The sequence below is a fragment of the Orcinus orca genome, chromosome 4, assembly GCF_937001465.1.
Source record: "Orcinus orca chromosome 4, mOrcOrc1.1, whole genome shotgun sequence".
Taxonomy (NCBI): Eukaryota; Metazoa; Chordata; class Mammalia; order Artiodactyla; family Delphinidae; genus Orcinus; species Orcinus orca.
The window spans coordinates 126,779,034-126,842,433 of NC_064562.1; the positions used below are offsets into that span (position 1 = coordinate 126,779,034).

The 63,400-nt window shown below is 37.7% G+C and overlaps 1 protein-coding gene across 1 annotated transcript; it reads left to right on the forward strand.

Moving 5' to 3' along the window:
* Positions 1-450: 450 nt before the first annotated feature.
* Positions 451-40,861, forward strand: FAM241A (family with sequence similarity 241 member A). The gene is made up of 2 exons (XM_004269563.3): positions 451-766; positions 35,450-40,861. The coding sequence occupies exons 1-2, from the start codon at positions 605-607 to the stop codon at positions 35,693-35,695; spliced, it is 408 nt and encodes a 135-aa protein (XP_004269611.1). The 5' UTR covers positions 451-604; the 3' UTR covers positions 35,696-40,861.
* The last annotated feature ends 22,539 nt before the right edge of the window (positions 40,862-63,400 follow it).

Consider the following 63,400-nt stretch of genomic DNA (forward strand, 5'->3'; position numbering starts at 1 on the left):
CCTCACAAACGCATACACCGCGTCTTTCACAGTCTCTCTCAACACAGTGTCTATCAGGCTCTCACACACACGAGCTCTCACACACAGTCTCATGCACATACAATTTCTTATACACAATCTCTCACAGTCTTTACGTACGTAGTCTCTCATATACACACTCTCTCTCATAGTCTCTCACACACACACACACAGAGCCTCTCTCTCACAATCTCTCACACACAGTCTGTAATGTACATAGTCACACACTCATATTCTCTCACAAACGCGTGCGCGCGAACACACACACACACACACACACACACACACACACACACACACACACACAGGCGCGCGCGCGCGCCCCGTTGGCCCCGCCTCTGCCCTGGCCCCTCCCTTCCCCGGGTGGGCTCCGCCCCGGCGGCCGAGGGCGGGGCGAGCCGGTGACAGGAGAGGCCGGGCCGGGCTGGTACTTGCGGCGCCCAGGCCGCCGGGGCGCGCTCCGTAGGCTCCTGTCAGCGGCGAGTGTGGCCGATCCCAGGGCGGCCCTCGGGCGGCGATCGCTGCCTCCGGCTTCGTGGCTTGGCCCCTCCGGCGGCCGTCCCGGGCGGCAGGAGTTGGCGGCGGGATGTGCTCGGCCGGGGAGCTGCTTGGCGGCGGCGGCGGCGGCGGCGGAGAGCGCGACGAGGACGGGGACGCGCTGGCGGAGCGGGCGGCGGCGGGGACCGAGCCGGATCCCGGGGCGAGCCCGCGGCGGCGCGACCGGCGGCCGCAGGAGGAGCAAGAGCAGGTGATCCAGGAGGGGCGGCGCGGTCCGGCCGGTTTCCCGAGCCCCACGCGGCGGCAGAGGGAAGTGGCCCGGAGGGCGGGCGGCGCCGGGGCTGTGCTCGGCGTGGGGCGCTGGTCGCCGCGGCGTTCTGGAAAGCGGCCCCGGAGAGCGTTTGGACGGAGCCCTCGGGGCCGGGCCGCGGGGTCGCGTGTGTGCCAAGTGCCGGCCAGGAGTCGCGTGCCTGGCGGGGTCAGCGCCGCCCTTACCCACCCGTCGGGCAGAGGCTTCTCAGGCCGGAGCCCGGGGGTCTGTGGAAGTGCCCTCCATAACGGTCACTTATCTAAAAGCCTTACATGTAAACATTCTTCAACTTCGAGTTCATACCCCGGTGCTGTGTTTTAGGGGCCAGTGGCTCCCCTCTCGACTTCCATCTTGTCATTTCTGAACTCACACCTAGCGCCTCTTGTAAGGTGTGGGTGTATTTCTCTAGACATGCAATCAGTATCTGAAGACGTGTAGGAGCGAGTATTACAATAAGTGTCTTGACAGGGACTCTCCGAGAGCAAGTTTTTCACATGAACCCAAAGGGGATCTAAACTTCATTTAAAAACTGAAAAAGCTGAGTAATAATTAAGTTAAAAAAATAATGCCTAAGGCAGAAAGAAAAAAAACTGAAAAGGCAAGAAAATTGCTTTCAGTTGGTACCAAAGGGGAAAAAAGTATGAGTCCAGCCATAATAAGGGAAATGAGAAGTTGGGTAGTTTTTGAAACTCTCAGAATTTGCTTTCACTAAGTTAAGTATGTGATAATAGGCATTATAACACATCATTTATCTTCAAGATTAGGCAAGAAGTTTAATAAAAGAAATTGAATTATATGTGGGATGAATTTTCACCAGCAAATACAGTGATTAGACCTTCAAAAATAACCAAGATAAGCTAGCCTTCAGAATCACAGTAAAGACCAAGAATTAAAATGATTATTTGCCTTTATTACAGTGTATACTGTTGAGATCAGTTGATACCTGTCTCCTCTCATTATCCTTCTGCATCTGTTCTTTTTGTCACATTTCACAAACTCCAACATCATCAGTAAATGTATTAATAGATAAAGTATAAGTTCTAGTGTCTCAGCATTGTTTAGAAAACAGAAATAATTGTGTGGCACATACAAAATATGCCTTAGCATTAGGTTTGCTCACCATGTGGAAGTGTAATTTTTCATTCTTTTGACAATGTAAGAGATGGTGACTGAAGCAAATAATTGGTAGCTAGGAGATCTTCCTGACTGCTTTCCTGGTAGTTTTACCCCATTAACTGTACCATGACTCAGTAGCTAAAGGACTGTTTCCTCTTACTTCAGTTGTTCAACTGGAAAAGTGAAGAAAACAGCAACAGGAACTCCCTGGCGGGGAGCGGGGGGCGGATGTATTTGAGCTAAAGGACCCAAAGTAATTTTCAAGTGGTTTTAAGGGAGCATGTAAAATATTTCATTTAAGCTTCTGTGGATTTTTCATCATCAGTAGCTCTGGTCTTAACAAAATTGTTTATGGTACAATGACAAGGGATGAAACGAAAAAAGAATGAAACATATAGCCTAGAAAACAGATATACTTTGCATACCTGCTTCTTTCATTGCATGTCATGTAAATTTATTTTCCTGTACTCCTTTGAAAATGTTATCATTTATTTTTATCACATGATTTATTTATGTACTCTAAGTCCACATACACAATACTTGAAAATTACACCTGAGATATGCATTTTCTCCTATATCAGCACCAAAGAAGAACTTCTTATAAAGAAGTCAAAAATGAACAAAAAATTGATACAACCCAACTCATTGGTGTAAAAAGCAAGCTTTTGTGATAAGTCATTTCTTGGTAATAAGTGTAGCTTTTTTTTCAAGTCCTGAAAATGAAATTTAAAATTTGTATGCACTGCCTTGCAATGATGGTAGAGATATAAAGATATTTGAGGGAGAGGTAAATGAAATTAACAACTATAAAACATAGTCTAAGGATTTGTTTTATTTTGTTTTTCTTTAGGCAGATGGTGTGTGTTTGTTTTGTTGTTTTAAGGACACATGGACTCCAAATGACAAACAGAGTATTTTTGAAAACTTGGTTTGTAAACTTGTTGCTTAGAACTTAAAGTGAGCTTTTCCATAGAAACAGTGATATAAACAGAAACAGAACCAAAACTAATTAGCTGGAAATGAGACAGAGGCCATCTCCCTGCTGTCCTTTCTGCTTAGCACACTCACTTAATGTTCCAGAATCTGAGTAGCGTCGCGGATGTTAAGAGAGAATTGGTAGTAGTGGCAGCGGCAGCAGTAATAGCAGAGGCTCCTTTATATCTGGATCAGGGTTACAGGTGGTGTGCTCTTGAATGCAACAGCTCCAGAAGGCACCTGACTTTTGCTCCTCCAGCTCTTTCAAAGATTTTTGTCAGCCCCTAATTTGCTGTATTAAATCTCTTTCTATTTCTAGTTCCTTCACAGTTTGCCCTTAGCTGATCATTTGATGAAGGAGCTTTCTTCCTTTGGCTATTCCCCAGCCTAAAGTCTCCTCTACATATATCCTTACCTTCACTGATTTTTCTTTCTATTCCTGTCTGAAAGACTCATGCCCTTCCCTCTACCTGGAAGCCTCTTGCATCAGCTTTGACTTTACAAAACGTATCTTTGGCTCATTGTTATTATGATACCAGATCAAAATGGTATTTATTTCCTGTAATACCAAAATACCAGTATTTATATAGGTGTTTTCTTAATAACTAAGATAAGCATCATTTTTTTTTTTAATTATTTATCCTTAAATACTACTCCATCTGAGAGAAAACTAAGGTTCCTCTGTCTTTCTGGCCTAAATCTTTCCAGGTACATGATTGACAAGGCAGCCTCTATCCTAGGAAAGGAGGACTTGATAGACTGGACCAGGTTCCCTAGATGAAAGAACTGTCAAGTCTGAAGTAGGAGTTTGGCCTCTAAGAAAGATAAGCCAGGGAGAGAGGCAAAACGCCCAAGGAACTGTCCTACATGTGTGTTGGTAATTGTGTGCATGAGAGGTGATCCAAGTATGTTCATGACTGTGAATGCCAGGTCCCTTTAGGTAAGAGAGTCTCTGCCCTGCTGCATACCTGGAAGGTTAAATATCTCCAGTCCTTTTATTACATTTATGTATGTATGTGGCATTTTACAACCTGAATAACCTAAGATGGCCCTGCCTTAGGTGGGATAGAAAGGTCCCACCGTCTTGGATTGACTTTAGAATCATTATTTTTAGCTTTAAGGTCTTTCTTTATGATTATAAAAGTAATGTGTACTTCGGAAAATGTAGAACTATAAAACAATCTAGGGGGCTTCCCTGGTGGTGCAGTGGTTAAGAGTATGCCTGCCGATGCAGGAGACACGGGTTTGTGCCCCAGTCCGGGAAGATCCCACATGCCGCGGAGTGGCTAGGCCTGTGAGCCATGGCCGCTGAGCCTGCGCGTCCAGAGCCTGTGCTCCGCAATGGGAGAGGCCACAACAGTGAGAGGCCCGCGTACCGCAAAAAAAAAAAAAAAAAACAATCTAAAGAAGAAAACAAAAGCATTTGATATCTCACTAAGTAATATTGTGCTATAAAATATGAAACATTTGATGTTACTACATTCATATATCTCTCTGTATGTGTATATGCATATATACACACATATTTTTTAACATGTTTTAATGTAATATTTGGATTTGGTATCTTGTTTTTATCTACTTAGCATGTTGTGTCATTTTCCCATGTTATCAAAAATTCTTTGTAAAAATTATTTTTAGGGCTGCCTAATAATCATTCCCCTAATACTACATATTTAAGTTGCTTCAAACCTTCTTTTATAGATAATGCTGTAATGAAAATCTTTGCTTATAAAGTTCTACCTTTTTCTCACAGTTCCACCTTGGAATAAATTCCTAGAACTGGAAGAACTAGGTCAATAAGTCAAACTCTTTGAATCCTCTTGAAACATCCTAAAAAACTGCATTCAGAAAAGGTTGCACCATTGTGCTCTTCTGGCATTAGTATGTAAGAGTGCCAGTTGGAAACCATCCATTCCAGCAACAAACAGTATAATTTATAGTTTAATCTTTGCCAACTTAATAGGCAAAAATTATCTTATTGTCGTAAGATACTGCTGGAGAGGTTTACTAAACCATTCGTATATTTATTGAGCATTTGTATTTCTTTTTAATTGTGTTCTTTGACCATTTTTTCTTTTGGCATTATTATAAGATATTAAACTCATATTTCACAATGATTATAATTATTTTCCCTGCTTGCTGTTTACTTTATAATTTTGTTTATGATGTTTTTGACTTAGAAATGCTTTAAATTTTTATTAGCCAAAGGAATTTTTTTGTTAGTTTCATACACACACATCTCACACCCTTATACATGCACACACACACACCCCACACATACATACATATATCTATTATATTTGTTTAGAAAATTCTTTCTAATCCTACACTTAAACTATCCACCAATATTTTCTTATGTGTGTTTATAGTTTTTCTTTTTTTTACTCTATATATTTAATCTCTTTAGAATGACTTTATGTATTGTGTGAGGTATGGAGCTGATCTTTTTTGTTTTTCCTAATCATTGAATAATCCACTTTCTCCCTGGCTTTGCAATCCTTTATAGTAGTTATAAATACTGAAGTCTATATCAAGCTTTTATGTTTCTGTTGGCATTGTGAAAGGGATTTCTTTTTCCACATCATGTTTTTGCTGCTGGTTTCTAGCTATTGGTTTTTATTTAGTTCTTTTTAAACTAGCTACCTTTCTGAATTCTTTTGTTAATTCTAATACTAATATATACTAGTATCTCTTAGACTTGATTCTTTTGCATCTTCTAGGTATATAATCATCCACTCTATAGATAAGGTTGATTTTGTTTCCTTTCAGATGGTAATGCTTCATTTCTATTTCTTGCCTTTTGCAATGCTGGAACTTTCAGATAAATGCTGGCTTATAGATATTTAAGTAAATAAATGAAGGAACCTGTATAATGGCATTTATCAAAGAATGTTCCATGAGATCATCTGTAAAAAAAAAAAAAAAATGATACCAGAGGGAAGCCTTATACCTCCTTTTTGATCTATCATCAAAGATATGATTAGCAGTACATATTCTAGATCCAGAATACCTAGGTTTGAATCCTAACTCTGCCACTTACTAACTGTAACTTTGGGCAAGTTAATTAACCTCTTTGGCCTTCAGTTTCTTCATCTGAAGAAATAACAAGGGAATAATGGTTGTATCAACACCATAGAACTGTTATATGTATGTATGTAATATATGTAAAGTGTTAGAGCAGTACTTAGCATATAATAAGCGTGTAAGGGTTAGCTTTTGGACCTAATTTTCAACTAGAACCTAAGTGAAAAGATATCTGAGAAATGTTATTTTTAAGTTTTCCAGACTCTGCAGTTAGAAAGCCACCCTAGGAGGAAGGTGGAATAGAACAGTGCTCCTCAGTTTTAATGTGTAGACAAATTATCTCTTGCAGGTTGTGATTTTGTTGTTCTGGGGTGAGGCCCAAGATTTTGCATCTCTAACAAGCTCCTAAAGTGATGCTGATGCTATGCCCAAGGACCACACTTTGAGTGGCAAGAGAATAATAAGCAAACCAATCCACAGTATTCAACAAACTTGCCCTTCGACATAGTATCAGTAATAGATATATATACATAAGGAAGTTATTTTACTATTTCCCTAGAAGGGTATATTAGAACTCTTGGTAAAGTGTAAGAAGCCAACAAGCCTTGCTTCTCCAGGCCAAGTGATTTGCCCTAGGGCTTACAATTAACTAGTACTAGAGCACACCAGAACCCAGGTCTCCAAACTCCAAAGCCGGCTTTGTTTTTGTTTCAGAAATGCAAAGAGCCCTCACCTATGATGGGAGAACAGTCTGATAAATCTGCTGCTCCCCCTTAGATTTTATAGTTCAAAAATAGATATCTGTTTATACCCACTTCCTTTCACATCTTTTAAAAGCAGTTTGCAAGCAATACTGTAGCAAGTGCTTTGAGTTTAGATGAACTCAGCCCTAAACTTAAATCTAATTTTTTTCCAATGGGCATCTAGTCACTAACTCAGGGAATAATTTTGTATATGGTAGATATCTTTTGTCCATTTTTTATCATTATTTCAAGAATGGAACTTCTAAATCAGTGGTTCTTAACTGGGGGCAGTTTTGCTCATGGGGGACATTTGGCAATGTCTGGAGACATTTTTGAATATTAAGACCAAGGGGGTACAGTACCGTCAGCATCTAATAGGAATAGTCCAGGGTTACTGCTAAACATCCTATAATGTGCAGAACAGTCACCTACAGCAAAGCATTGCCTGACCCAAAATGTCAGTAGTGCTGACGTTGAGAAACTCTGCTCAAAATGTATTAGGATTATAGTGGTTTGAGTTGTCAAGAATAATTACTCTGTTGATAGATATTCCAATGGATAGGTAATAATTGTTTATTTTTTTGACACCTACATTCCAAACAGGTAGTCTCCCTACAGATCTTTTCTTGCATCTCTTCTTCTAGCAACTCCTTATATGCAACTTTCTCTATTTTGCTTTCCCTCTTTGTTGGAGAACAGAGGGAACAAAAAGTGCCCACCAAACTGAGAAGTTATCTTGAGATTGAAAAACAAGGCAGGCAGCTCCATATAATCAATGGATCAGTATATTACAGGATAACTTGCTCACAGGGTGGGATCAGGCAGATGATCTGTAAGCGTTTGCAGCTGCACTCCACACTGCCAAGGGGCCACTGAGACAATTTTATAGTTAACATAGGGTATAGGGGTATGTGCTTGGAAACAGGAAATGCATTCCTAAGTCAATATTTATGAATGGGTAACTAGTCTTGTGGACCAGCAGTCCCCAACCATTTTGGCACCAGGGACCTGTTTCGAGGAAGACGGTTTTTCCACGGAGGTTGGGGGATGGTTCAGGCGGTAATGCCAGCGATGGGGAGGGATGCGGAGCGATGGGGAGTGATGGGGGGTGAAGGGGAGGGATGGGGAGTGATGGGGAGGGATGGGGAGTGATGGGGAGGGATGGGGAGCGATGGGGAGCGATGGGGAGGGATGGGGAGGGATGGGGAGCGATGGTGAGGGATGGGGAGCGATGGTGAGGGATGGGGAGCGATGGGGAGCGATGGTGAGGGATGGGGAGCGATGGTGAGGGATGGGGAGCGATGGGGAGCGATGGGGAGCGATGGGGAGGGATGGGGAGCGATGGGGAGGGATGGGGAAGGATGGGGGGCCATGGGGAGCCATGGTGAGCGGCAGATGAAGCTTCACTCGCTCACCCACAGCTCATCTCCTGCTCTGCGGCCCGGTTCCTAACAGGCCTAGGACCGGGAGTTGGGGACCCCTGTTGTGGACACAGGGAATAAGTCAGCAAAGGTTTTCATCACTGTTTGAGGATTACAGAGCAAAGAGGCCAACCTGGTCCCAACGATTATTAAACAATATCTATTAGCTACAAAGCCCTTGACAACAGAGATGTGATTTACCTCACAATACTGTTCTGGGTGGGATCAGCGGAAGGACAAGAGGAACTGTATGGGCCCAGGATGGCATCAGTTATGCTAACGGCCATATACTCTCATATTCTTTTTCTGCTCCTCTGTCCTACTACCCATCGTTTTTTCATCTCGCCCTACTGTGTCTCATTCTCCCATTGTCTGTTATTCTTCCCCACCTCCCATCTCAGCCACTTTCTCTTTTTTTCTATACGTCTTCTCCACCCCACTGCCTCCTTCTTCTGTAGAAGCTGAGCATTATGGAGCAATGAAAAAGGTTTTGGGTAATGACAGTTCTAAGTTTGAGCCTTGTCATCCTAATAACTTAATCCCTCAGAGACTCAGTTTCCTCATTGTAATGGGTATAATGCTATCCACTTAAAGTTCTTATGAGGATTCAGTAACATTTTGTGTATGAAATGCCTAGCATACAGTAGGTCCTCAGTGAATATTAGCTCCCTATTTTTTTTTTTTTTTTTTTTTTTTGCTGTACGCGGGCCTCTCACCGCTGCGGCCCCTCCCGCTGCGGAGCACAGGCTCCGGACGCGCAGGCTCAGCGGCCATGGCTCACGGGCCTAGCCGCTCCGAGGCATGTGGGATCCTCCCGGACCAGGGCACGAACGCGTGTCCCTGGATAGGCAGGCGGACTCTCAACCACTGCGCCACCAGGAAAGCCCCTAGCTCCCTATTTTGCCCTGATCTTCTCTTCCATCTTTTTTTTCTGGTTCCCTTTTTCTTCTTCTTCTTAACTAACCACATCATAGAACTATTTTTAGTACATGTAATTTTCAGATTTATAGAATATTATTTATTGAACAAAGTATTAAGATTTACTCATCTAAAAATCAGGTATTTCTTTAAAAAAATTTAACCCACCAACCTAAATTATTAATATGTTGCTTTTTGTATAGATCGCCAGTTGATTTTTTTTTTCTGTTGTGGATCACTGACCCTTGATGAGAAAAATACCCACCCTCCTCTGTACAAGTTATTCTCAATTTACTATTCAAGAGAAGTGGTAAAGCAAGGTTAAAGGGTAAAACTTAAAGTAGTACCATGACATTAACCTTGCCCTAAGAGACCTAAGTAGAAACTGTATCTTTCCCAGGCCTTCTTTAAGCCCCAGCCACACTAGCTTTGGCTCCCATCGTTGTCTTCTCTGGAGTCTTGTCTTGCAGTAACAGCCACATATCTTCAAAAACCCTTAAGAGTCTCCACTAGTCATGTTTTGGTTCATTAAGTGTGTGCTGTGTTCGTGTGCATGTGCGTGTGTGTAAGGCAATTAATAAGATAATCAAAGAGTAGTTTCATCCGAGCAGAGAAACTGAATTTCTAATTAACTTAATGCAGAAGTTACTTTCTATCTGCTGATCTAATTTTTCCTGTATCCAGTGTTTTGGGTTTTTTTTTTTCCATTTAACATCATTGTCAGCTGTGCCTTATCTTGGCTAAGGAAGAGGAAACAGTTGGCTTTATTTGTTATTGCTGTTTTCTTATAGCAACAACTTGATCTTATCAGATTTCTGATCAAAGAGAAAGCATGGTGCAAATATTTTGAACTTTACGGGAAATAAAGGATAAACTAATTATTAATACTTAATATCTAAACAATATTAATACTAAATATCTAATATCTCTTAATACTTAATACCTAAATTTTTTTTAAAACAGTGTTAAGAAAATTAAATTTCCATTTGTGGTTTTTACTATATTCCATTTGATATAATTTTTTCTAACATCTGTGAAATTTTTTTTATCCCCTCTTCCAATTAATCCAATTAATTTGTCTTTTATCCTCTTGATCAACATTTTACTGGGATGTATGCAGACCATCTACAGAGGCAGGGAATTTAAGTTTGATTTCCCATGGCTGGCAAATTTCATCAGCTTGATTGAATTCAGAATTCCTTATTCCATGGTTTTCAGAGGTAATAAAATATAACAGAAGCTATTGTCACTGTCACAAATTGAGAATTGAGAAGGAAAGTCATTTTTAAGGAAAAATGTTTGGTTTTGGCTACTTTAAATAAACAAGCGATTCCACCTGTGGTAGCAGCCAGCATACAAGGTACTCAGTAATGTCACCAGAAACTTCATTTCTTTAAAAAATAAAAAGTAGATTTTAGAGAAAGTACAAAATGTAGAAATTTTTAATTTGCAGCTTGAATTAATCATATTCTTCACTTCATGGCCTATTATTATCTATCATTAGTTCATGCACATCAATAAATTTTAATTAATTTATATTTTCATTGCAGAACCATTCTCTTCTACTACAATAGGCAACTCTTTTAATATTTTTGGTAGGTATGCCTGAAAATGGTTCCATCTGTCTACGTTTGTAACTATGATTTAAAATATTGAATTCTATTGGTTAAAATGAAAATGAATACAAATTTTAGTATTTCTCCATTTATAATCATTTCAAAGACTTATTCAAGAACTAGCTGATGTTCTCATTGATTTGTATCCATCCCCCCAAAAGTTTTTTTCCTTTATTGGTTATATGTAGTTTAGTGGAAGATATGTGTAAATAAATGTTATAACTTTGCATTTAATTAAAAAATAACAAACAAGTTATAAATACAATACCTAGTAAAATTTTATATTTAACATATTATTTTTGTACATTTTGTAGGAAATAAAAACTGCAACTACATTTAGTATCCAATGAGGAGGAAAACATGTCCAGCCTCACTAGAAATAAAAGAAATTCAAATTAAAACTATTAGGGATAATATTTCATCTATCAAGTTGATAAAGATTAAAAAGGTGAATGGTGTGGGTTTAAAGAAACAGTGTATGAAATAAGAATACACTAAAGTTAGAAGTAAAATTGATTCAGTCTTTCTGGAGGGAAATCTGGTTTCAACCCTCATGGGTAGAGACTGCTGTTGCCCCTCACTCTAAAGGTGTACAAACTGCAGCACAGGGATGTTAAGTAACATATTGAAAGTATCACAGCTAGTAAGTTGCTGAGTTAAGATTCAAACCCATGCTTGAAGCCTGAGTTCTTAACAACCAAGCTAGTGTTGGTCCATGAAATCAATTTAGTGGATTGTGAACAGGATAGGATAGGACAGAAATTGTTAGAATGCATCACACATGGTATGAATGTCATTTCGTGGAAATTTATATGTACTGGGCCAAGAAACAAAATATTTTATTGTGGACCACAATCAAGATCACTGCACTAGCCCAGGAAGCTCAATTCTGTCTCAAGGCCTCTGCCTAGACTCTTTTCCCCAAATCTTCCCTTGGCAGATCTTCATATCATCAGCTTAACTATAACCTTTCTGAGATCTCAGCTCAGCTCTAATATATAGAAAGAACCTCCAGTCTACACCCTCTTCCTCTCTTCCATTACTCTTTTATTTTCTTCATAGCTCTCACACTATTTGAAAGTATTTTATTTATTTGTTTGCTAACATGTTTATTCTCTGCCACTTCCCACTCTCTCCTTCACAGGCTAACACTAAAACATCATCTCTATGAGAGCAGAGATTGCATAAGGCAAATGCTTCGGACATTTATTTTGGCATCTCTGAGGTAGTACAGAGTCTATAAAAATTTCAATCTAAAATGACACTGCTGGTAAAAACTCAATTGATGTTTTTGCTGAAGCAATGTGGTTTCCCAGGGGAAACTTTCATAACAAAATTTAGTTTTGAAGAGAGAAAGGACTTTGTGTGTAACAGGAACATACTCTATTGTCAGAATCAACAGAAAAGAAACGAGTGGTGTTAGTTTGTGCATTGAGCTAAAGGTCCCTGTAAAACATTTGTAAGAATTTAGGCAAGGATTGTGTTCCTTGATGTGATGTGTTTAAAAACCACCACAATATCAAGAAGGTGAAAGGCTGACAAACAGAATCTTGGAATACTAACTGGCATTAATTTATGTAATTGGTAAAAACTTGCAATTTTGTTTTTAATTTTTCTTAAACTAAACATAGGAAAGACAGTAAATGAAACCCAAAGCTAACATAGATTTAAATTCAGATCAGCCATTTCAATAATGGCAAAATGTTAAAGGATAATTTTCAAAAAGAGGTAAAATTATAGTGCTTATTAAATATAAAATGAACACATGTTAAGGAGTTTATTTAACTCGTCATTAAAGAGGGAACCAGGCAAATGTTACAACTGCTTCAAAGGAGAAATCAGTCAGAAATGTATGTGTGGAAAAGGTATGTTGAAATGAATTTACAAATGGCCACGAGACTGGCTTTTTCCATAGGCAGGGAGGAAAGACAATTGAACCTCTACTGGAACAGAATTTGTTTGCTTGTCTATAGATATGAATTATTTGCATTGCTATTGGTTATCTGTAATTTACAGACTTGTAAAATATTTCAAAAGCCATAAAGACCAAACAGTAGTATTATAAACAATGCAGTTTTCCATGGAGACACCCATAATTTTTTTTTGCTTATTCTTAATTTTCTTATAGTAATAAAGAAAAAAAGTAATTTCTAAAATTTGCTACACAGAGTAGATTAATTTGTGGATAGTGAGCGTACTTGATCTCTCCCTTTACAATGTCTCATGCTGCTAGAAAAGATTAATTCTATTCTAGTCTTCTTCCATGGCAGTACTGTATACATACATTCAGTGTACATGTGGAAATGTATGATTTGTATGCATGTGAAAAGCAAGGATTGAGTTATATTTGAAGTTCTTTCTGTTGAGTTATAACTAAAATTAACCTGATGGTCAGATAACTACTAAAAACAAATTTTGATAAGAACAAGATGGCTGCTCCAAGGATTCCATATTCATGTCTATTTTTTATTCAGCACACAAATCCCAATTGCTTGTTCCTAGCATCCTAGCATACTTTCTCCACATGTTGAATGGTTACTGGTTTCACAGACAACTTTGTCTACTAAGGAGTTTCATGGGAGTGTAGAAGCACATTTGGTTTAAGCTTTTAAATTTAAAGGAGGGCAAGAATGAAGTGATTTCTTCATAGAGAATTAACCAGTTAGTTATAACCATTTTTGATATCAATAAAAATACTCAGTGTAGAATACTTGAGAATAAATATATGAAGAAAAAATTAAATACTAAACTTCTTTCTTTATTATTCAGTATGTAAAGTTTATTTAACAGTAATATCATAAAAATGGTATAATGACTGTGCCATTTCTGGATGATAGTATTTTCCCTTTGGAGTTTAAATGACTAAGTATTTGGAAATCAGTCTTTGAGTATGCTATGTTAGGCTACTAATTTAAGACTTCAGTTGTGCTAACAACCTGGCCATATACTAAAGATATTTTCCTTATCCATTTGTGTCATATGGAACATCAATTGCTTTAACAACTGATAACAGTCATTGTATTATGGATGGTTTTCTGTATTTATTATTTGTATTCATTATTTATTATTATTTATCAGTTATTATTTGTTATTTGTTTGTTCCTTATTTTCTTGGTAGCTTTTAATTCATTCACTCAAAACATTTACTGAGCTCCTACTATTTCCTGGGCAGTGCTGTAGGCACCGGGACACAAAGAAACAAACAGAAACAGGCCAAATCTCTCCTCTCATTAATCTTGCATTGTAGTAGTGAGAGACTACGAATAAATAAACAAGTACATCAGTGGGTTATAAATGCTATGGAAAAAAAAAATAAAGTAGGGAAGGTGGATGGGGAGTATGTGTATAGGGTAGGGGTGCTTTTTTAAATAAGATGATCATGTAAGTGCTCACTAAGGTAAATATGAGCAGAGTCTTAAGGAAGTGAGAATTACTGGTTTGCCCTCCTTTTGCTTTGACTCCATGGCGGGTAGAGCCAAATTTGAGGCTCAGTCGAAGTAATCATGGTAACATATCTTTCCCCAGTCTAGACTCTCAATTATCTCTCATCCATCCCCCCTTCCAGTTTTCTATATTTTATTACTATTTTATTCATTTATTCCTACTATAAGCAAATTCAAATCCCTTGTGGAAAGATGAGAGGAAAAACCAAATTAATTATGGACTTAAGTAAATTAACTAAAGACTTCATCTTTTAAAAAGTATATTTCTTGGGCTTCCCTGGTGGCGCAGTGGTTGAGAGTCCGCCTACCGATGCAGGGCACACGGGTTCGTGCCCCGGTCCAGGAAGATCCCACATGCCGCGGAGCGGCTGGGTCCGTGAGCCATGGCCGCTGAGCCGGAGCATCTGGAGCCTGTGCTCCGCAACGGAAGAGGCCACAACAGTGAGAGGCCCGCGTACCGCAAAAAAAAAAAAAAAAAAGGCATATTTCTTAAGGAGTATTATATAATCACACCTTATAATGAATTTGTTTAACTATTCTGCTTTCTTCTTAATACCTGGTTTAGTTCCTTTGTACTAAGGGATTTAGAGGTCTGCAGTGCAGTTTATTGGAAAGAGCTCAGAATTTATAGTCAGAAGACTCCTGTGCTCAAATTCTGGCTGGTTGTCTGATTCTGGGGAAGTCACTTGACCTCTAGAGTCTAGAAATACCCACCTTACGGTATTTTTGTGAGGAGCAAATGCTTGGAGTATGTGTGTTTAATAAGTTTATTGAACAAATGACTAGTAAGCAAATAAAATGGGGAGAGGATTCCATTTAAAAAATGGTTGGGGGGAGGGCTTCCCTGGTGGCACAGTGGTTAAGAATCTGCCTGCCAATGCAGGGGACACAGGTTCGAGCCCTGGCCTGGTAAGATCCCACATGCCACGGAGCAATGAAGCCCATGCACCACAACTACTGAGCCTGCGCTCTAGAGCCTATAAGCCACAACCACTGATGCACGCAAGCCACAACTACTGAAGCCCGCACGCCTAGAGCCGGTGTTCCGCAGTAAGAGAAGCCACCGCAATGAGAAGCCTGCGCACCACAACGAAGAGTAGCCCCCGCTCGTCACAACCAGAGAAAGCCCGAGCACAGCAACGAAGACCCAACGCAGCCAAAAATAAAAATAAATAAAATAAATAAATTTATTTTTAAAAAATGGTGAGGGGAGAATCAAAACTACAGGAATATTTTTCCTGAAGAAATTAAAAACATTTCACTAATAATTTTCTCTTGGCCTGGGTGTGATTTAAAAAGTGAGAGTCTTCAACATATAAACCATCTAAGAATTAATAAAATCATTAGAGTACATGAAAGCTCCATGAAGAGAGACTGTAGAGTAAGAAGAGAAGAAGGCCTATAGGTAAGTCCCTAAGAAGTTCCAACACAGACTCAGAGGGAGATGAGCCCGCAAAAGTCGACCAAGCAAGACAAAGGAGGTAAAGACATCTAGAATGACTAGCAGGCTTCTTGCTTGTACTTCTGGGTTGTGCCATTCACTGAGGTAAGGGACGCATGGAGGAAGACCAATTTTAAGGCAGATCATTATGAGTTGAGGGCATGTTGAGTCTGAGGTCCTCTAAGACATCTGGGAAATGTTGAACATGCAATTGAGCATACAAGTCTGGAAATCTGAAAAATTGCCTGAGCTGAGAAAGATCAGAAGGAAACTATGAATCTTTTATAAAAGTATGGGTCATTTTAATTGTTAGGGGATTTGAGTATGGTGATTTGAGTACATATCTTTCCTTATATATTAAGCAGCTTAATGGCAAGGAGTATAGGTTATTTGCTTTCTGTACCTCACAGCACTTGCCTTGTTCATGGTAGGCATCCTATTATTATTTATTGAATTGAACTAAATTGCCTAAAGGATTTATTTTGCAAGCCAGACTATTCTATGAGTCAAGGGCTGTGATTATCAGAGTTGGAGTTTAGTAATCAAAGATTAGTGATACTCAGGGAGGACGTGACACACACTAAGAACCAGAGTGCGGTTTCCTGAAAGTAAGCAGCTGTCAGTCTGGCAAATCAGTCAGGTCTGTGCAGGCTTGCCACAAGTAGCACACAACACATCTTGCATAAAATGCAGGTGTAAAACATGCTGAGAGGAGAGGATCATAACTTCAGAACATGACTACAGACTTCATTACAGTAGGCAGAAAACTTGTCATTTTCACTATATCACTATTCACCCAAAATTTAAATAACTAATATATTCCATTATAAAATAAGGTGGCTTTATATAGATATACTGTTCGTCAAAGAATTTCTTCCATAAGAAATTTTATAAATCCACATACTTTTATTTACAAAACTAGATTCCTACAGATTCTTTAATGTCATAAATAATGAGAAGCAATTAAAATTTTTCCCCACTTAGTCCAAATGGTTGATTAATAACTCAACAGGCATTTCATTTCATAAGAATTGCACTGCAGTGGTTATTTCAGAACACAAAGAAAAATATCAGCCAAGTCACTGGATTGGACAAAAAGTGCAGTATATAAAACAAGAAGCTGTTATTGTACAGAACACAATAAACAACTCCCAAACATTGTTATGTGAGTGGCATTTTCATAGCTTTCTTAAAAATTGTCCCACTCATAAGTACTGTTAAATTTTCTTTAAGACAAAATCCCATTATGGATCTTAGTAACAAATTAATGATAAAAAGCTAACTTTAAAGGCAACTTAATTCTAACAAGGATGGATCATATTTTTGCCTAGTTCTATTAGACATACCAGCCATATTTATCTTTAACTCTTCAAATATAATACGGAAAAGATATTTAACAGCATAAGCAAGTAGAATTTTCAACTTTCATAAAGCTAAATACTTCCTTTGCAACCTTAAAACTCCTATGATAAAATTTAATTTTAAAAGAGGGCATTCACAAAGTCACAAATGTTGATGATTCTTTCAATAGATATGGTCAAGCAACTGGAACAGCAGTGACAGACCCAGTGCTTTTGAGAATCAGTCCTCACCTACTTAATGCCTCAGATTCTGACCAGTGTCTTTGATTTTGTAATATCTTTGCCTTTCTTGGTTTTGTCTTAAAAGGAAGTGTGACTTGCCTAATGCACAAATGTTCCAGTTTCAATCAGGATCTCTGTTTTGCTTCTTTTGCTTTAGGAATGAAAGTATGTTACAGTATAAAATCCATTTTTGTACTTAAATGTATGGATGTGAGAATTTGGGATTATGAATCTTGGTTAACCTTAAAAACAAACAGCAACACCTCTAAGAAGGAGATGATAGAGTGGGAAAGATGTGGAACAATAAATATTTGGAATTGGATGGATAGTTACCGAGAGGTGACTCTCTCCACTTAAGAGTATAGAAGTAGTACCAAGAACACTGAGAGAACATGATTTTATAACGAGTCATCTCAGCACAGTTTTTACCAACAACAACACTTAGCAGCCTAGAAGAAGCAGCAGGGAAATCGGAGGCTGCTGAAAGTCAGAAAGTACGGGAGAATATGTGGCTATGAATTCGTGGTTGAAATGGTAGACTGTGGGTTCTAAACTGCAAGGAGAAAATAAGGAGCTAAATCTATAACAAATCCAGAGGCTTTTAAATTTTATAACTACTTCTTTCTTAATATCTATTTTCACAAAGTTGTTTATCACAGTATGATACTGTCTCTTGATGTTTTGCAAATGTGAGACTCCTGCCCTTTTAAAAGAAAGCAACAAGATCTTTTTCAAAACAGGTCTTTCTTTTGAGAGGTCCAGTGGACTGGTGAGATGGATTGAGAGAAACAAAATTACAGTATTTTTTTGAGGGGAAGACTTTCAGTCTAAAATCCCTCTGAAACTGATTCCCAGCTTGTTTCTATTGTGGTCCTTCATCTTTCATTTTTGTCTCTCCATAATTATATTCAATCAAAAATTACGTTATTTATAAAGGCAGCCTTTCTAGGATCATTGGAGCACATTCTACTATGTTACAAGTTCATTGTTCATACTATGAAGGCAAGAAAATTTCAAAGGGAAAGAAAAGTTTATTTTATGTCCAAATAAAATATATGTTTCTCTCTTAACTGGATGTAGTTAAAAAAATGAAACCAAAAATCTGCTTCAATAGTGTTCTATGTGCTTAGTCTTTATGCCAGTTTACGTTGCTTTTCTTCTGGGGAGAAGTGGTGGAATTAAGAATTCGATGTTGGTTTGGTTTTTAGTTTTAAAGAAAGAAAAATTTTAAATCCGGTCAAACTGTATCACAATTAAACCAGTTGCTATATTGTACAGTGAGTCAAATGTAACCATCACAAAACCATTTTTAAATGACATTATTTTTACTGAATATAAATTAATCAAGACAAGTGTAACTGTTTGAACTGCTGTTAGAAACTGATATATTAAAATAAATAGAAGGAGGGACTTTCCTGGTGGTGCAGTGGTTAGGACTCCGTGCTCCCAATGCAGGGGCCCCGGGTTCAATCCCTGGCCAGGGAACTAGATTCCACATGCATGCCACAACTAAGGAGCCCGCCTGCTGCAACTAAGACCCCATGCAACCAAATAAATAAATAAATATTTTTTAAAATAAATAGAATGTGAGTGATTACAGAGTGATTTTATATTTATAAGAAAGCATATAGTATAGGGTTTTAGAACATGGGTTTTAGGGCAGAATGCCTGAATATGTGTCTTCACCAGTTATTAGGTGATCTTGACTAAATTACATAATCCTTCTTCTTCAGTTTTCTTTATGTTTTGAAGGTCAAAGTACTTAAGACACTATCCAACACATAATAGATATGCAATAAGTATTAGGGCTTTTAAAATTAATATATTGTGAAATTCATTAAAAACTTCATTTTAACATTATTTATTGTATTTAAGGCTTATATATCAGAGCATCTCCACAAAGAGCCAGCCTTTGCAATGAAGAGGAATAAAAAGCAAAAAATAAGTCTTTTTAGGTAACTAAATGCTGAAGTAGAGATGGTTTTTGTTTTTGAAGTAAAGATGTTTTAACCACAGAATCAATTTGCAGTACATTAGTGCTATAAACCACTACTCTGTTATATGATAAGACAAAAGCAGTTAAACATGCCATATCATTTTTTAAAACATCATCTAAATATTTGAAAGCATTGCATTAACTTTTTTTTGCCAGCTCTCCTGATTTAATTTTTTGACTATACTGACGCTTTTTGAACTAAATGCCAAGCATTTTGCAACACATCATATTTTTGCCTTAAAATATACTTACTTTTTTATAAATGTTAACCTTTTTATTAAATTCTTAGCTTCTTGAAGTTAAGGATATAGTCTTATTTATCTAACACATTTTAGGTATCACGAAAATTTTGTTGAATTGAATTGGCTCTATAAAGCAGAAGTGTTTTTACAGTAAAATAATCTTAAATATTTTACTGAATATATATGATAGCTTAAGATAGTTTTATTTGTTCTTATATGTATTAGTATATTTATTTCTTTGTTTATTATTTTCTTTCTGGGCTGCCAGATATTTAATATGGGGAGTTAGGAAGGAGGAGATGATTTTAATGCTCACAAAGCATTCTTGATTTACTTCTGACACTTCTGCAACTCTTAGAAACTTTTCCAGAGAGTTATAAATACCGATAAAAAGTATTTTACTATGCTAAAAATTATTTTAAAATACAGACTTGGGTGTAAAATTTAATGTATTAGATGCAACTAAAGGGAAAATCAGGACTATTCTGAGACTAGAATTTCCAGTTAACTTTCCTTAGACTTAATTTTTTAAAAATGAGTTAATTACCAGCTGAAGTTCAACTTTTGAAGTTCCATTTAATCATATGGTTCTTCTACTAACCCTTTTTTGAAAAAAGTCTTTAAATATTTACTTATATTTAAAGCTTAAATGAATAAAAAACAATCGGTTTCTTTTCCTTCTTTCTCATTTCCTTTCATACCAACCATTAAAGAGGCAGTTTTCCTTCTTTGCTTAGCAGAGTCTAGCAAATATGTTAGCTGGCCACAACTACTGAAGCCTGCACGCCTAGAGCCTGTGCTCCACAACAAGAGTAGCCCCTGCTCGCCGCAACTAGAGAAAAGCCCACGCACAGCAACGAAGACCCAATGCAGCCAAAAAAACCCTCAAATTTCACTTTGTTTAAAATAAAATAAAATAAATACTCTTCAAAGTGCTTAAGGTTCTATGGATGATTCCAGAAAACTACCTGAGTACTACCCAGGATCCCCTGGTTCATCCTTACAGGAATTATCCTTCAGTTCACCATCAGAAGTAATTAATGTCCAGAAACAACATGGCAGGACTTCCAGAACAATGAAGTAAGGAACTCAGTAGATTTTATCCCAGCAAAACAACAATTTAACTGGTGAAAATTATTTAAAAATAAAATATCATTTAAAATCTTTGGGAATCACCCTAAGAGCATACAGCAAATGAAGGAACATTCATTAAAGAAAATCTACAAAATCTAGGTAAGAACAGTGAGTATTTGTGGCATTTGAGCCACAACCTAACCCATTACCTCCCCATCACAGTGCTGTGTTATAGAAGCTGCAACCCCAGCATGTGTAGCCAAGAAGCTGAAATTCCCCTCTCCCGCTAACTCCCAGTCTAGGGCTACAGTTTCACCTGCAAGGGTAGGCCTTCTCATCCCTTTCCTCCCTTCCCCCTCAGCTCCATGTTACAGGAAGTCTATTCCAGGCAAGCATGGCTAAAAGGACCAAGTCTCCCTCCCCCCAAGCAACCCCCACCCTAGGCACAGCAAGCTGAGAACACTGAGGCCGAATTACCCATCCCAACTCACTATAATGTAGAGATTCCACAACAAGAGAGGCAAGCCACGACCAAGAGCTGCTCCCCACCCCCAGGACCCCAGACTGTCACTCTAGGAAAATAGGGTCCCTGACCCCAACTCCAGTGCAGTGGTGCAGGTGTTCTGCCCAGGAGAAAAGGCAGACCATAGAAGTAAAGAGCTCTTTGGATCTGCCTGAGAAGACTGACTTCAACTGGAAGAAGGAATGGAGAACTCCATGCCTAAAGGTGTTGTTGAAAACAGTACAGATATTGATGAAGAGCAATTAAGAGGAGGCTGGTAGCTCCATAATACATCAAAACACCAGAGCAGCCAGAGGTTTTAAAGAAAGAACCAGGGAAAGAGTCGGCCATGAAGAACCTTCTTGGGATCATAGTCACCTGTGAGGATCAGGAAGGCAAGTGTGCATGTGTTAGGCTGCACCCACTCAGGAACAATTGTAGCAGGATGTGGGGCAGACTTGAAAGCATTCCCTAAGCTGCACACAGACCCATCAACACAGGGAAGAAGCCTTACAAAGAACAAGGGGCTTAAATACAACCTGTGACCAAACACTGATTGAGCAATATGCTACTCTGACCCAGGGATAACTCCTAGGAAGCAGGGCTCCAAAATATCACAATCACCTGTGACAGTCGGAAAATTGTATACATGCCCAAGGCTATACCCTCTCAGGGGTAGTAAGAGTAGGACCCTCCAAGCTACTAGTCCCTCGTTGAATGTGGGGCAAAGAAGTAAAATCTCTGAACTATGATAGCAGTTTCCAAGCTACAGATACAGCCAATGGTAAAGCATGAAAATAACTGGCTAAGGGACCGTAAGCACAACCGCTAACCAAGAAATGGCTATACTAGCCCAGGGACAACCCCTAGGTAATGAGACTAAAAGATGAAAATAAGGGGAAAAAATGTGAGTAGGAACATCAGAGGCTGCACACTGCAAAGGAATAGACTTTGCAGAATTAGTTCAGCCAAGTCACTAAACAAATAATCATGAGAATAACAACCACCGCCACCCCCAGAGTAGTGGTAGGGGATCAGTATATAGTGTTGCAAAAATATATCTAAAATGTCCAGTTACTGACGAAAAAAATGATGAAACATGGAAAGAAACAGGAAAGTATGATCCATAAGTAGGAAAAAAATCAGACAATAGAAAATGTCTTTGATGGGGCCCAGTGATATACTTAGCAGACAAAGACTTCAAAAGAGCTCTTATAAATATATTCAAAAAACTAAAGGAAACATGCTTAAAGAGTTAAAGTATGATGACAGTGTCCATCAAATAGAGAATATTAATTAAGAGAAACTGTTTTTCTTTTGAATTAAGTGGAAATTCTGGAGTTGAAAGTACAGTAACCCAAATGAAAATTGAGTGGGCAGAAGATAAAAATCAGTGAACTTGTAGATAGAGCAATATAAACTATGCAATCTGAAGAACAGAGAGAAAAAAGAATGGAAAAAAATGAACAGAGCCTCAGAGAACTGTAGGACATGATTAAACACATCAGCACACAAATAATGGGACTATGAGGAGAGGAGAGAAAGGGACAGAAGAAATATTCTGAGATATATATGGCTGAAAATGTTTCAAACTTAATGAAAAGCATTAAGCTACACATACAAGAAATTTGATGAAATTCAAGGAGGATAAACAGAGTGATCCACATCTAGACACATTATGGTCAAAATGTTGAATGAGAAAGAGAAAATCTTGAAAGCAGCAAAGGAAAAACAAATCACATAAAAGGAAACCCCAGTAAGATCAATAGTTGATTTCTCATCAGAGACTTGGAGGACAGAGGCAATTGGACAACACATTCAAAGCGCTAAAAGTAAAAACCTGTCCACAGTCTTATATCCAGCAAAATTACCTTTCAAAAATAAAGGTAGCGGCTTCCCTGGTGGCGCAGTGGTTGAGAGTCCGCCTGCCGATGCAGGGGACACGGGTTCGTGCCCTGGTCCGGGAGGATCCCACATGCCACGGAGCAGCTAGGCCCGTGGGCCATGGCTGCTGAGCCTGCGCGTCCGGAGCCTGTGCTCCGCGACGGGAGAGGCCACAACCGTGAGAGGCCCGCGTACCGCAAAAATAATAATAATAATAATAAACGTAAAACACATTCCCAGATAAAAACAGAATTTTTTGCCAGCACACCTGTCTTACAAGAATGATCAAAGGAAATTATAAGGATGAAAGCATCTGATATCAGACACTATTTTGAATCCACACAAAAAAACAAAGAGCACTGGTAAAGGCAATAATGTAATTACAAAGGATAGTATAATCGCACCATCTTCTCTTGACTGATTTAAAAGCAGTTGCATAAAACAATATGTATATATAATTATATTGTTGGGCCTATAACATACTGAAATATAATATATTTGACAATATCAGCACAAAATACAAAGGTGGAAACAAAGTTGTATTGGAGTAAGGAAATGACACCAAATAGTGACTCACATCCACAGGAAGGAATAAAAAGAACCAGAAAGGAAGGTGCTGAGAAGACAGATTGTATACCAGCCAACAAACAAGAAAGATTAGAAAACTATAAATGCCTGAGATATTTAGGATTTAAACTCAACAGAACCCACTGATAATTTGGATAATAGGAAATTAGGAAAAAGAAGGTTTTGCAGATCATTCCTGAGTTTCTTACTTGCAGAAATTAAGGATGGATTTTATTCCTGAGAATCTGTTCACTGAATGAAGACCAGTTTTGAGGAGGAAAATCATGGGTTTGGCCTTGGGTGTGTTGAATATTGAAGTATATTCAAGATATCCAAGTGTAAATGTCGAGAAGGCAGTTGAATATATGGGTCTAGAGTGCAGAAGAAAGGTCTGAGCTGGCTATAATACTTAAATAACTGATTTACTGGTGGTAATTGAAACTGTAAAGTTTGGATGAGCTTATTTGGGAAGAGAATATGGAAAGAAAAGAGATAAGGGCTGGGGACTTCCCTGGTGGCGCAGTGGTTAGGAATCCACCTGCCAATGCAGAGGACACGGGTTCAAGCCTTGGTCTGGGAAGATCCCACATGCCGCAGAGCAAATAAGCCTGTGCACCACAACAACTGCTCCTGCGCTCTAGAGCCCGCGAGCCACAACTACTGAAGCCCGTGCTCCTAAAGCCCGTGCTCCTAGAGCCCGTGCTCCGCAGCAAGAGAAGCCACCGCAATGAGAAGCCCGTGCACTGCCAGGAAGAGTAGCCCCCACTCGACGCAACTAGAGAAAGCCCGCGCACAGCAACGAAGACCCAATGCAGCCAAAAAGCAATAAGTAAATAAACAAATAAATTTATTTAAAAAAAAGAGAGAGAGAGATAAGGCCTTAAGACCAGAGGTTGAGGATCAATATTTAATAGCTAGGTTGAGGATGGTGAACCCACAAAGCAGACTGAGAAAGGCATACCCAGAGGGATGAAAATAGAACGAGTAGAACCAGGAGAATGTAATACCATATAATTCAAAAGAAAAGAAAAAAATGGTTATTAATTCTGCTTAGGGTTTGAATAAAATTAGAACTGAAAAACTCTAATTTTTTTTTTCTTTTTTTTTGGCCCCGCTGCGTGGCTTGTGGGATCCTAGTTCCCCGACCAGGGATTGAACGTGGGCCCTTGGCAGTGAGAGCGTGGAGTCCTAACCACTGCACCGCCAGGGAGTGCCCCTCCCCCCTGCCACCAAAAGAAACCCTCTAATTTACTGATACGGCAGTTTACTGGTAACCTTTTCAAGAACTGTTTTGGTGGTGTAATAGGAACAGAGGCCACATTGGAGTAAGTTGAGGTCTGACTGGAAGATTGTGGGGAGCAATTCTCCATGGATCTCTTGCATTGAGAACTTTTGTTTAGGACTGTTTTTCAAGGATGTTTGTTAAATGAACAGACTTGGAAGATCGGAATATTGTCTCCTTTTGGAGCAGAGGGCAGATTGTCTGCTACCCAGTGTAATAAAAATGATGTCTCCCTCTGGGACAAACATCAGGCAGATTTGCTTATAGCCCATTGTAAAAGATGAGAGTTCCCTAAGCTCAGAGTTCTTCAGCTGAGACATAAGCCCACTGCATGCAGCATCTACCTGTGCCACTCTGTCACCCTGTGGGACTTAGGAGGTAAAGGGGACCAACATCAACATGAAACTCAGGCTGCTTCCTGTGGCATGAGGAATAAAGTCCTTTGTCTCTGACCGAGGAGGCTTGTGTCTCCTGCCAGTATCCATGAAACCAAGACAGGCTAACTTGTTAACTTGCAAGTAGGATAAAACATCAGCTCCTTCACAGTTCCTGACAAAGATGAAAATATGGAAACAAGCAGAGTGAATTGTTTCAAACAGTTTGGTTATGAAGGAGAAGAAAAGGCAAGGCAGAGCTAGTGGCATTAAGGGGGGAAAATCTAAGCATGTATAAACACTGATGAGAAGCAGCCAACTGAAAGGGGAAGGTTGAATATATATGAGACAGAGGGATAATGGAAAAGGTATAATATAAGGTAGAAAAGGATGCGAGCCTAAGCATAGGTAAGAGAAATTGGACATAGAAAGAGGAATACGTCCTTATTCCTTTATCTGTAACAAAAGAGAATGAAGAGAAGTTGGATGTAAACTTTGGTAGTTGATACATTTAGTATCACAAAGTTAAGGAAACTCTTCTGACTGCTTCTCTTTTTCCTGAGAAATAGGAGGTCAGGTAATTTGCTGGAGGAGAGGGATAAAGAGAGGAGTAGGAGGCAGTTCAAGATTTTTAAAAGAAGAGATTTGAAACAGCCCTGTGTACAGAGCAAAAAAAAAAACCCAAAACAAAAAGAGTAGAGCAGAGAAATGAAGTAGGAATGTACTTGAAGATCTGTTTGGGGTTGTCATAAACTCTTGGCACCCTATGGTGTGACTTTCTCTAGCACCACAGGTACTCAGGTGCAGACATAGAAAATAGTTGTTACTCTAAGATTAGGGTTTCCCCTATGAGACAAAGGAGTTTTATTAAAGTTTGTTAAACTTTGCTTCATAGAAATCAAGCTGAATGTGAAAAGTGAAGAAGAGGGCTAGTGGATTGAGAGAAGTTAGAGACGGGACTACAATCCCAGTGAAGTTGAAAAACAGTGGGAGTACAGGTATTCCCTGCTTTCGAAAATTTGCTTTCTGCCACTTCACTTTTATGAAAGACCTACATTAGTTTGTACCTGTTTTCGATAAGCAAAAGAAATCCAAAGAGGATTTTTGCTTTTAAGAAAAAAAGGTGTAAAGCAAAAATAGCATTCAGCATTTGTTTTGTAGCAAGTTAGAGAGGCAGCACACATCCCAAGTAGCTAGAGTGACAACATCAAGCTCCTTCCCCAGTAACTACACTCAGCATCTCAGCATCAGGCCACCATAGTTTTGAACTGTGTCTGTGAGCATCTGTGCTTTTTCTCATTTTGTTTTGTGTATCCATTAGCAAGACGTGTCCTAAGATAATTGCTTCTTTGCTTTACACCATTTCGGTTTACGAAAGCTTTTATAGGAACACTTTACTTTCGGATAGCAGGGGAAACCTACAGTTGAGTGAACAAGTTGAAAGGAGAAGAGGTTGCAGCAAGAAGATTTAGGAGTTGTTCATTCATTCATTTGTTTCTTCATTCATTTAATAAACCTCAGTTCACAGACTACTATGTGCTATCCAAAAATACTTTTGGTCAGTATGCACATCTTGATATGTATACCAAAATAAATTTACCTTCCCAGTTATGATTTCCATGGGCTTGGGTTACTGAGACTGGCTCTGCTTGATAGCTAGGGAAGGTTAACCTAAAGTGGCAAGGAGAAATCAGCATCTTAGTCTTTACTCTGTATTCGTGTTATCTGAATACAATAACCATTTATCCATGTATTCTTACGTAGTTTTTAAACACTTTTAGAAAGTTATATCTAAAAATTTCTACTTGCATAACCCCATTATTTTTAATATTATTAATACATTCTTCATGTTAATTATTTCTAGTAGCAATAAGACCAAATTAATGAGGAAGTTCTTGAGCACTATAGTTAAAAACACAGGCTTCGAAATTAACTAGTAATACTTATTATAATAAATAATAATTAGATGGCATAATGAATGTAAAGTGCTTAACACAATATCTAGCAGTAGAAAACATTCAGTTAATGGTAGTTATTACTACTTTTTTTTTTTTTTTGGCTGCATGGCATGTGGGAACTTAGTTCCCCAACCAGGGATCGAACCCATTCCCTCTGCACTGGGAGCATGGAGTCATAACCACTGGACCACCAGGGAAGTCCCAAACCCTACTTCTGCCTCCAAGTTTCAGGCCCTTTTTTTTGCCTGCACTGTGCAGCATGTGGGACCTTAGTTCCCTGACCAGGGATTGAACCCGCATGCCCTGCATTGGAAGTGTAGAGTCTTAACCACTGGCCCGCCAGGGAAGTCCCTAATGGTAGCTATTACTACTTTTTATCATCATAATCATCATCATCTATAGTCCAAACTCTTAGTTCCAAGCAACAAAAATTCAACTTTTACTAGGTTTTGCAAAATAGGAATTTACTGGCTCATGTTATTAAAAAAAAAAAAAACAACAAAAAAAAACAGGTAGATGCCCTAGCTGGATTCAAGTATTCAAACAACATCAACTATGTAATTTCTTGGCTTTACTTTATATTAGCTTCATTCATAGCCAGCTTTCTCCTCATTGTAATAGTGGGTTGGCCAAAAAGTTTGGTTAATGAGTATGTTGTTCAATAAAGTTCTTGGTAAAAATGAAAAATGTGTCTTTTATTTTTAAAATAAAATAAAATGAACTTTAAAACCAAATGAACTTTTTGGCCAACCCAATAAGATGCCCTCCATTTTGCCAGCTAACCAATATCAGCGGGGGGGAAAAATGTCACTTTTTCAATAGTTGCAGCAAAAGTCTCAGGTAGAGCTTTCATTGGCCTGTCTTGGGTCACATGCTCATTCCTTAACTAATCATATGCCCAAGGAAATGAAATGTTCTGATTGTTCAGGCCTGGAACTGGGGAATGGGCACACATTCAACCAAAACACATGAACCAAGAGTGGGTGGGGGAGGGTTTTCCCAAAGTTAAATCAAGGTGATACCTGCAGAAGAAAGTAGCATAAAAATCAGACAGGCAAAAACAGCAGACTTCCAATACTGCACTCGGGAAAACAGCTGAAAGTGAATCTTAAATTGTCACCCACTCAGTGAAAGCCTGTTTATAGAATGTAGCTTGTACTCTTCTTAAAGTAAATAAGAGGCTCTGCCATACTAATGTGCACAGATTGTCCCACAGGTAAGGATGTGCCATAGAAAACATCCCACCTCAACTTCTATATAATGAAAGTGTCGTAACACTTGAAGAAAAATACAACTGAATTTAATTATCACAAGAAAGGTGATCATAAGGTATTAATTGTCTCAGGCAGCATGTTACAATAGAAAGAGAATAGAAGTTAAAATCACAAGACATAAATTCTACCAAAACTGTAGTAATAATATTAGTTACCATATACTGAATGACTGTTGTATCTATTCTAAAAGCTTTTTATCTGCTTCCTCATTTTATTATCACAACCCTATGAGGTAGATATTAATATGCTCCTTTCATACCTGGGGAAACTGAGGGTCAGCGGTTAAGTAATTTGCCTTGTATAAGTGACAGAGAAAGATTTGAATCTGTCCACCTTGCTTCCAAAGCCTTTGTTTTTTGTTAATAAGCTGTGTGACTTAACCTCTTATTTCTTGTTTCTGAAGTAAGAGGCTTTGTTTAAATTATCTTTAAGGACCCTTTGCTCTTAATAATCCCATGATTATTTAAGGGTTCACCTTTAATTTCTTTTTTTAAAAATAAATTTATTTATTTATTTTTGGCTGCGTTGAGTCTTCGTTGCTGCACACGGGCTTTCTCTAGTTGCAGCGAGCAGGGGCTACTCTTCATTTCGGTGTACCAGCTTCTCATTGCGGTGGCTTCTCTTGTTGCAGAGCACAGGCTCTAGGCACGCAGGCTTCAGTGGTTGTGGCACGAGGGCTCAGTAGTTGTGGCTCGCAGGCCCTAGAGCGCAGGCTCAGTAGTTGTGGCACATGGGCTTAGTTGCTGTGTGGCCTGTGGGATCTTCCCGGACTAGGGATGGAACCCGTGTCCCCTGCCTTGGCAGGCGGATTCTTAACCACTGCACCACCAGGGAAGTCCCCACCTTTAATTTCTCATCACTAATTTTGCATATTTTTAAAGAAGGATTTTCAATCAATTATAACACCCCTATGTCATTAATTATGGACAAAAATAATATCACTATTTTGCTGAGAACACTTTTTAATGTGTATGTCATAGTCAGTACTATCATATGATCATGAAGGAAACTGTACATTTGACAAATATTCTTCCATTGGGACCTCACATACAAAGAATAAAATTTGGCAAAGACACAAAGTGACTAATGTTAGAACAGGGGGGAAATGCCATCTGCACTTTGCATTGGTTTATTTTATGTGTGAAGTGTTTGTGTGTGTGTGTTTGGTTGGTTGGTTGGATTTTTGCCTAATTGCAACTCGGCCAAGCCTATCTCCTCATTCTTGCTTGGAGTCTTTTTTTTTTTTTTCTCACATTTGAATCTGAATTCTAATCAATACTGAAAAGGCTATGAAAAATTTGCTAAACTGCTGCAAATAGCTTTACCTTGTTTAAATTTTTATATAAGATGAAAATTAAAGTTTGAGCAAGTTTTGTGCTTGATAAACTCACCTTCAAGTGTAAACTGAAAAAAGATGTAATGCAAAAAAGATACTGATGTTGATTTCACTATGTTAAGTGTACTCTTTCTATGAAAAATGAAAATGTGCTTACATAGCTTGTCTTTTTTCAGAGATCAATATTTCTCTCTGCAGCATTAGACAGCTGCTAGCTATTAATAATATAATAATAACTGGAGGGAGTATAACATAGGGATTAATGGTGTTGTCTCTGGAGTAAGAATGTCTGAGTTCATATTATAGCTCCTTCAGTTACTAAGTATAAGTCAATGGCCAGACATTTAACTCTGCTGCAAGTTAGTTGCCTTATCTGCAGATGGTGAAAATAACAGTGCCTCCCTCACAGCCTGTTGGAAAGACTAAACGAGAGAATACATGCACAACACAGTCCCTGCCATATAGTAAGCACTGAGTGTTAGCTTTTCTACTATACCGTTAACAATAGTACCACCACTACTATTACTCTGAAAATTACACACATCTGAGAGTGAGCCAAGGACTCAAGAACTCATCCGTTCATATTAGCCTCTGCTCTTAAAATGCAGTGGTTTAGGAATTGAACTGAGCATGTGAATTTTAGCTAACAGCTCCCATACCTTATAATCTAAATCTAGAACTTATTTACAAATAGTTGAACAAATTCACAACTGTACTCATGGGGAAAATAAAATAATTTATGTTACATGTAAAGTTTGTTTTTATTTTTTGAGTTGTTTTTTACCTGATATGTTATTATAGAATATTTCTATTGTTTATTCAACTAATATTTATTATGAGCCTACAATGGGCCAGGCACAATGCACTATACTAAGTACTCATGTTAGTACTATATGATATGGTTTTTGCCTTGAATGACGTGACCTTTCCTATCAAAGATAGTAAGAATAGATATAAAAAGAAATAATTTTAAAATTAAATATTGTGGTGCACGGAATAACGGTTTCTCCCCACCCCCCCCAAAGATGTCCACATCTTAATCCTTAGTACCTATGAATATGATACCTTACATGGCAAAAGAGATTTTTGTAGATGTGATCAAATTTAAGGACTTTGAGATGGGGAAATGATCCTGGATTATCTAACTGGACTAGACCTAATCACATGAGTTCTTAAAAACAGAGAACCTTCCCCTGCTGTGGTCAGAGGGAAAAGTTAACTACAGAAGGATGGTCTGAGAGCTGCAACATTGCTGGCTTTGAAGACAGAGGAAGGGGACGAGGAGCCAAGCAATATGGACCTCCTCTAGCAGCTAGAAAAGGTAGAGAAATAGATCCTCTCCTAGAGCCTTCAGAAAGAAACACAATCCTGATGACATAACTTCTAACCTGCAGAACTATAAAGTGATACATTTGTGTTGTTTTAAGCCACTAAATTTGTAGTAATTTTGTATGGCACCAATAGAAAATTAATACTAATACAGTAAATTCTCTCTACCTAAGCTCTGTATGTGGAGAAATAGAATAAGGATCACTTTCCAAAGTTGTATCAGAAGAGCTAGGAAGAATTTTCCCAGAAAACCCACAAAAGTCATCATTCCAAAGTAGATCACATGGCCTTTCCAAAAGCCAGCTTCTAGTGAAGGGAAGGGGATTACTCTTAGACCCATCACCTCTGAAGCTGTAGATGGGATTTTCCTCACATAAAGAATGCAGACTGGATTAAGGTTCGAATAGGAAAGAGGAAAGAGTGAATGGATGCTTATTAATATCCACAACCAAAAAGGACTGCTAATTCCATAAAAATTGATACATTGTTTTGAGATTACTATAATAAATAATACTTTGGAAAAATGAGACCATCTTTTGTTTGGCAAAAAGTGGAGCAGGTAGAAAACCTATCAAGATATTGCTTTAATGCTTGCCAGACACATGATAAATTCTCTCCATCTATTCAACAAATATTTACTGATACAGAAAATACTGTAATGAGATTAACTGTAATGCCAGTGATTTAAGAATGCTGCCTATTTTCTTTTCCATGTTTTTAAGTGTCTTTCCTCTAGGATTATTCAAACCCCCATCCAGTTCATTGCTGGATATCTTTGATGTTTCCACAGAACTTCATTTGTGAACATATGCCGCTTTTAGGCATTCTTCTAGTGACTTTACTTTTTTCCTCTCCTTTAGATTGCCCAGATTAAGAAGTGCTTCAGTAAAGTGGCAAATTTTTAGTAATTATTTAATCTGGTTGATAGGTATTTAGGGGTTCATTGTACTATTTTCTCTAATTTTGTGTGTTTGAAATTTTTCATATTAAAAAAAGAAGCGGCAGGCTGCCACAGCACGCCTAGGCCAGTCCTTATTAGGCCTTCTACTTCCCTTCTCAGTCCCCCCAGCTGCTCCCAGGATCTGAGATGATATGATTAACTGCTGCCTCCCCACCTGGCCTCTAGGAGTTAACTAAGCATTGCAACACCTGCCTCTTCCCCTGAAAAACCCACAAGCAGTTTGTAAAAGAATTCAAAGAAATCTTCAGAAAGAACCATTTCAGATTAGGGTACTTGCTTTGTACTAAAACCACAAAAATACTGAAAAAGTCTTAAAAAGCTTCAGTAACAACAGAAAACCCCAAAGTACAATAAGTGCATAGATTAAAAGAAATTAGAGGTGGTAAAAAAGAAAAAAAACTTTAATTAAAAAAAGAGGCCAAAAATGATACAGCAATGCTAGACACTGGAGTAGAAGAGAGAGTTGAGGGACCAGAAGAATTACAAACTAAATCAAGAACTGTTCAAGTTCTGTCCTAAAGAAAAGAAAGCCTTAATCTCAGGAAAGAACAAGATTTTTGTTTTTCTTTTTTAATATAGTATATTATCATGGAACACATAGAAAAGTATGAGAAGCTGAGAAACATAAAATTGATTACAGCACATCAGTGAAGGAAAAGATAACTTAGAAGTTAAAATACAAAAAATAAGGAAAGGTTAACAAATTATAATTCAAGAGGGTATTATCAGTATCAAAAGGGGTTCATATAAATCCCATTTTATGGATTAGAAAACTGAAGCTCAGGAAAATGAAGTAACTTGGTCAAGGTCATTCACTTGAAGTGTTGGGAGACTAAATCTGAACTCTCCAGATATCTCTACAACATTTGGTTTTTCTCTTTTTTTGGTGGAAATGGAAATCCAAAAGTGATTTATTAAATTATATGTACTTGTTAACTCAAAAATAATTCTGGCTTAAACTTAAAATATAGACTTAACAGTGATGCCCCTTTGAGTCTCATTTTTCCACACCACCAATGACACTGTGTGCTGCACAAATTACTGTTATATGGGAAAACACCACCTTAAAATCCTATTGAAAATCATTTATTCTGACTATGGCGAATAAACTTAGATTGTTTCACTCTCTTTCCTTAAACTGTATATGTAGAACAGAAAATAAGGCATTTTTTTAAACGAAAAAATATTTTTAGTTATTTACGTACTGATTACTGAAATGGTTAAGCTTTGGTTTCTACTAAAGGAATCTAAGTTTGATTCATGTGTTTGAAGAGTGCCTCAAGTTAAGATAATTAACTATTTTTGGCATAGACGGCAAAATTAATGGCATTTAATACTTACCTGTTATTATGTGAAACCCTATACCTAAAGTCTTCTTTTTACACATGAGTAATTTTCTACCTTGCACCTACTATGAGCAAGTATATGTTCAATAAATAATTACTGATTTGAATCATCACTCCTAAAAGAAATTAGGTTTAATAAATTATAATTACAACTATGTCATCTACATGACAGTTTTTCTTTTGTGACTGCATTAGGGGCTAGTGAAGAGAGGGAAACTATACCAATTATTTTAACAAAGATAATCTAATATAAAGAATTGTTGGAAACAACCTAAGTGTCCATCATCGGATGAATGGATAAAGAAGATGTGGCACATATGTACAACGGAATATTACTCAGCCATAAAAAGAAACGAAATTGAGCTATTTGTAATGAGGTGGATGGACGTAGAGTCTGTCATACAGAGTGAAGTAAGTCAGAAAGAGAAAGACAAATGCCGTATGCTAACACATATATATGGAATTTAAGAGAAAAAAATGTCATGAAGAACCTAGGGGTAAGACAGGAATAAAGACACAGACCTACTAGAGAATGGACTTGAGGATATGGGGAGGGGGAAGGGTAAGCTGTGACAAAGCGAGAGAGTAGAATGGACATACATACAGTACCAAACGTAAAATAGATAGCTAGTGGGAAGCAGCCGCATAGCACAGGGAGATCAGCTCAGTGCTTTGTGACCGCCTAGAGGGGTGGGATAGGGAGGGTGGGAGGGAGGGAGATGCAAGAGGGAAGAGATATGGGAACATATGTATAACTGATTCACTTTGTTATAAAGCAGAAACTAACACACCATTGTAAACCAATTATACTCCAATAAAAATGTAAAAAAGAATTGTTAAGTAGGCATTGAAGAATAGAAAAGGCAAAAACATTAAGGCAGTGATATTCAAAAGATGGTAAAAAGACAGCATCATAAGCATCCCCTGGAACTTGCTAGAAGTACAAATTCTCAGACTCCAAACCCCACTCATGGCTTACTAAATCAGAAACCCTGGCAGTGGGCCAGCAGTCCATGCTTTAAAAGCCATCCAAGGGATCGTAACTTATACTAAATTTTAAAAACCACTGCACTAAAGTAGGCTAGAGGGCCACAGACAGTAACAGCAGGAAGCAGCAACCACTCCTGGGCCTGAGGGAGTAAAGAAGAGAGGTAGAATACTAAAACTGAGAAGACTGGGGACAGCCCCATCCCATGCAGCTGAAACTCAGACCTCCAAGAACTGATCACTGCTCACCTGGTGCTGGTGTTTCTGAGCTCAAAGGAGAGACACCATAGGCCTTGGGAACCAGATATCTGAGGAAAAGGAACCCACAAGTTTGATCTGGTGTCTCAAGAAGGCACATTGAGATTGGTTCTGCAAGTGTTGGGAAGCCACTAAATTGAGATCAGTGGCTGCTACCGGAAGGACCTACTACTGCCAGAGTGAACTATGACTAGAGACTGACAGGATCAAGAAACCCATGAGAGGCAAACAAGGAAAGAGCAAATCCCTTCCTCCTCCAGCTGTGCAGTGTCTCTCTAGTTCCTCTATTGGCAGAGCCTAACAGGGAGACAGATTGTTTCCAGAATTCCAAAGGGTGGGATTGAAGCTGAGAGATAGTAGCTTAATTAACTGACATAAAGACCATAATTGTAGTAAGACTGAGAGGTAATAGAAATAGTACTTAATTTTTGGTATCTATAATTGGGTACAGATGGACATTTTCTAGGCGACTGATATCTAGGTAGATTTTTGGGCTTATATTACAAAATGATTCCTATTTGGAGACTATATGTTTCTCCTGATGAGATTAATAAGAAACATTTAGGACATCTATAGAATCTGGACAGGAAACTACGCAAGGACCTACACTGAAGTGTTCTTAGCTCCCCAGCTAAAACTGAAAGATCACAGCTGTAATAGCTGAGGATGGCTCAATAGTAGCAGCAAGCCCTGCTCCAGTCAGCTGAGGCTGGGTTCCTTAAAGTCTTAGTGTCAAAGGAATGGACTAAAAAAGAGGCTTATTTACCAGGACAGAGCAATCAGAGCCTGCCTCTGTTTTTGATGACAATCAAAAGGAACATCCCCAAGTGTTATTGAATAATTATCAGAAGTGTGCCCAGTACATACTTTGGAAGATAAAGAAGAACTGTGAGATAGTCATTATTCTTAAAGACCTTCACCTATTTCTCATTTTATGTTTATGTTTTGTTTTGTCTTGTTCTGTTTTTTTAAGGATATTGAAGAATCACAAAACCCCACTGGCGAGCCTGTTGGAGATGACTACAAAAAGATGGGAACACTTTTTGGTGAACTGAACAAAAACCTCATCAACATGGGCTTTACAAGGATGTATTTTGGAGACCAAATTGTAGAACCAGTAATAGTCATTTTCTTTTGGCTTATGCTGTGGTTCCTTGGCCTACCAGCCCTTGGACTAGTTGCTATTCTTTGCCTTGTCATTATTTATGTGCAACAGTAAAATATGGCCGAATGAACTACTGACATTTGGCAGCCATATATATAATTAGTGAAGTTATGTATTTCACCACATAAAGGCTGAAAATTTTGCCTTGTTTCAAATTGTGTGCTGTTTTGTAATTAAATTTATAAGTTGATGTTGTTATAAAATTAAACTCAACTCGATTATAACAGGGTTGAATATATATTTTGTAGCTTATTCATAACTCTTGTTTAACTACTGTGATCTGTGCCCACTTTTAAACACTCCTATTCCCATGCCAAATCTTGAATAACACCAAAAAGTGAGCAGGGAATGTTCCCCTGTTCACTCTTCTAAATGTTCTAAAACATTTTAGAAGAAAAAGGATGAAACAAGCAGCTAAAAATAAGTTGTAATTGGAGAACTGCTCCCCACCTACCCCCACCAAATAAACCCATATTATCTGGGAAATAATTTGAACTTCCATTGTCCCTGCTTAGCCCAAACCAATATAAATGATAACTTCTATATACTAACTTAATATTTTGATGAAAATCAGTAAAGCTAGCACATTTTCTAAAGATTGAAAAGAAATATATTTATTATTGCTGGGGAAACTTCCCAAGTTAAATGTAACTTTTTTATAATGTAATATTTGGGCTTAGAATCACTTCAGTATGTCATTTGGAGTTTTAGACAGTTTTGGTGCTAATTACTTTTTGTGAATTTTTAAAGTCTCATAAGCCAGGTTCATAGTTGGCTGTACCCCATGGTAATGAATATTTTCTTGTATCTAACCAGTTGTGTATTTTTTTCCTAGAGAGGCATTTTCAGTGTATTTTTTTCAGAAATTTATATTTTTTAGTTATTTTATAGCAATTATTCTAAGATTTTAAAAATCTATTTCCTATCTTGACATGGATATTTTTCCCCAAAAAATTGATTTGTATTATGGCTGAAATTATTTACTATTTCTTTAAAAAAAAATCATCTCATTTTCTTTGATATCTGTATTAGAAAGTACAGTATTACAGTATAAAACCAAATGCTTAAATTTGGAACTCAGCAGCCAATTGTATAATATTCCTCTAAGGCTAAAGCCAAGATAGTAATTGGCCAGGCATGTTATTAATGTGTCTTAATTCAGCACTTTGGGGTTTTATATTGAAATAAGCATTTCTTTCAATATACTTAGAAAATGAAAATGGCTTACTGATATTTTGGATTTTGTTAGAGAATCTAAAATCTTTACACTTTCATCTGAAAGACTTTCTATGTAGACAAACGATAGGTAGTTAAGATAATTATCTAGACATTTAAGTTAAATAGAGGAAAAATGGAACAATGGAGCATTTTTATCTTTGGCAGGGCAATAACTAAAGTGTGTAATGTGTTTACTATTCTACTTTATAAAGTTTTTATCCAATCCTAGTTTTAAAATTTATTCTATAAGTTCTCAGTGTCTTCCATTCCGAAGCAGAAAAATGATGAAAATGTTCAATTTAGATTTCTAAAATTAGATCATCCTGAACCAACAATACCAGTCAGAGGGCACTAAAAAGTATTGTGCATTTGTATAAATACAGAACTTTTAAAGTTTGACTTAAAAAAAAGACTTTGTACTATATTATTGTGTTTTTATTGGATTTGTAATATTTTTATAGAATATTTTATAGAACCTGGCATAAGTGCGAGTTATTTGAAAAGGTGTCTTTATTTGTGTCCAGTAGAATTGAGAGGTTTTTAATAGAAGTCATGAGATTTTGTATATCTGCATTCAATATTAAAAAGTGTATTCTTTTCTAATACTACTAAGAATTTTAATTTCCTTTTGGAATGTAAAAAGATATAGTATGCATAATAAAAGCTCTGGTTCCACCAGTGCCTAATATTGAAAATATTTTAAAAGTAAGTTTTAATTGTAATTATTTAGTATACGGTCAAATACTATGCATCTACACACTGCTGTTAATAGAATATATATTAAATTCTATAAAGAAATGAGATATTTTGCTGCTATTCTTTTGGCATATATTATTAGAGCAGTATACCATCAAATTATTTGCTTTTATAGGGAAAAAACAAACTTTGCTCATTTGATGGAAATAAAATATTTTCTCTTATGAAATATAATAGAATGCAAATTATACTGATATCTTGAAATGAAAAGAAACTGGTCATTTCTTTGCTTCATGATATAAGGCAGGGGTCCCCAACCCATGGGCCGCAGACCGGTACAGTCGGGGGCCTGTTAGGAACAGCAGGAGGCGAGCAGCGGGCGAGGGAGCGAAGCTTCGTCTGCCGCGACGCACTACCGCCTGAACCATCGCTCACATTACCGCCTGAACCATTGCCACCCGCCTCACCCTGTCCATGGAAGAAAAGGCTTTCACAAAACCGGTCTCTGGCGCCAAAAAGGTTGGGGACCACTGGTATAAGGAATTTGTTCAAAAATGGTTCTCAGGGACTTCCCTGGTGGTCCAGTGGTTAAGACTCCGTGCTTCCACTGCAGGGGGCCCAGGTTCAATCCCACATGACGCGCAGTGAGGCCAAAAAAAAGTGAGGGGGAGGAGAAAAAATGACTCTCCATCATTTCAATCTCAGATACGAGCCAGTTTTAGAAACCAGTACTGCTATGAATAAAGAGATAAAAGTTACAAGGCTGCATTACTAGATTAGTGTATATATCACTCATACCACCAGCCCTCGATTCAAAGGGAAACGGTCAAGACCTACAAGTAAACTGACTATAGTTGAATAAATCAATTTTCATTAAGGGAAAAACTCAGTTTTGTAGAATTCAGTTGTCTCATATGTTAAGCTGTCATATACAAGGCATTCTTCCGTTCCTAGGCACCAGTCAGATCATTCTTGGTCCAGTAGTGTGCTGGAGCCAGCATTCACTGGCTTGCAAGAGCCAACTGCATACATTTTATCCCTACTCTGCCTTTAGTGACATCAAGTTGGTGGCTTGTCATTGAGTATGGGGGCAGTATTTACACTATAAAAACTGGCAAACACAACAAATCAGGGCTCTTTTTTCCCAGCAAGCCAGTTGTTAAACATATGCCAGCACATCACTGATTAGCCACTCTAGAGGCCCCATTTCCATTTCTACTCCTACAAATATAAAGGAAGCATATTAAGGGAAATTCCCATGGACCCATCCAGAAACTGTATTTGAATCTTTTCCATGTGGGAACTATGGACCATGGGTGTCTTCTGACCACATATATCTCTGTTTAATCACATTTTGATCAGAGAAAATCTCTCCGGGCTATCACTAATCTGCAAATCCATTAAAGACTATCCAGATGATCAGGAAATAAGAAACAGTTACAGAACTGATAGAGGGCAAATTACAGCCTAAGTAAAGGTCTGTTGTAAAGTATTAACCTCAAAATAATCAAAGCTAGGTATTGAGCAATAAAGGACTGTTTGTTTGGTTTGTGATTATTTTGAGTTATTTTACAAAAGTTTATTGATTTCACTTTATTTTAAATGTTTTCATTGCAAACTAATGGCTTTACAAGGTCAAAGAAGAGAAAAAAATCAAATAAGACTTTCATACCTATTAGGACTTCTAGTACTGGACTTGACCAAGGAGAATATAAACTAATGTACAAATTACGGCTTCAGTATTATTGCTGGACTTAAGTGTATTTTGTAAGTCATATTTCTCTGCCCAACCCTTAATTTTTGGTGTTTTGATGGTTCTCTCATCTCTCTACACCTTGCCCTGGGCAGTATCACCACTCCCATGGCTTCAGTTACCATTTCATACTAACAGCTCTCCAGTCTACATCTCCAGTTCAGAGAGTTCCATACAGAATATAAGATTCATACATTCAGTTGCTTGCCCAACATTTGTACTTGCTTATCCCTTAGTACCCCAAATTTAATATGTCCAAAAAGGAACTCAACATCCTTCTCCCAAACTTTTTCTTCTTCCTATGTTTCCAGTCTCAGCAAATGACAAAATCCCCTCCTACACTGCCCGCATTGTAACCAGTCACCAAGCCCTGCTCTTTTACTTCCTAAAAATATCTTTAACCTTTCCACTTCTCTCCATTCCCAGTATCACTTAGTCCATGCCACCATCCATAGATTGCTATCTCAGAATCCTCATTGGTCTCCTGCCTTCGTTTTTCCACTTTATAATCAGAGTAATCTTTCTAAAATGTGACTCTAATCTCCTTGGCCTAAATCTCTTCAATGGCTTCCTGTTACCATTATGATAAAATCCTTACTCCTTAATATGTTTTACAAGGTCCTTCATGAACTGGTTCTTACAGACCTCACCTCTCTATACTTCCACCTTCTCTTTCCAAGATTCACTATACTGATTTTGTTTTCAGTTGAGTGATGTGTTTCTCCCTCCCATGACTCTGTGCATACTTTACCTTCTTTCTTTAACTCCTCCCTACCGAACTGACCAACATATCCACGACTGTAAGGCCGCAATTTAGACATCGCGTCCCCGGGGAAAACTTCTCTGACTCTTTTAAATCCAGTTTGGTACTTCACGTGCTTTCAGAGAACCCTGTATTTCCCCTATCAGCATTTATCATGCTATTGACATATTGTAAAAGCTTATGGTCAGCTTCTTCCATTAACCAATAGGCTTCACACCGCAGAAAACATGTCTCTCGTGTTCATAACTGCACTGCCTAACAATGCCTGACATATAGTATGTGCTCAAAATCTTTGTCAAATGAATAAATCAGCCTCATTTATTCATGCTCTCCCCAGAGTGCATTAACAGAAGATCTAGAGTTGGTTGTACTTTAGAGGTTTTTGACTCCAAAAATGTACTTATTGTGCATAGAGTGATTGATGTATATGTTATCATTTATAAAGTTTATTCGCTTTTGATGGAAGAATATTGCTGTTATTTGCATACATATACAGTATTGCTACTATATGCTTGCCTTTTTTAGGAGAAAATGTATTTTCAGTGCTGTGCTTGGTGGAATCACTGTTTCTCCAAAATGCATAGGGTCACTCATGTTACCTGAGTAACATATAAAAAATATTTCATATTTTTCCAGTATTTTTCAACAGACCTTTATTTACTAAACTTTAATTTTCTAAAAATCTCAGAATTGTGAGCAGGAATTCTCAAGTATGTTAGCTTGGTATTTTGGGCTCCAGAATAAATACTTTGTTATTCTTTCTAATAAATAATACTCTTTCACAACCCTGCATTCTGAGTCTCCCTTCTGACTCCTTATATTGTGTTCTGCTTGTCAGTTAACTGCTGCCACATCAAGTTTGGAAATTGTCACCTGAGAGTGAAAACAGCTTATTTTCCTCATCCATATTGCTGGAGCAGAAAGCCAAGGCCTGATATGTGTATAGCTTCCCAGGCAATAGAGTAGTGGGAAAATCTAGATCAATAACAACCAAATTGTATTTCTTCTTTCTGTTGACTACTATGTAAATTAGAATTATTGAATGAGCTTAGCAGGAGCCTGCTAAGATTCAGAACTTGGTCATTCGTATGCTTATTAAATTTGAATTGTTATCTTTTCAGCAGCTAAAGTTTTTTTTTTTTTTTTTTTTGAGGGGAGCCGAGTTCAAAGGTGGAACCATAGCATAGTTTTAACAGGTACCATCTTGGACTTTTTTTGTTTTTTTGGAATTTTTGAATTTTATATATTTTTTTATACAGCAGGTCTTATTAGTCATCCATTTTATACACATCAGCAGCTAAAGTTTTATCATTTAACCTTTCATCAAGTTCATCAGTTGGAAATTTCTTTGCTAGTTTTCCAAAGCACCATAGAATATAGTGACTTTTTTGTTACGGGTTTACCCCTGTATTACAAGAGGCTAGCTGATGGTATATTTTTTAATGTGAGATTTTTTTTAAAGGGAAGAATGAAAACTCTATATACAATACAGTTATTTATACCATAGCTGCTTTAAGACAAAATCTTAAGAATTATTTTTGTGGGGCTAGGGGAGTGGGATATGTAAAGACTCAATATTTGAGAATATGTGCCATCTACTGAATGCCCTTCTCTGGTCTGTCACGATAGCTTGTTATATATTTTCCTGGTTTTACATATGTAATATAAAAAATATTCATGTCTATTATTTAATGTATTTTCAGCTTTTTAAAAGGCACAAGAGTATATGTGTAAACGTAACATACAAATAAAGATCAAGAAGAAACAATTACACTCCTTAGATGTTGGTTTGGAAAGATTAACCTACATAAACTAATCTTGCAAAAAACCATAATGATGATTTTTCATATAAGGTGAAACATTGTTTAATTGTTGGATCAGTGGCCTTCAAAGGTTTTAGTTTGTTTTGCTTTAAGTGAAATCTTACATAAATATCCAATATATATAAATGATAAAAGCAGAGCTGCTATAATTGATTTTGCTGTAGGTCCCAGTTCCCTGGGCGGCAGACTCTGGGAAGACATCAGCATGCGAGAAATTTATTAGGGAGTGCTCTGGGATCAACACCTGTGAAGGAAGTAAAAGAAGCAGGATTGGGCAGTTCAATACAGTCACAGCAAGGCCTCAGTGACTCTACCGGGTGCTCCCAAACAGGGATGACCCTTAGGGATTGACCTATAGTTGGGACAAGGGAGCCCTCTTCAGCCAAAAGTAACCACCAGAGAGGACTGACAGCTGGGGGTTGTCATCTAGCAGCATTCCAGCAGCCATCAGAGAACCTTTGGTTCTGAAGGAAGGGTCTGAGCAGCACAACACAGCATCCACGTAGACTCTATTCTTTTCTCACCTCATCTTCCATGATCCCTAAGCCGCTTCCAAAAACCTCACTCTTCAGAGTACAGAATGAAGATGACTAACTTAAGTGATAAACTCATTGGTCAAGGTAGGTTAAAAAATTTTTAAATGGGTACAACCTTTATTCTGTTGTGTTGCCTGCTTCTATTATGAGATTCAGGTCTCCAATTATGATAAAGTTTTAGTTGACTAAACACTATGCCCAGAGTTCAAAAACGGCTTGAAGTTATTACAAACAGGTGGGCAAATGATTGACAGAAAGGCCCATTACTTAAAATCAGGAGTAGGAAATCTATGAAATTTTGTATATGTAAACTGCTTACGCCAAAATTTATGCTAATAATTCCCTCAGATAGTGCCTACAAGACATCAGGACAAACCATCAGGGCGTGTCTTGGGAGCTAGGTAGGTTCAAGCCTAGACGTAGGTAAGTGTTTTGTGCTTTCTGGCCCCTTTCCCAAGTTCCAAAGCAGTTTTAATCCTCAAACTTTTGGAGCATGTTTAAAATAAAATTTTCAATGGCAGAGCAGAACTCACTTGTAAAGAAACCATATTCCCCTTGCCCCCAACACACTACTGCAACTGATTTATGACTTGTGGAGATTTGGCCCGAATCATGGCTTTTCTATTTATTTTTAGCACAAAAGTCTCAGCAGCTGAATTTGGTAATTCAGTAGGCACTTGAACTTTCTCCAGTCTTGGCCCAGAATATTTTGGGGGCCCCTAAGAGTAATTTTACTTACTATTTTTATCCCTGGAATTTTAGGAGTGAGCAAGATCAAGCAAGACAGTGGCCCCAAGCCAGTTATATACTAAAGCTATAGCACTGTTTAGGCATGATTTCTCTCTTTGGTTATAGAAAAATTTTAGAAAAACGTACAGATAAAAAGATCAGATAAAAAGATCTCTTTATGTTAGACATGAATTTTAGACATGAATTTAAGACTTGGTTCTGCACTTACTAACTGTATAATTTGTATAAGTCACACCCACATCTCTTTAAACTCCAAGATTCTCACCTGTAAAATGGGGTAATTTTATGTAAGGCTGAATAAATTATCGCATATCTTATCGTAGTGCCTTACACATAGCCAGCTTTCAATAAACGACAGTCATTAAATATAAACATTCACACATAAGAGAGGACATTCTTCATTATCCATGGATACATTCAGAGCCATAAAAGATGAGTATTTTATTGTTGCCAAAAGATAGATAAATACAAGCGAATTCTATTACAATGCTATGGTTCACAATTCCTCATGATTGAAACTTCTGTGAATTGTCTTATTAATTTCAACTATTAGTGCTTCATGAATCAAAATGGTCATAAAAATAAGGAATCAAAAAAAAAGAAATAAGGACTCAAGAGCCTAAAGACTTGAATAGAAATGAACTATCCTCTGTACAACCACATCTTCCTTAACGAGATGTTTTCTCGAAACACCTGCTTACCACAATACCATGCACTTTCTACTGCTCCTTTGCCTTAGTAAACTTAGGTGCAGAATCACACTCACCAATGCATACACAATTCTGCTGTGGATTTGCACAGTTTATAAAATGAAATCAATTCTGAAAATACTTTTCTAAGTTTTACTCCATTGCATAGGCCAAGAATACTATGTTATGTTTATAGAATTGCAAACGGTATCTTGCTTTGATTCCAAAGTGAAATTTCAGACTAATCTGTTGGTTTATATGTTATATTACATTTTCAATGTGCACTAGAAATGTTATCACCAAGATATATATCATTGAACACTAGTACTCTCACATAAAAATTCCGGTACATACATGGATACATTCTGTACACAGGTAGATAGTATAAGCCAGTAAAGATTATTAATATATAGTGTTTAAAAGAGTTTTATTAATTTGTTCATGAAGTCTTATCTTTTTAGTCTGTAAAAACATGCTAAAAGCATATTATGATCTTAATTTCTATTGTAGTAAATCTTCAATTACATTGCTCCACCCTGGGTTTCTCTTTCATACTTCCTTTTCTTTTAAGTATTCTCCCTACCTGAAAAGTGAAAGTTCCTCAAATCAGATGTTTATGGATATGAATGTTTTATAATAAACTATGGCATATCTTTAGTGCCATCTCCTAGCACACTTCAAAACTTGTTCTCCCACATTTTCCTTAACTGTCAGTTTATGCTTTCAGATATTTTTATAAGATGCTCAGATAGAGCTAATGTTGGCAAAATAGAGCTCTCCTCAGGCATTTCTTCCTTTTTCAACTTGTAAGAAACATTTCTTGAGAGCTCCATGCCTAGCTACCTAATCATCACAATCTCCTTCCTCTGTAGTGGAAAGATACTGTGCTTTTCCTTCCCCTGCCATATCACTGACACTCAAGTCAATGACAGGCTTTTTTCCACCAGCCTGACTTGCAAAAGACCTAGGGTAACAAAGAAGACATTATTTTTGTAATGCAGAAAGGTTTAGACACAAAAAGGCCTGAACTTCCATGCCTGTTTTAAATTGCAGGTGCTTTACTGATATCATTTACTAGTGCTAGGTGCTGCTGCTTCACCTCTGCCAAAGCAAGTAAGACAAACTGCTGTGAAAACTACCTCTTTACTAGGTGAGTCACTTCTCTCCATCAGTGCCTAGTGGAAGTGGTCACATCAGGAAAAAACGATCCTAGTGAATCCTCAAAGTATTTCTAAACTCCGTACTTCATCTCTTCATTGCCATCTAGTCAAAGAGCAAGGTTGTTGCCCCACCTTCCCGACTCTTCTATTTCCTCTAATGTTGACCGAGCTTCCAGTTCTATGCAGGGCTTTGTGCCTCATAGAACCATGTTTTTCAATACAATCTAATCTTCAGAGGAGGCCTAGAGAATGGACAATAATTTTTTTTCATAGATTTGGCACATATAATCATAGCAAGACTGAAAGGAAACTTGCTGTGAGACACCATCTGTTGCCAACTTTTTTCTTTACGGAACAAGGAACATCAGTATGAACTCATGTTTAGCCTAATATAGATACAGATAAATAAAGACAGAAATAAGTATAGATATGAGTATATGCAATGGCTTAGTATTGAAAGAGTTCAGGACATGCCACCCCAAAATATACCACTTTGGTACATTGATTATTTTGAGCCGAAAGCACCTGAAAAGCAGCAAATGCAGAGGAGGCTTTCTCTGAACTCCCCTTATCTGCCTAAAGACAGATCCTCTAAAAGGAACTCAGTCATAAATCCTCTTGACATGAGTTTCATCAACCAGGGAACGTTGACACCTATCACAGGGGAGGTGACTAGTGGACACCACAGCCAGATACACTTTGTCACAAACCATCATACCTCCCATCTCCCATTCTTCTAAGAGCCCATTCAACCTTCCTAAAAATAATTTTCTAAATTGCCTACATCCCCACTCCCCTTCCCCTATTAAGATGGTATATAAGTTCTCAAATCTCACCGATTGGCGGGGTGAGGGTTAATTCATTTTTTTTCCTGTGATGCTCCCATGCATGAAATATTAAAATTTAATGAATTTGTATACCTTGTCTCCTATTAATCTGCCTGTTATCAGTTTATTTCAAAGACACAGCTATCCAATCCGGGAGGATAGAGGGGAAGTCTTTGCTCCCCTGCAGCACACACTCATATATTTCCAAACTGAGAGCACCTAGAAGTAAAAATACCCCAGTGGTAATCAGTACACCAGCACCCAGACCTTTGTTTCTAATACCATTCTCTAATAAAAGGAACCCAGGCTTCCTGAAGAAATGGCCGATTCTAGCCTGGGCAGGGAATATACAAGATGAGCCTGGGATATCTAACAGTGCCAGAAAGTAAGGGCTAAAATCAGTCAGTCTCTCTCTTTCTCTCTCTGTGTCTCTGTGTGTGTCTCTCTCTCTATTCTCTGTATGTGTGTCTCTATGTTTCTCTCTGTCTCTTTCTGTCTCTGTCTCTGTCTCTCTCTCTCAAACACACACACACACACACACACACACACACACACACACACACACACACACAGAGAGAGAGAAGGGGTATAAGAGACAACTGAATTCCCAGTGACCAAAGCTGGAACAATTTGAACAAGAAAATATATGAAGTAGTATTGTATTGTAACACAAAGTATAATATAAATACCCATGAGTTCATCCTGATATAAATAAATAACTGTGGGAGAACAGACAAATCTCCTGTACAGAAGAATTCAGAATAATTAATATAGATACTGCCCCCTCAAGAAGATGGAGCATAACTCCTCACCCCTTAAGTATGGGCTTTTACTTTCCAAAGATTACTGTATGAAAGGGAGATGGGGAAGTAACTTTATAGTCGAGAAGCCTGACTACCTCAGCCATGTTGTCAAGCTCAGTTTCATCTGTGGTAAATCATGTTAACAGCACATACCCTTGATGGGATATGAGAAGGATGTTACTTTACATCTGTGATCTTCCTCTCAAGAAACCATATCGCCATGCTAACCATGGGGAAAACATCTGACAAATCCAGATTGAGTATCTTTCTACAAAATATCTGACTGGTACTCCTCAAAACTGTCAGGGTCATTAAGAACAAGGAAATTCTGAGTTAATGTTCCAGACAAGTGGAGGCTAAGGAGACATGACTGTTGAATGTAATGTGGTATCCTGGAAAGGATTCTGGAACAGAAAAAGGACATTAGGTAAAACTAAGGAATTCTGAATAATATATGGACTTCAGTTAATAATAATGTATCAATATTGGTTCATCAGTTGTGACAAATGTACAATACTATAAGTACAAATGTAAATGTAAGATGTTAATAGGAGAAACTGGATGCTTGGATAGATAGGAACCCTATGTACAATCTTTGCAACTTTTCCACAAATCTAAAACTATTCTAGAATTAAAAGTTTATTTTTAAAAAAGTAATTTAATGAATTCCACCTAAACCCTTAGTCATGTCAGTAACTGTGTATTATCCCCTTTACTGTAAATTTAATTTGTGTTATCAGACAACATGAGATTCTGATGATTTCCTTTCATCCTCTTTATATATTATTTTATAACAGCAATATGAAATTCATGCTAATTCACTCTTCTTTGAAAAATCATTGACCTGTAACTTTCCATGTGAGCATCTGATTAATGCTTAATAAATTTCCAGGGGAAGGGAAAAGAATAGGAATCTAAATGTCCTGATACAAAGCAATTAGCTCATACCCAAGAGAGCCTTTGGGTTTGACATATACTCCTATACTTGTAGATGTTCCTTCTGGGTGTGGGGTGTGCTTCCAGAATGCCCTGGAAGTGGACACACTGTGAATGCAACAGAGAGTCTGCTGGCTCAGAGGTCCTGACGAGCCTCACCACTGTTGAGTGTTCTGACCTGCTCAGGACACACCAAACTGGAACGCCGTCTCCTTCCCCCACCAACACCCAAAGAAAAGTCTTAATCTTAGAGCCTACCCAGAAGAGAGTTCCTAGGCTGTAAATATCTTTAAAAGTCTTTCCAGGGCAGCCTCCAAGGTTCATATCAATATGCCCCTGCGGCCTTAAGGACCCTGGAGAGGAAGCATGCAAGGATGGGTCCTGCAGCCTGGCAACTTCCTTTTGCACTCATATCTGCATGTCACTAAGAGGCCTTCTCAGGGGAGAATAACAGGTGCTGGGTACTCTCTATAGGGTAAGGCTTTACAAGGTTTGATAACTGCTTCTGACAGCAACACCTGTTTTCTTCTCATTAAGCGATCTTGTGCTTTCTGAGCGTTTGAAACTATTTCTGCCTGAGTATCTTCAGTATATTCCCTATCATTTTTTGAAGGTCAGCGATTCTAACTATCCAATGGTGATTATGGAGACTATCTATACAATGAACAGGTGACATAACAGAGAAGAAGGAATTTCACTTGCAATCTATTCTTCACTCCTGCCCTCGAGGAAGCAGGCTGTGCTTTGGTTTTCCTGTTTGTAAATGTCAATTTAATCTAACTCTCAAAGGGGTAAAACATTATCAGATAAGGTTTAAAAAACATCTTGACTTTGGTTAAATATTAAATTTAAATTATTGGGTTACAGTTATATATATATTTATTATGAATATTTATTATACTTATTTAATTTGTATATACATTTTCCAGAAGACATAGTAAGGTGTTAACAGTGGTGGACATGTTTTTATTTAATCATTTTTGCTTAATTTATTTTCTGCAATGCAGTCCATGTACACTAGTAGCAAAAGGCTATTGTTTTTAATCTATGCTAATTTATGCCTTCAGTACATTAAATTTCTCTACCTTCTATCTGCTCCCTGCCTGGCAGAAAAGTGATTTTTTTAAAGGATACTCTATTTAATGAAATAGAAAAGCTGCAAAAATACATACTAACAATGTTAATAAACTGAGTTTTTATTCATAAATAAAATGCTTCTCGAAGTTTTCCATGAGGTATTGGCCTTCAAGATGGAAATTTCCAAACTGTTTTCACTTGCTACTATAAAAATTGCATGAGTGGTCAGGCCTGAACACAGATGGGGAAACTTGGTGATGCCTAGATGACAAAAAGGATAATAAGGCCCATATGCTGAGCTGTTTTCTTTGCACTGCACCTGGTCTATGGGAGCCCAAAGTGCTCCAAAGCTGATGTCGTAATTGGTTGTTGGGAAAATGAGCTTAATGTCACAGAAAGGTCAATCGTAACACTGAAAACCATTTGAAATAACTTCTTATCACTGTACTTTGAACGTAATTTTTTTTTTTTTTTTTTTTTTGCGGTACGCAGGCCTGTCACTGTTGTGGCCTCTCCCGTTGCGGAGCACAGGCTCCGGACGCACAGGCTCAGTGGCCATGGCTCACGGGCCCAGCCGCCTCGCGGCATGTGGGATCCTCCCGGACCGGGGCACAAACCCGTGTCCCCTGCATCGGCAGGCAGACTCTCAACAACTGCACCACCAGGGAAGCCCTGAACGTAATTTTTATACAGTTATTTTGTTCAACTGTTTGCATACCCAGGACAAATAATGAAAGTTTAAATTCTGGAATCCCTGAAAACATTTTTTCAGGAAGTTCCTTACCTCTGCTGCTCTTCCACTCCCATCACAACAGAATGCTAGGAAAGAGGGGAATAATTCCAAACAAGGCCAAGACAAGTTCCTTTTGAAGCCCACTTGGACCATCTGCTGGAGCAGTCCTGTTCTCTCCCTCAAGTTGGCAAAAATGCCTATTTTAATCTAACTAATCAAATAAACAGCAAGTCCAAAATTCTTGTTTCTTAAATCTTAATTCTTCCCTTATACATAATCAAAGTGCCTTGCAGACCTGCTTAACCAGGCTTTGCCACATTCTGGATAGTCTGGGAGTTAGGTAGTAGCTGAAACTAAATAATACGGCCCAGCTCTCAAGTGATTTGCTCAAGTCTAAGTGTCTATCTCCCAAACATTATGACTGCTTTCCTCATTTCCCATGTAAAATTGTACAGAATATATTTAAATATTGCAAAAGTAAAAAAAAAAAGTTCGGTTACAGATTTTTTTTTTTTTTTTTTTTTTTTGCGGTACGCAGGCCTCTTACTGCTGTGGCCTCTCCCGTTGCGGAGCACAGGCTCCGGACGCGCAGGCTCAGCGGCCATGGCTCACGGGCCCAGCCTATCTGCGGCATGTGGGATCTTCCCGGACCGGGGCACGAACCCGTGTCCCCTGCATCAGCAGGCGGACTCTCGACCACTGTGCCACCAGGGAAGCCCCAGTTACAGATTTTTAGAAGATTTTCTTACTTTCTTCAATATTTTCTCAAAACAATGGGCAAAGTAAAAATTTCTCACCTATATGTTATCCAGACATTTGCAGGGAAGAGAACCCTTTGGAAAAGCAGTCTGCGCCTTCACTTGGCATTTGCTTTCTGTACTGAGATTTTGGGTTTTGTTTTATTTTGGTCTTTTGGAAAAATTTTGGAGGTCTGCTTTTTCTGTTGAATCACTCAACCTGCAAACACTTATTAAACACCTACAATCTGCAAAACAATGCAGGCATGACATACTATAAGAAATTCAAATTATAAAGCCTGGTATTAGCTGTTACAGAGTTTATAATCTAGCTGGAAGAAATCAGAAATAAATGTGAAAATTTTAATAGCAACAAGAGATAAAAATAGGTTATAGATCCAATTCTGTGGTTGAATATGATAAAGTTAGAATACTATTATATGGGGGAGTGACATCAGCAAAATCGTGGCATAGGAATTTCTAGTGCTTGCCCCCCGCCAAAAAAACAAACCATCAAATTGAACAATTATCCATGCATGAAAATATTTACCTTCACAGTGCCAAGGATTCCAGGCGAGGGATTACAGCACCTGGGTAAAGCATAGAAATAAGAAAAGATGCAGTGAGGAAGATAGGAAAGATAGATTCACATTATCCCCATCACTCCTCCCCCAAGCCCAGGCCCCCGAACATGGAGAGAGGACCCTCCCCGTGGAAGGAGAGTGAAGGGACCAGCCGCCTTCACCTCAGACCCCAGCACCAGGATGACTCCCACGGCCCTAGCTGGCTCCATGTGGGCTTCTGTGAAACCAGGCCCCGGGCTCACCCCAGTGTCTACTGGCTCCAGCAGCCGCAGGTAACTCCTGAGGCCCCAGGCAGCTCTTGCAGCACCAGGCTCCCAGCTCACCCCCGTGCAGGACAGCTCCCAAGCCCCAGGCTCCAAGTCAGCCCCCACTCCTCCCCTGCAAACCCAGGATCCCAACCGGGCCCAGGGCCAGGCCAATTACCACAGACGCAGGCTTTCAACCTACCCCAGCACCAGGCTGGCTCTCGTGGCCCCAGGCCCCCAGCCCTCTCCAGCACCAAACTAGACTCTGCAGACCTAGACTCCAGATTAGCTCCCTCCACTAGGAATTGCTCCTTTCCCTCCCTGGAGACACTAACCTTAGTTCCTTCCCCTAATGTTAGAAATTATAGTTTTAGCTGCTCTCCCATGCACTTCTGGAAAGAAGAACCACTGCTTTCCTTGCTTGGACTGGAGATGCAGAACTCCTACATCTGGGTTTAGGTGAGCCTGGACTCACTCATATACAGAGAGCTGCATAAATCAGGATAGAGCATGGACTCTAGAACAAAACAGACCTGGGTCTAAATCTCAGCTTCCCTACCTCCTAATTTCTGATCTCTCAATTTTCTCATCTGTACCTTGTTGAGATGTTCTGACAGCTAGGGATAATGAGTCTGGCTTCTTATAAATACCCAACAGCACAGTTACTATTTTCTCAGTCCTTGACTTACTTGCTTAGGTCTCTATTAACAGAATTTGACTAGATGTGATGTTTGCTAGCTCCTTACAGCTCAGTAGGACCCAGTCTTGATTCCCTGTCTACCAGTCCTGAACTGAGTCTGTCAGGGAGAGAGATTAAGGGCAAATCCTTCCACTTCGGAGTCACAGGCAGACAGAAACCCACTGGGCAGTATTATTGAGCTGCATGCTACTGAGGTAACAAAGGTAGGCAAAGAAATTATGATGAACTGGAATTTGTCTTCAGTGTTTGTCTGCCAGCCCCTTTCTTTAATTTCATCTTTTGTTTCGCTTTGCCATTAGTCATCCTGTCTCTCCCCTGGGATCTTTCTTTTTCATTCTATCAATTTTTTTGAACTAAAATCATGGCCTTACAAGTTGAGAGGGACACTGAATACTAAGTCCATCTGTGTCATTTTAGAAGTGAGAAAACTATGGCTCAGATTAGTAATTTGCCCAAGTGAAGCCAGCTTCTTTGTTCCAGACCTGGGATAACCACACAGGTCTCAAGGCTTCTTGGTCACATGCTCGTTCCAGCCTCCCTGCTGTCTTCATATTACAACTGAAGTAAAATCACCAAAGAAAGAAGTCTACAATTCAACGGTATGCTTTGGGAGTTCATTTAATTTTTTTTATTTCTTAATATACATAATAAAGATCAAGGATACATTAAGTATGAGTGTATGCATTTTAATTAAGAGGATATTTTGTTAAGAAGACAGACAACCAATATGAAAGTTTTTAAATTGCAGTGGGTATGTAAATAATGTGGGGGTTTCTTAAGTCCAGAAAGTGAATATCTAGTAATTTACTCAAAAAATTACATTTTCTCTGACACCATCACAGATGATCAGATATTACACAACTAAACTACAGGTAAGGGAAATGGTACCATGAGAAAGTTAATTTTATGTCTAAAATCCCTCCTCTTATGAAAGGAAGGATGAAATAGTCAGTGGTGGAAGGAAGGAAGAAAAAAAGAAAAAGTAGTAGAAAATGCTTATTTCAGAAAAGGTTTAACTCTGCTTCAGGAAGATTTCACAGCAAAGTATCAGCAACAAATTCCAGAAAGCCAAATTTATTATCAATTCAAAAGCAGAAACATTCCTAGCTTCTCTGTATATTTGTAAGATACATGATACTGAGAGTGAAATAGTTAAACCTTATGCCCCTAGGAAGTATTAATAGTATTTCACAGTCAGGATAAAGATGCCCACGCTTCTGCTCAATGGAGAAATCCATTACTGGCTAAGGCTCAATCAAGAAATTACTTTTTCTGCCAAAAGGAACAGAATTTAAAATGCCTTCTCCAGTCCCTATAGAGGTATAAATTAGAGCACTCAGAGCAAGTTTAAGGGAACTATGAAAGGTAAAACTTTTCTTTGTGTAACTACTAGAGATATTTTACAGAGCATATTGTAGAAGTATACTTTCTTACGAATACCATTTATAAAAACTCAATACTTCAAGAGAATATGGAACATACACAAAGAGACTGGTAATTCTGCAAAATAATAGGCAAAGAATAGAATCAACAGAAGTGGAGCAAACAAAAAGAAAAAGAAACCACATTAGACCAGAAAAGGGACCCATTGTCTTAAACCATCCATGAGTTATAATTTTCACCAATAAATACTATAAAGAGAACTTTAAAACACGTGTGTGTGTGTGTGTGTGTGTGTGTGTGTGTGTGTGTCTGTATGTGTAACATCTCTGGAAGATTATACCAGACACTGGTAATAGACGTTGCTTCTGAGTAGGGAAACTGGGGCACAGGGGAGAGAGAGACTTAACATTTCACTGTGTTCCATGTGAATGTATTAACTAGTTTTTTAAAAAGTAAATAATCTTAAATGCATATATATAATATCCAAAAGGATTCACACCAGCATGTTAATAGTGGTTATCTCTGAAAAATACATACTGATTGTTTTTCTTTTCTCTTTTGTATTTTATAGTTGTCAAATTTTCTACAATGAGTGTGTATTAATCTTATAATCACAAAAATATGTACCATTAAATGTCTTTAAAAACATAGAATAGTGAGTAACCAATGAATCAAAATAAATAAAATTAATAATATCAACATTCTTACTGTATAGTATTAGTAGTTGTTGCATATAATTTCACTTAAGTCAACAGTATAGAAAACTAAATACAGTTGTCATTAAACAGTATTCACTTTCAATGAACTTCTTTTTTCTTCATTAATTTCACATCTTAAGGAACTCATCAGGTACAGATACCTGAACTAAGTGGTGCCTACCCTGGACATTTGGGTACCTACCCTGGACATTTGGGTACCTAGGAAGTACAAAACTGGATAAGCAGCACTCCTAACATGCTCTACCATGGCTAACTTCCACATATCACGTGCTCAAGGCTGGCCCTAGAGAAGCAGATGTAGCTGATATAAGAGTAATGTAAAAATTATAATTTCATACATAAAATATCTTTAAAACTTTTATACCTATATCTATTAATGTCTTGGATAAATAGGTGACATGAGGAAGTTTTTAAAATTTTTCATTATATTTCACCAAAGAAAATATACAAATGGCCAATAAGTACCTGAAATAATACTCAACATCATTAGTAATTAGGAAATAAAAATGAAAATCACAAGATACTAGTACACACCCACAAGGATGGCTATAATCAGTAACAGATAATAACACCTGTGCAAGGATGTGGAGAAACGAACACTCATAGATTGCTGATGGGAATTTTAAATTGTGTAGCTGCTTTGGAAAACAGTTTGGTAGTTCCTCAAAAATTTAAACATAGGATTTCCATATGACCCGGGAGTTCTACTTCTACATATATACCCAAGAGAAATAAAAACACACATCCACACAGAAACCTGTACACAAATGTTCAAAGCAGTATTATTCATAATAACCAAAAAGTGGAAACAACATAAATGCCCATCAGCTGATGAATAACTAAACAAAATGTTGTATATCCACCCATACAATGGAATGTCATTCAGCCATAAAAAAGAATGAAGTACTAACACATGTTACAACATGGATGAACCTTGAAAACATTGTGCTTAAATTAAAGAAGCCAAAAACAGAAGACCATATGTTGTATGATAACATAGATATGAGATGTTCAAAGATAGAAAATAGATTAGTGGTTGCCAGGGGCTGAGAGGAAGTGAAAATGAGGAGTGACTGCTAATGGATACAGAGCTCCTTTTGGGGGTGATGAAAGTGTTCTGGAATTAGTGGTGATGATTGCATTGCCTTGTGAATATGCTAGAAACTACTGAATTGTACATTTTAAAGGGGTGAATTTTATGGTATGCGAATTATATCTCAATGATTTTTTCAAATTTCATTATGAGCTGCATGCCCAAGGTCAGGGTATCAACCTGGTCAAGTTTATTGACCCACGGGCATAAGGATCATGTGGGCTGATTCTTTGGGAGACAAGGGTGTTATTGTTACTTATTAAATAGAATATTAAAACTAATGCAATACAGACCATATTTAAAATCTCCTCAGGGATATGCTAGTTCTTAAATTTTATTTTGGAACTTATTACCAAAAGAAAAGTAATATGACACACAAACAAGAGCAAATATGCTTTTTCACAGACTTTCATTATAATAGCATAGGGGTGCTGGTTATTTTTAGAGTTCTTATCACCAATGACAGTGAAAATTGATAGCAATGTGGCCTCAAATATTAATTTGACTCATAAAGCAAGTGTCTGGCAGTATACACGAATATGGCCATAGCCTGACTTCTAATATTCATCAATACATCTTGTATATTTTACACACAGATTATGCAGAATCCGTATTTTAATTACTGTAAACTAAACATTATTATGACTAATTTTTAAATTAGAATCCTTTTTCATGTTGAGAGTATACTGCAGTTATTAAATTTCTATGTATTATTGACATATTTAAATGAAAACATCTAAATTCTCTTGGTTTTTCTCCTGAATTATTTGGTTAATATTTTGTTAATATAATATTGTAAGAGGACAATAAAATTAATGAATAACAGTTCTCCACCCCTCATTTCCCTCTTCCTCCCCTACACACATGAAGTACTCACAGTTTTATTTAAAAGTGTTAGTGCCAATTAAATGTTTTTACTTAGCATTTCATTAGGAAATTTTTTAATGCCAATAAAGTTGATTTTACCTTATAATACTGAATTAGTTATCTACTGTTACATAACAAATTACCGCAAATCATAGTGATTAAAAACAAAAACATTGGGCTTCCCTTGTGGCGCAGTGGTTAAGAATCCGCCTGCCAATGCAGGGGACACGGGTTCGAGCCCTGGTCCAGGAAGATCCCACATGCCATGGAGCAACTAAGCCCGTGTGCCACAACTACTGAGCCGGCACACCTAGAACCCGTGCTCTGCAACAAGAGAAGCCACCGCAATGAGAAGCCCACGCACCGCAATGAAGAGTAGCCTCCGCTCGCCACAACTAGAGAAAGCCCGCGTGCAGCAACGAAGACCCAACGCAGCCTAAATAAATAAATAAATTTTTTAATTAAAAAAAGAAATTTAGGGCTTCCCTGGTGGCGCAGTGGTTGAGAGTCCGCCTGCCGATGCAGGGGACGCGGGTTCGTGACCCGGTCCGAGAAGATCCCACATGCCGCGGAGCGGCTGGGCTCGTGAGCCATGGCCGCTGAGCCTGCGCGTCCGGAGCCTGTGCTCCACAACGGGAAAGGCCACAGCAGTGACAGGCCTGCGTACAGCAAAAAAATAAAAAGAAAATACATAAAAAGAAAAAAAGAAATTTATTATCTCACTGTTTTCGTGGGTCTGGAGTTTCAGAGCTGGGTGGTCTGGCTCAGGAGTTCCCATGAGTTTGCTGGAGCTTCAGCTGAAGGCTTGACTGGGACTACAGGATCCATTTCTACACCAGTTCTGCTACATGGCTGTTGGCAGGAGACCTCAGTTCCTCACTGTACATAGAGCTGTTTGGTATATTCCCCCAAAGCCAGTGACCCAAGAGAGAAAGCATGGAGGCAGCCATGATGCTTCTTATGATATAGTTTTAGAAGTCACAACCATCATAATATGCACTGTATTTTATCATTAGAAGTGTATCTCTAAGTCCAGCCCACTCTTAGAAATTAGATTCCACTTTTAGAAGAGAAGGATGTCAAAGAATTTGTAGACATATTTTTAAATCTTTGAAATCAATCAATCAGCATGAGTGTATAGTTAATGCAGTATAAATAAATTTCATGTTGTATTAATTTGGCTCCAAATTTCACTTGACTAATTTTAGTTCTTTTTTTAAAAATTAATTAATTTATTTTTTCAGTAGATTTGAAAGGTTTCTTTATTTCAAATCAAGAGATCTAATAAGAGAATCACTTGTCAACAGGCATTCTGTGCACCTTATCACATGCAAATTTTATAGACTAATGTTGCTGACCATAATCACTTTAGGGAAATGTTTCGCTAATAGAAATAAAGACTAAATATATTTAACTATGTCATAGAATATATTTCAGAGTAGGCTTAGAATCTGTTTTTTGGTTTTTTCACACACACACACTGTATTTTATTTTTACAAGAGATAAATAAACTGACACCAAGTATTGTAAATGGATGACCACAACAAAAGCAACAATGATTGCAATTAGAAACACACTCACACTATGTCGCAATATTGACATTCATTCCAGGAATCCTCCACTGTAACAGGTCCTTTACTTTGCAGTGGAAATTGATTTGTATATTTTTTGCCTCTGAGTCCTTGTGGGATTTTTTTTTTATTCAAACAGAAAGTCACAAAAATTATAATCATCCTCATCAGTTCACTCAGTCCCATGTAATTAATTTTTTTTTCATCTTGATCTTTTGTTAGCACTTTTATGAATTCATCAGTTTCCATTAGAGTTCTGAAAATGCTTATTCATTCAGTTCAGCAGTATAGTCAGTTACCAGAAACCTGTACTTGTCAGAGTCTTTTCCATGAATTCCTTGAAGATTAAACCCTTTTATGGGAACATTTTTGCAAAAGCATCAGAGTACACCCAGGACCGTCTGTAAAATGACCACGGTTAAAGATTTCTTTTTTTTTTTTTTTTTTTGCATTACGCGGGCCTCTCACTGCTGTGGCCTCTCCCGTTGAGGAGCACAGGCTCCGGACGCGCAGGCTCAGCGGCCATGGCTCACGGGCCCAGCCGCTCCGCGGCATGTGGGATCTTCCCAGACTGGGGCACGAACCTGTGTCCCCTGCATCGGCAGGCGGACTCTCAACCACTGCGCCACCAGGGAAGCCCAACGGTCAAAGATTTGATGAAAGTTCATAATAATGCAATTCACAAGGAAATTTAGTTATTTCTGAGATATACATTTTAAAGTAAAGGAAGTTCTATATTAGGATTCTAATTATTTTGTTTGAATTTTTTTTTCTCTATTTCATATATCACTTTTCTGTAAAGAAAAAAAGTCAAGATTTAACAATAAAAGCAATGTGACAGAGACTATTAATTCTCCTAAAATATACATGTGCTTCTGTATATGTCATAGCCTTCCCTACAGTTAGATTGGGGCCACACATCAAGTCCTAGCCAATAAATTGTAAACAGAAGTGATGTCATATTCAAGCCGAGACAGTTAAAAGCTGAGTCGCCTTTTCAAGCCCTCTTTTCTCTCCCAAAGCAACTTTGAATAGTGCATGTTCCAGTTCTATAAGAAGACACCTCAATCATTATTGAACTATATTGTGAATGAAAAGTAAACATTTATTTTGTTAGGCCACTAAAGTGTGAGGATTAATTTGTTAGCTAGCATAGCATAACAGAGCATAAAGTGACTAATTCATACTGCTAATACTTTAAATATTTAAAAGTACAATTTTTAAGTCCTAAACAAATGTTTTTATCCTTATTAGAAATTAAGATATTTCCTTTCAAGAACAAATAAAAGCAACTGACACTAGAATATTTAAATCCAGTCAATGGAGCATCATACTGTATGCCAGTTAATTATTACCCAATGGGTAGAATCAAAGAAAAATAGCCTCGAGAACAAAGAAGCTATGAGGAAAAATTAACGGCGGCAATTTAATCTCAGAAAAACCCAGAGATTAAGGGAAATAGTAAAAGACGTTCATGACTTTATGTGAAATTCACTCTAAACTGATATTTCTTAAAGCTAAATCCAAGGCTTAAAACATAATTCATGGAAGAAACAAGAAAAAGAAACAGCTAAATTTGCACATTCCTAGTCTTTGGAGGCTAAAATCTGAGATAAATAATGTTTTACACATGGCAAGACTTAGGGTTATGTACATACTAACTAATCGAAAATTAAATTCCTAAATCCAATCATTATTGTTTAGAAATCTTATCACATGTGTCTTTTGGTGTGGAGGATAGTTGAACAAGGGAGGTGAAGAAGATGATGTTGACAAAAGAACAAGTGAAAAAATGGGAATTAAAAAAACTAACAACAAAGGAAAATCAGGAAAGACTGGTAAATCATTGGAAGAGGGAACTAGATTATTTTATTTTATTTTATTTACAGTAGGTCCTTGTTGATTATATATTTTAAATATTGCAGTGTGTACATGTCAATCCCAAAGTCCCACCCTATTATTTTAAATAAAGAAAAAATGAGTACTGATGATGAATTCAATCCCATTCAAAAAGAAAAAAGGCCCAGTGAATTGCTATTTTATTTTTTGCCTGCAGATGGCAGCTCTAGCTAAATATTAACAGATATTCCAAAGTATTTCTGTACTATCCTCACGTAGGTAATCCTGAGAATTCAACCTAGGCTCTCACTTTAAAAAGAAAAAAAAAGAAGCCAAAATTGTATTTCTGTCACTTCTTAATACAGTACTAAAATAGGAATTTTTCAAAATCTTTCATGGTTTTTGTCACTTTGCTAAATAGCATATTTTTATTACAATTTCAATTGCTTGCTGTAGTACATACAGAAATATGGTTGATTTTTGTATTTTGATCTTATATCCTGAAATTCTGCTAAATTCACTTATTGACATTAGTATTTTTTTGTAGATTCATTGGGATTTTTTATCTACAGGTTCATGTCATCTTCGAATAAAGACAAGGATGCCTATGGCCAATATGCATATATATTATTTCTCTCTCCCTCTCTCCCCCTCTTTGTCTATTTCACTGTCTAGGACTTCCAGTTTAATAGAAATGGTGAAAGCCAACATCCTTGCCTGGTTCTTCATCTTAGCAAAAAAGTATTCATTCACTCTTTCACCATTAAGTGTGATTATAGCTGTAGGTATTTTATAGAGTTCCTTTATCAAGTTGAGAAAGTTTCCTTCTTTTCCTAGTTTGCTGAAAATTTTTATAATGCATGGATGTTAAATTGGTGAAATGCTTTTGTTGTTGTCGTTGTTGTTGGAGTAATGGCTTAAGTATTTATTTTCTGCTTTTAACTTTATTTTTAAATTTTTTTTCGCACACACACACTGTATTTTATTTTCACAAGAAATAAACTGACACCAAGCATTGCAAATGGATGACCACAACAGAAGCAACAATGATTGCAATTACCAAACACGAAACACACTCATACTATGTCATAATATTGACATTCAGTCCAGTAATCCTCCACTGTAGCAGCTCCTTTACTTTGCAGTGAAAATTGATTTGTATATTTTTTGCCTCTGAGTCCTTGTGGGATTTTTTTAATTATTATTCAAACAGAAAGTCACAAAAATTATAGTCATCCTCATCAGTTCACTCAGTCCCATGTAATTAATTTTTTTATCTTGATCTTTTGTTAGCACTTTTATGAATTCATCAGTTTTCCATTAGAGTTCTGAAAATGCTTATTCATTCAGTTCAGCAGTATAGTCAGTTACCAGAAACCTGTACTTGTCAGAGTCTTTTCCATGAATTCCTTGAAGATGAAACCCTTTTATGGCAACATTTTTGCAAAAGCATCAGAGTACACCCACGACTGTCTGTAAATGACAAAAGACTTAAAAATGACCACGGTTAAAGATTTGATGAAAGTTCATAATAATGCAATTGACAAGGAAATTTAGTTATTTCTGAGATATACATTTTAAAGTAATAACTAGAATTATGACTTATAACATTATACCAGAACTTATAAGATTTTTAGAAATTTCATGTAATGTCTGAAACATTTATATTAACATATTTCTATACAAATAACCCAAAGAAAGTTTAGTATTAGTTGTTTTTTTGTTTGTTTTTTTTATACTGCACGTTCTTACTAGTCATTAATGTTATACACATCAGTGTATACATGTCAATCCCAATCGCCCAATTCAGCACACCACCATCCCCACCCCACCGCAGTTCTCCCCCCTTGGCATCCATACGTTTGTTCTCTACATCTGTGTCTCAACTTCTGCCCTGCAAACTGGTTCATCTGTACCATTTTTCTAGGTTCCACATACATGCATTAATATACGATATTTGTTTTCCTCTTTCTGACTTACTTCACGCTGTATGACAGTCTCTAGATCCATCCATGTCTCAACAAATGACTCAATTTCGTTCCTTTTTATGGCTGAGTAATATTCCATTGTATATATGTACCACATCTTCTTTATCCATTCGTCTGTCGATGGGCATTTAGGTTGCTTCCATGTCCTGGCTATTGTAAAGAGTGCTGCAACGAACATTGGGGTGCATGTGTCTTTTTGAATTATGTTTTTCTCTGGGTATATGCCCAGTAGTGGGATTGCTGGATCATATGGTAATTCTATTTTTAGTTTTTTAAGGAACCTCCATACTGTTCTCCATAGTGGCTGTATCAATTTACATTTCCACCAACAGTGTAAGAGGGTTCCCTTTTATCCACACCCTCTCCAGCGTTTGTTGTTTGTAGATTTTCTCATGATGCCCATTCTAATTGGTGTGAGGTGATACCTCACTGTAGTTTTGATTTGCATTTCTCTAATAATTAGTGATGTTGAGCAACTTTTCATGTGCTTCTTGGCCATCTGTATGTCTTCTTTGGAGAAATGTCTATGTGGGTCTTCTGCCCATTTTTGGATTGGTTCTTTGCTCTTTTAATATTGAGCTGCATGAGCTGTTTATACATTTTAGAGATTAATCCTTTGTCCATCGATTCGTTTGCAAATATTTTCTCCCATTCTGAGGGTTGTCTTTTCGTCTTGTTTATGGTTTCCTTTGCTGTGCAAAAGCTTTGAACTTTCATTAGGTGCCATTTGTTTATTTTTGTTTTTATTTCCATTACTCTAGGAGGTGGATCAAAAAAGATCTTGCCGTGATTTATGTCAAAGAGTGTTCTTATTTTAAAGTCTATTTTACCTAATATGAGTATTGCTACTCCAGCTTTCTTTTGATTTCCATTTGCATGGAATATCTTTTTCCATCCCCTCACTTTCAGTCTGTATGTGTCCCTAGGTCTGAAGTGGGTCTCTTGTAGACAGCATATAGATGGGTCTTGTTTTTGTATCCATTCAGCAAGCCTGTGTCTTTTGGTTGGAGCATTTAATCCATTCACGTTTAAGGTAATTATCGATATGTATGTTCCTATGACCATTTTCTTAATTGTTTTGGGTTTGTTTTTGTAGGTCCTTTTCTTCTCTTGTGTTTCCCACTTAGAGAAGTTCCTTAAGCATTTGTTGTAGAGCTGGTTTGGTGGTGCTGAATTCTCTTAGCTTTTGCTTGTCTGTAAAGCTTTTGATTTCTCCATCAAATCTGAATGAAATCCTTGCCGGGTAGAGTAATCTTGGTTGTATGTTCTTCCCTTTCATCACTTTAAGTATATCATGCCACTCCCTTCTGGCTTGTAGAGTTTCTGCTGAGAAATCAGCTGTTAACCTTATGGGAGTTCCCTTGTATGTTATTTGTTGTTTTTCCCTTGCTGCTTTCAAGAATTTTTCTTTGTCTTTAATTTTTGGCAGTTTTATTACTATGTGTCTCAGCGTGTTTCTCCTTGGGTTTATCCTGTATGGGACTTGCTGCGCTTCCTGCACTTGGGTGGCTACTGCCTTTCCCAAGTTAGGGAAGTTTTCGACTATAATCTCTTCAAATATTTTCTCGGGTCCTTTCTCTCTCTCTTCTCCTTCTGGGACCCCTATAATGCGAATGTTGTTGTGTTTAATGTTGTCCCAGAGGTCTCTTAGGCTGTCTTCATTTCTTTTCATTCTTTTTTCTTTATTCTCTTCCACAGCAGTGAATTCCACCATTCTGTCTTCCAGGTCACTTATCCGTTCCTCTGCCTCAGTTATTCTGCTGTTGATTCCTTCTAATGTAGGTTTCATTTCAGTTATTGTATTGTTCATCTCTGTTTGTTTGTTCTTTAATTCTTCTAGGTCTTTGTTAAACATTTCTTGCATCTTCTCAATCTTTGCCTCCATTCTTTTTCCAAGGTCCTGGATCATCTTCACTACCATTATTCTGAATTCTTTTTCTGGAAGGTTGCCTATCTCCACTTCATTTAGTTGTTTTTCTGTGGTTTTATCTTGTTCCTTCATCTGGTATATAGACCTCTGCCTTTTCATCTTGTCTATCTTTCTGTGAATGTGGCATGAAATACTTTTTTTTCCTGCATCTATTGAGAGGATCATATGGTTTTTCTTTTTAGTCTATTGATATGGTGAATTACACTGATTAGTGAACATGAACCAAGCCCACAGTCCTGGGATAATCCAACTTAGTTATGATGTTTTATCCTTTTTATATATTTCTGGATTTTATTAGCTAATATTTTACTGAAGATATTTGCATCCATGTTTATGTGA

What these genes read in the sequence shown, in the direction of transcription:
- FAM241A (XM_004269563.3), top strand. Translation starts at nt 605, where the DNA reads ATGTGCTCGGCCGGGGAGCTGCTTGGCGGCGGCGGCGGCGGCGGCGGA. An exon ending in CGCAGGAGGAGCAAGAGCAG is followed by an intron (nt 767 to 35,449) that starts GTGATCCAGGAG and finishes TGTTTTTTTAAG; the next exon opens with GATATTGAAGAATCACAAAA.